The 72,089-nt window shown below is 42.8% G+C and overlaps 1 protein-coding gene and 1 pseudogene across 7 annotated transcripts in view; both read left to right on the forward strand.

The window, feature by feature from the left end:
• The window catches only part of URI1 (URI1 prefoldin like chaperone), a 90,277-nt gene extending 83,478 nt beyond the window's left edge, over positions 1–6,799 (forward strand). For 6 of the 7 annotated variants that reach the window (XM_054463720.2, XM_054463718.2, XM_054463716.2 and 3 more), the window contains 4 exons: positions 85–448; positions 2,205–2,347; positions 3,392–3,641; positions 5,976–6,799. In XM_054463720.2, coding sequence (XP_054319695.1) covers positions 85–448; positions 2,205–2,347; positions 3,392–3,641; positions 5,976–6,158 — 940 coding nt within the window. In that variant the 3' untranslated portion in view covers positions 6,159–6,799. The remainder of the gene's footprint in view (positions 1–84; positions 449–2,204; positions 2,348–3,391; positions 3,642–5,975) is intronic. The other variant, XM_054463722.2, reaches the window with a different exon arrangement.
• Positions 6,800–28,425: 21,626 nt separating this feature from the next.
• LOC129020642 (transcription initiation factor TFIID subunit 9-like) lies at positions 28,426–29,299 on the forward strand (annotated as a pseudogene).
• Positions 29,300–72,089: the final 42,790 nt, after the last annotated feature.

Below are 72,089 nucleotides of genomic sequence, written 5' to 3' on the forward strand. Positions count from 1 at the left end.
CCCATGGAAACTAACTGGAAATTTAAATAATGTAAAATTCTAGTATGTTTGTTTGATCTTGTTAATTTTCTTCTCCCTTACTAGTAAGCCTGATACTGTGATTGCAAATGGAGAAGATACGACATCTTCTGAAGAGGAAAAGGAAGATCATAACACAAATGTGAATGTGATGCATCAAGTAACAGACTCTCATACTCCTTGTCATAAGGATGTTGCAAGTTCAGAACCATTCAGTGGTCAAGTGAATAGTCAGTTGAACTGTTCAGTGAATGGTTCCAGTTCTTACCACAGTGATGATGATAATGATGATGATGATGATGAGGATGATGATGATGACGACAACAACAACATTGACAACGATGATGGTGATAACGACCATGAGGCTTTAGGGGTTGGAGATAATTCTATACCAACAATATATTTTTCACATACTGTTGAGCCTAAGAGGGTTTGTATACTTTTAACTTTACTAATTTTGCATATAATTTGAACATTAAGCATTATGATATTTTTTAGAAGAGCAATATTAACTAACAATCATTATCATTGTGAATAGTGCCAGACAGGAAAATCATCTTTTGCCTCTTGTTCTGACCAATTTAAGAAGAGAAAGGGAAAAAAAAAATTTAGTTAGCTGGTATTGGTCCATTGTTCCCTGAAACAATGCATTGTTTGAGGTCTGGAAGGGGATCAGATTTGAGTGGCAACTACTGTAACTTCACCTGTCCTTCATTCAGAGAGTTTTCTTAAGAATCCTGGAGTTAATTATATTGTGGACGTTTTGGTGTGCTTAGGATGTTGAAAGTGACTGCATTAGTTAAATTTTTAATTATACCAGGTTGTTTTCTATGGACATAAAATGAATACTTCATAAGCACAAAGGGAAAATGTAGGAGGAAGTAAAAATTAGTTTCTTTTCTGACAAAGTAAATATAAACATCTGTGGATAATCATGACTTAGAATTTTGGCATTTTAGAGCTGGGGGTGACTGTGGAGATTTTCTAATACAGAGTTTTAAAGCTTTTCTCTAGTATGAAAAGCCTTTTGTTCCCTCCATACTTACTGTAGAATCCCAGTATTTAAAATAGATCAAAGCAGGTTGGCTCTGATTGAAGGAAGGATAGGCTGCCTTAAGTCCATCTTTGCCCTCTCTCTGCTCCATGTACTGCTCTAAGGAGACACTGGGAATTCATCTAATTCATCTTTCTCAGGGAAATTTAAGGCCTAGAAGACATAGATCTGGTTGATAATAAAACAGGAACTCTTTCGCCTCAGTGAAAAGTGCCCTTTCTATAGAATATCCCGATTGCCTGTATCAGAGTTAAGGGTCTGTGGTATCATTCTTAAGTGTGTGTGATTATTATTTAGTAAAATATGTTTAAAACATATTTGATATTTCTTAGCTTCCTGAAGTTATTCCTGCTGCAATATGCAGTGAAATAATTGTTCGTGTTTTTATATTCTAATATATCAGACTGAAGGGGTCTTGCCCTGATTCTTCGGGAAAAGTTGACTGAGATGATTAGCCAGAAAAAAAGGTCGCTTTTTGATTCTTTTGCCAGGCTTTTACTTTTTTCCTGTTTTCATTTAGATAAAACAGAAAGAACAAATATTATTTGCAGGAATGTTACAGGGAAAAATGGTCATTATTGTGGAAAGTATGCTCCAAGTGCTGACTAGGGGTAGAAAAATAACATGTTAACCCCATGTGAACCCTGAACAGGGTTGGTTTTTATTTTTTTACTCCTTCAATTTCTAAAAATTAGAGACGTTTTAAAAATCCTAAATAGGCACTATTTAATAGTACTTTTATGACTTAAAGATTATATTCTTACCGAATTTTTGTTTATACTCTTTCTTTTGAAATACATAATTCAAGCCAAACACTTATATCAAAGGAATGGGGTGATATGAAGTTTATAAGAAATCTAGCATTTAGTTCAAATGTATTTTGCTTTCTCTACAATAATAAAGACACTGAAGACTAGGATTTGTTAATAAAGAAGATTTTCTTTAGATGTCATAGATCTATGAGGTAAGAACTTTTTTAAAAATTCCATCTGATAATGCACATCATTTTAGCATCAGAAAATTTCAGCTGCCTCTCTTACTATTATTTCTTTAGTTATAGAGTTTATTTGTTTTGGTTTCACTTTGATTTAATTTGTCAAAAGATTCTTAAGTTCTTGCTCTGAAATTTTAGGTCCGAATAAATACTGGAAAGAATACCACTTTAAAATTCAGTGAAAAGAAAGAAGAAGCCAAACGTAAACGAAAGAACAGCACTGGCAGTGGCCACTCTGCCCAGGAGCTGCCGACCATCAGGACGCCTGCAGACATTTACAGGTGGGAGGCGCTCACAGCTGCAGGGCAGTCTGCTGGCCTTGCCTCTCTTTCTGCCACTGAACCTTTACTGGAGAAAGTTGACTGTAACACAGAAGACCCTCGCTGAAAAGTGAAGTGTTCTGAAGAGTTAACTTAGGATCTGATAGGCTAACCGGCTGTAGCTTCCCAGTCCAGAGCAGTAGGAATGGAGGAATTTTTTTTTTCACTTTCTCCTCTTCACCAGTGCTTTTGAAACATTTCCAAATGGTCTAGTTAGAAAATCTTGTATCTTCAGAAAGCATTTTTGTTTCCAGTGGGCTAGGGCCGTACGTTTCTACCACAGCCGTAACATGCTTGGCATGCAGTTTACCTTTTCAGAGTAGAAATTATACTGTTGCAGGTTTTTTTTTTCTTTTTTTTGGAATTGTTTGTTGAGAAAACTATCACTTGAAAATACCTACTGTTTCAATGACCCTTATTTATAAATCAGTGAAAATTGCTAAATGTATACGTGGGTCTAAAACTTTATGTAGAATTTTGGCAAACCATGCTGTTGCCACCTAGGACATGCTTAAAAATAACATGCTGTGTTTTTGTTCTCACTCATAGGTGGGAATTGAACAATGAGAACACTTGGACACAGGGTGGGGAACACCACACACCGGGGCCTGTTGTGGGGTTGGGGGAAGGGGGAAGGATAGCATTAGGAGATATACCTAATGTAAATGATGAGTTAATGGGTGCAGCACACCAACATGGCACATGTATACATATGTAACAAACCTGCACGTTGTGCACATGTACCCTAGAACTTAAAGTATAATAAAATAAATAAATAAAATAACATGCTGTGTTTTATTAGGCCAGAGAAATATCTTTCAAAATAGTATGAAGATACCGTTTGAGGCTATAAAATTATTGTGATTGTGACTATTTTAGTTATAAGATTGTAATAAAAATTTTCAGATTAATTTCTAGAATAGATTCAAGGAAATTTTCAAAAAGTTATTCTCAGTTTTATGAGTTACGTACAGTGAATGTATATATATGTTTTGAATATCACAGAGCCTTCGTTGATGTTGTGAATGGAGAATATGTCCCTCGCAAATCAATCCTGAAGTCTCGAAGTAGAGAGAATAGTGTGTGTAGTGACACCAGTGAAAGCAGTGCTGCTGAATTTGATGATAGGCGGGGAGTTTTGAGGAGTATCAGCTGCGAAGAAGCCACTTGCAGTGACACCAGTGAGAGCATTTTGGAAGAGGAACCACAAGAAAATCAACAAAAGAAACTTTTGCCCTTATCGATAACACCTGAGGTGTGTGTGTGTCTCTTTTAATTCTTTATTTCATATAGTATCTTTGACCAATTTTAGCTATTTAATCTGAAAAGTCATAAGATTAAATTCTAGGTTTTATACTTTCTTGGTACTAATTAATAAAAAATTAATAGTCACAAACAGTACAAATACTGTGATATTCAAATAGTTTATTTTTTGATAAACACATTACTTGTCTTAACGTTCTATTTCAGCAAAATGGGAAATTTAAAATGTCTTACTTGGCATTATGTATTACATTTGTAGCTAGGAAATTATTTAGCAGTTTATTTTAAATAAATTACCAGTAGGTCATTTTCTGATAGTGTAAGGAGCAGATTACACTATTCTCTTTTAAATACCTTGGCTAAGTTAAAGAAAAATAATGCATGCATAGCAGATAATTATCTAAAGTCTAATATTTTACCCTGTACCAGTGAAACTTAACTCTTGGGGGATTATGGAATTGTTTTATAATCTGATGAAAGCTGTGAAAAGATAGTGCACACTCAGTACACTTTCACCACCACACTTCTTACAGTTTTTGGTGGCGGTGCAGGGGAGGTTAGGAAATCCCCAAATAAGGATGTCTGTGAAATATAAGGCTATTGATTTCTTCATTCTTGTGTTTTGGTGCGTATTTGAAGTTTTCAATTTAAAAAGTATTTAGGAAGATTGGAGAACCCATGCCTGGATCAAACCAGTGTACACATTTGTATATACAGTAAGATACATGCATATATATAAATAACCTTATCTAAAAATTCCATTGCTTTTACTAAATGGTATTATACTCAGTGTATTAAATGGTAATGGGGGATGGAGATTGGTAGCATTTAGGGACAGTACATATGACTAGAATGTTTTCTTCCCCTCTTCTTAGTATAATGATCTTAGGTGACCTGGAAAGTATCTTACCTTATTTAATAGTCTTCCATACTGTTAGAAAACAGGTAATGGATGTTATCAGGTAATTGCTGATAAATATTTGAAAATTAGTTTTTTGTAAGGACTTAGTGTATCATGGTACAGCTAGAGTGTGGAACCTATTTTTTATTTCACCCTTAGTAGCTTTGCATTTTGTTTAATAGTAGTTGCTATAAATTTTTTAACATCAAAGAAATAGTTCATGATTATGGTAAGTACTTTGGAAGATATCCTTTTTAGTATCTTTTTAAATGCTAAAATACCTCTTTTTCAAAGGCATTTTAAATAGAAGGAGGAGAAGAAGGCTGGCTCTGTGCTCATCGTGATAAAGTGGAGTTTTTAGGAAAGTAAGCTTTAAGCTGCTTTTACCAGTTGAACTCCAAAAATAATGTAGGAGAGAGATGGCTTTCTTTGTTTTTGTTTCAGTGGTGGGGCAAGGTAGAAGAAGGTGGCTTTTTAAATTATTCAGGTGATACGTTGTTTTAACTAATTTTGAGCACTTGGTAGACAGAGGAAAGCAAAAAGTACATTAAAGTTCACCCGTCAAATTTTCATTTGTAGAGGGAAGGATGGAGGTTCTAAATACCAGCAATCTTAAAAAAAAAAAAAAAATTAACTCCTTGTGTCTTACCTATTTTTGTATAAAACGACATGTACAGATAATTCCAGCAGTTTATGCACATTGTTTAATTCTGTTCCAGTTGAACATATAGTTGACCAGATTAAATGCAGCAAACATCCAGGTGAAATTGAGTCATTTCTTTTTTTGTGGAACTTCTGATTTCTGTCATTGAGTTAATTATATTAAAATTTTGAAACCTGTACTTATTCCTATTAGTATCAGCACTTTTATTTTCTAACTTCCACTGATCTTTTAAAATTGAGGCAATATGCAGTAAAATATTTAAATAATTGCATAAGCACCACCAAAGAGATGTCAGTTAGAAATGTCAGTACTGGTGAAACTAAGCTATTGGCTAGCAGGCAGCAAGGCCACCATAAGATAGCTCATTCATCAACTGATGTACAAAAGTCAGAGTGTGACACTCTAATAGCATTTTTATTTTAATACATTATTTTTCACAGCATGGGCTGGACATGAATGGAATGTATGAAAGTTTGAAGACCTTTTATTTATCCATTTCTGTTTTTTCCCAGATAAAATTTACATTTTACATTTTGTTTTCTTGCATGTATACTGTAAAAATTACTTCTATTTGGTGGTGAAATTAAAACTTAATGGTGTTGGTTTCTCTGAACAATTAGTATTTTGGTGTAGTAGTGTTGTCTAGCCAAAAATCTTGTGAATTTACTTTTAATGAAAAGAATTGCTAGATTAGTGAATGGGAAGATTTTGTGGGTGTCTTACTTGCATTTTATTACCATAACCTGACTTTTGTTTTCTAGGCTTTTTCTGGAACTGTTATAGAAAAAGAATTTGTATCACCTTCCTTAACACCACACCCAGCCATTGCTCATCCTGCACTACCCACTATTCCAGAACGAAAGGAAGTTCTGTCGGAAGCATCAGAAGAAACTGGAAAGAGGGTTTCAAAGTTTAAAGCTGCCAGATTGCAACAGAAAAACTAGGCCCTGTCTAGGAAATGGGAATTTACATCCTAACACCTAGTTGTTCATTTGTTTAGAATATCTATAGCAAAATAGGTTACATGTAGTTTGAAATAAGGTATGCTGAGTTACTTTGGCAACAAGTTCTTTTACCCTTATCAGTGGTATTTGAAAAAATCAAAGTAACTGTCTGAATACTTTTAATATTCAGCTTGTTTTGTTAATTCTCTGAATACTGTCAACACTCTTGTCTAAATTTGCCTTTATGATGCAGTGGCAGCATTTTGAATTACTTTTCAAAGAATACTGTTCATATGCATTGTTTTTGTGTTTCAAACTAAATACAGGCAGTTTTGTGCCAGCTGTGATATTGTGCATACCATATGGACCATTTTAAAGAAAATTTTAAAATTTCAAATAGATTCAACAATTATATTACTTGCTTTCACATTTTAAAGGCACTTTAAAAAAATCTACTTCTCTTGTAGGTTTTGCGGCTAGTTGGCTATTCAAGAAACCTCGCCCCTCTGAATGTCATACTGTAATCTTTAAGGAAGAAAGCTACATGAATTAATTGTACTCTATGGGAAAATTTCTTTGGAAAGATATTTTGTAAAACTTTTTTTTCCTAGTAAAAACTTTATGAAACTTGGTCTCAAAAATGTTGTGAACTTTATGATACAAAATTGAGTACAGATATGTCCTTGATTCATATATATGCTACATGTATCACACAACAGATCTGGAATTCTTTCACTTCCTCAGATACTTCTTTCTCCCTTAGTTTTTGCAGTTTCACTGGGATTATGTTTTGGGAGACAAGGAAAGGTCTAGATGCTTAAACATGTTAAATAAAAATTCCTTACAGTTTCATCTTCCCAACATTTTCATTCTTTAAGGCTACTTTCCTGCTAACTGAAATAACACATTTACTTTTACCACAATTCCTCAAAATAAAGAGAAATTTATTCTAACATTGAAAATAACGTTACAAGTTAATCATTAGCTTGATGCATGCTAAAATGTAGCTTTTAAAAAGCATTCTGCATTAGTACTAAAATAAGCCATCAATGCCAGTCCACCCTCTATTCATGGCTAAATATTTAAAGGTTATTTATAGCTTCTTTAATGAATTCTTCTTAAACAAAGTGAAATTATGTCCTAGAAAAGTAGAAGCTATTCGTAACTAGAACAGTGCAACTTTAAAGTTTTATGAATATGTATTTTAATGACAAGGGGGCGAGCTTGAATCCCCACTAGTTAATGGATAATTCAAACCGAGGACCGATTTTGAAAGATCACCTAAAAATGTAGATTTGTTCTTTAGTAAATTTAGATCAACTATGCATATATTTTGTAGTTAAATCTTTCAGTCCATGCCCCAGCCCTCACCAAAACCAAAGCAGAAATTACACACACAAAGATGTTCCCGTTACGAATTGCTATTCACATGAGACTTTCTGTGCTAGATTTTTTTCTCAGAAACAAACTTTACTGTAGGACTATTGTGGTGTTCTTAACAGATTTGTAATTTCAAGATGCGTGTCATTAAATAATTTTTCATGTTCACAAACTTGATTTTGAGCCTATGTTACATCTTTCAGACAGGTTTTCCTTCATGGAACAAGATGGTAGTAGAAGCAGATAAAGTGTTTGATAACACATTTTTGCATCTTCTGCTCTGGAGACCATGAAATAGTATTGCCCCATTTCATAGCTTCAGTCTTATAACAGAGTATTAAATTGTAATTTAAAATTATAGCTTTTTTATATTAAAGTTTGGGACAAAATGAAGCTGGTCTTACCTGTTCTGTTTTAAACCATTATAAAACAGAACAGCAGACCAAGAGATCCTCTTTTAAACTTTCTATTTTGAAATATAATAACTTTAGTCTTTCAGAAAATTGCACAAAATAGTACCGGAGTTCCCATATACCCTCATTTCATTCAGCCTCCCTCAATATTGTAATATAGAACCATAATATAATTATCCAAATCAGGAAATTTACATTGGTGCAATAGCATTAGACCTAAATTACAGATCTTACTTGAATTTTACCAACTTTTCCACCATATTTTCCATTAGAAAAAGAACTAGTGTGCTTCTGTTCCCCACATCTTGTCTATGACCCTATCTTGCATTTATTTGTTATTTACTGCTCCTTAGTCTTTCCTCCAATCTCAGACAGTTCCTCAGTTTGTCTTTCATAACTTTGGCACTTTTGAAGAGTACTGGTGGGATATTTTGAGGATGTTCTTCAGTTTGGATTTGTTTGATGTACTCAGATGCCTTGAGGTTTTGCAGTTTTGAAGAGAATACCACAGAAAATGCATCATATCAAGAGGTGCATTCTAGTGTGTCATTTCAAGTTCCTTATTTTGGTGTATCAGTCTTAATCACTTGGTTAAGGTGGTGTCTGCCAGGTGTCTCCACTGCAAAATTACTGTTTCCCTTTGTAGTTAATATCTTGGGAGAGATACATGAGACATGAAAATTCTTTTCTCCTCCAACTTATGCTAAGTTTTGCATTCATTGGTGGATCTTGTCTGTAACAGTTACCACTGTGGTGTTTGCCTAAAGGTGATTTTCCGTTTTGCCCTTTTCCACATTTATTTCTTGAAATTCGTTTATAATAACAAGCTTTGCCTCCATACCTCTCTCTCCAAGTTTATTTGATTATTTATATCTGTGGACACCTGGATATTTTATTTATATGGGTTAAAATTCATTACTTACTATCATTGTTTTGTTGCTCAAATTCTTCTGCATTTGCCCATTAGGAACTCCTTTGAGTTAACTCCTAAGTTGTTTCAACAAGTTCCCATATTTTTTTGAACACTTTCTTACTGGCACCACAAAATACTACAGGACCATCTATTTTTCCTGTCCCAGCCCTGGAAACAACCACTTCAAGGAACCCTGGTTCCTTTAATTGGAAAAAGGTATTTAGAAACCAACATTTGTTCAGTTAAGTATACTAATTGAAAATAGGGTGTCATTGCCTCTTGGGCCTTTCAGCAGGTACAGCTAGGAAATATATATATGTGTATTAATGAATATACATTTATGTATCTGTTTATTAAAAACTCATGAGTTTTGTACTGATACTTCTGATTCTAATTTAACACCACAGGATTAATTTCTGGTTTTCCTTATTTGTTACTTTTTCCAACATGGGTAACCTGCCTCTTGTCTGCAGTGTGTTTACTTACTGTTTTTTTTGTTGTTCTTTCAGTGTAATATACATATAGTTTCAGAAGAGCTAATTCATACCCTAGGAGAAACACATTAACTACATTGCACTGTTGTGCAATTCTTTTTGGGTTTTGCCTCATATCATCAGTCAAGAAACAGTTTTTCAAAGTTACTGAGGTTCTTTTCTTTCCCACCCTCTCTGATCTGTGGACTGATTTGTACTCTTGGTCCATTTTTTACTATTTGAGGGTTCTCTCCACATCCTGGTTGATTTTAATGGTTTATTTTTTCAGTATGTGAAAAATATGTGAAACACGTGATTCTCAGAGTGTAAGCTTTGTAAAAGGATATACATGGAGAAGTGTTGTTCGTACCTCATTCCTCCCACCCCATTCCCATTCCCAGCTGCTTTCTCTCACTTTCCCACCTGCCTATAGTAAGTAAGCTCTAGTTTCTTGTTTAACCTTTCTATGTCTCTTTTGCACAAATCCCCACCTACCTACTATAAAGAACCAATATTTTTAGCTTCTGGTTTAACTTTTCTATATTCTATACTCATAGCAAATACATGTATATTTTCTTTTTCCTTTTTTTCTTTTCTTTTTTTTTTTTTGAGACAGGGTCACTCTTGCTCAGGCTCGAGTGCAGTGGTGCAATCTCGGCTCACTGCAACCTCTGCGTCCTGCGTTCAGGTGATTCTCATGCCTCAACCTCCTGAGCAGCTGGGACTACAGGTACGTGCCACCATGCCCAGGTAATTTTTTTTTTTTGTATGTTTTGGTAGAGACAGGGTTTTGCCATCTTGGCCAGGTTGGTCTAGAACTCCTGACCTCAAGTGATCTACCTGCCTCAGCCTCCCAAAGTGCTGGAATTACAGGCGTGAGCCACTGTGCCCGGCCAATTTTCTTACATGTATTTGTTTCTTACATGAAGAAAGACATTGTCCATTGCACTTTAATTTTTTCAATTAATATTATGCCCTTGCAATCCCTCTGTATCAGTTTTTCTGCCTTCTTTTTTTTTTTTTCTTTTTTTTTTTTTTTAAACAGCTATAGTACTGCGTTGTGTAGATGGTAGATAATTTATTCAGCCACTTTCCTAGGTACGGACATTTAGGTTGTTTGTGATGTTTGGCAATTACATATAATGATACAATGAATAACTTTGTATACGTATTTTTGTATCATTAGAGGTATATCTTCAGGGTAGATTCCTAGGAGTAGGACTGTTGGGCCATATGAACACTTACTTTGATTTCTTTAAAACATAGTACAATCCGTTTTGAAGTATATTTGTTTTGTTCCCTTATTGAGGACATAGTGTTTTTTTTTTTTTTTTTTGGAGAGGGAGTCTCGCTCTGTCGCCCAGGCTGGAGTGCAGTGGCCCAATCTCGGCTCACTGCAAGCTCCGCCTCCTGGCTCACGCCATTCTCCTGCCTCAGCCTCCTGAGTAGCTGGCACTATAGGCGCCCGCCACCATGCCCGGCTAATTTTTTGTATTTTTAGTAGAGACGGGGTTTCACTGTGTTAGCCAGGATGGTCTTGATCTCCTGACCTCGTGATCCGCCCGCCTCGGCCTCCCAAAGTGCTGGGTTTACAGGCGTGTGCCACCGCGCCTGGCCCGAGGACATAGTTTTAACATATACGTATGTCTACATATCACTGATTTTTTAGAATGATTCTGGGGCAGTATAGTATCTTAAAGGGGTTTCAGAATCATTAAAAACATTGTGTTACATAATGATTATGTTCATTTTACTAAAATTTGATTTTTTAAAAATTGGTCCTGCATGTTTAAGAGCTTTCCATTCATTGAAATAATTCCTAATTTGTGAAATGCAGGTGTCTATTTTACAGATTTGTCTCCTCCATAAGAAACAGGTTTTCAAGGGTAAAACTGATCTTTATCTATCTGTTCTTTAGGTGGTGGCATGTAGGCTGTCAAGCAAAGGCCTATTAAGTGAATTCCTCAGTTACAATAAATACGATTTATATATTTAATTGGTCAGTATTAAATTTTTACATTTTAAAATAATTTAAATTTCATTTTAGAAGAATATCATTTAGGATTAAAAAATGTTTTTGCAGTTCCCTTAACCAATAAGTCACAAAGAGTTAAATATTTTTTTTAGCACTTACTATGTGTCATGCATTTTTAGCACACTTGGTGTGGATTATCCCATTTAATTGCTCACAGCATCCCAGTGAAGTAGGCACTATTGTTTTATCCTTCACCCTCATCCTGCTAAGACAGAGACTAACATTTTAAGCCACACAACCGTTAAGTAGGTTAAACTCAGGCAGCTTTGCTCCAGAACCAGCACTTGTAACACATTTTTTTGCCTTTTTTTTTAACATTGCCATCTAAACAAGACACTCAGCTAGTGAGGAAATACGTGATCTATATGATGTCTCCATGATTTCATCTACTCACGATGAGGCCACCTTTTAAAAAATCTGAATTTTTGAAGCCTGTTTTGTTAAACTTTCTACATAAGAAAATTAATGTTGACTTGGTGGAATAGGGTGGAGTTTTTCAATGATGTTATTTGGTCATATACACAAAAGGAATATGATAGGTGGAGAATAGTAAAATTAAGAAGTAATCAGTGTAACGGTATTTCTCTGAAAAGCTACTCATTTTTTTCTTTATGTGAATTTAGGCATTGTGCGCATGTGAGTTTAAAATTAGTATGTTCCTCATCAAGTGACCTCATAGTGACCGTTTTTATCCCTAATCATGTTTTTTCCTTTAGAGAGTAATAGAGCTAAATATTTTCCTAATATAACAGGTTCCATCTTCTGTGTGTGAGACAGCTTTCTGTTTTGTTTTTGTTTATATGCATACATGCACCTAATAGAATTATGCTATTATTAGTGTAAGCAGTTGTTTCAGTACCTTTAGTGATGTTTGGTTACATGGATGAATTGTGTAGTGATGAAGTTGGAGATTTTACTGCATCTGTTACCTGAGTAGTGGACGTTGTACCCAATATGTAGTTTTTTATCCCTCACCCCACACCCAGCCTCCCCCTTCTGAGTCTCCAGTGTCCATTATATTACTCTGTATGCCTTTTCGTACCCATAGCTTAGCTCCTACTTATAAGTGAGAACAGGCGGTATTTGGTTTTCCACCCTTGAGTCACTTCACTGGAGGATAATGGCCTCCAGTTCCATCCAAGTTGCTGCAAAAGACATCATTTCATTCACTTTTATGGCTGAGTAGTATGCCATGGTGTATATGTACCACATTTTCGTTATCCACTTATTGATTGACAGACACTTAGGTTGGTTCCATATCTTTGCAGATGTGAGTTGTGCTGCAGTAAACGTGCAGTTGTCTTTTCGATACAGTGACTTCTTTGCCTTTGGGTAGATAGTAGTGGGATTGCTGGATCAAACGGTAGATCTACTTGTAGTTCTTTGAGAAATCTCCATAGTGTTTTCCACAGAGGTTGTACTAATTTACATTCCCACCAGCAGTATATAAGTGTTCCCTTTTCATCACATCCATGCATTATCTATTGCTTTTTGACTTTTTAGTAATAACCATTGTAGCTGGGGTAAGGTGGTTATCTCATTGTGGCTTTAATTTGCATTTCCCTAATGAATATTTTTTCATGTTTCTTGGCCATTTGTTTATCTTCTTTTGAGAAATGTCTGTCATTTGCCCACTTTTTAATGGGATTTTTTTTTTCTTGTTGATTTGTTTGAGTTCCTTGTAGATTCTGGATATTAGTCCTATGTCAGATAGATGGTTTGCAAATATTTTCTCCCATTTTGTGGGTGGTCTGTTTACTCTGATGATTATTTCTTTGACTGTGCTGATGCTTCTTAATCTACTTAGGTTATTTTTTAAAATTTATTTTATTTTATTATTATTTTTTTTTTTGTGATGGAGTCTTGCTCTGTCCCCTAGACTGGAGGGAGTAATCTCGGCTCACTGCAACCTCCACCTCCCAGGTTCACATAATTCTCCTGCCTCAGCCTCCTGAATAGCTGGGATTACAGGCGTGTGCAACCACACCTGGCTAATTTTTGTATTCTTAATAGAGATAGGGTTTCACCATGTTGGCCAGGCTGGTCTCAAACTCCTGATCTCAGGTGATTTACAAAGTTGTAAAAAACCCTAACTGAAATAAACTACGAGGGTGGCTTTAATACTTCTGAAGACACAATAGCACCTGCCTTGGCCTCCCTAAGTGTAGGGATTACAGGCATGAGCCACTGTGCCCAGCCCTAATTAGGTTCTATTTATTCATTTTTGTTTTTGTTGCATTTACTTTTGGGGTCTTAGTCATAAATTGTTTGCCTAGGCCAGTGTCTGGGAAAGTTTTTCTAGGTTTTCTTCTAGAATTTTTATGGTTTCAGGATTTATATTTGTCTTTAATCCATCTTCAATTGATTTGTGTATATGGTGAGAGATGAGGATCCAGTTTCATTCTTCTACATGTGGCTATCCATTTTTCCCAGCACCATTTATTGCATTTATTGACTAGGGTGTCCTTTTCCCCAGTTGATGTTTTTGTATGCTTTGTTGAAGTTCAGCTGGTTCTAAGTATTTGGCTTTATTCCTGGGTTCTCTATTCTGTTCCATTGTTCTATGTATCTATTTTTATACCAGTGCCATGCTGTTTTGGTTACTATAGCCTTGTATTATAATTTGAAGTCAGGTAATGTGATGCCTCCAGATTAATTATTTTTGCTTAGGATTACTTTGGTTATTTGGGCTCTTTTTTGGTTCCATATGAACTTTAGAATTTTTTTCTAATTTTGTGAAAAATATTGTTAGTATTTTGATAGGAATCGTATTACATCTGTGGATTGCTTTGGGCAGTATGATACCGATTCTTCCAATCTGTGAGTATGGGATATATTTCCATTTGTGTCATGTGTGACGATTTCTCTCAGCAGTGTTTAGTAGCCCACCTTGTTGTGATCTTTCACCTCCTTGGTTAAGTATCTTCCTAAGTATTTTATTTTATTCTTGTTTTCAGCAGTTGTAAAAGGGATTAGATTCTTGATTTGATTCACAGCTTGGATGTTGGTGTATAGCATTGCTACTGCTTTGTGTAGATTTATTATGTAACCTGAGACTTTACTGAATTTATTTATCAAATTTAGGAGTCTTTTGGAGGAGTCCTTAGGGTCTTCTAGGTGTAAGATTGTGTCAATGGTGAACAGAGATAATTTGACTTCCTCTTTTCCAATTTGGATACCCTTTATTTCTTTCTCTTGCCTGATTGCTCTGGCTAGGACTTCCTGAAAACAGTTTTTAACCTACTCTGACAGTGTCTTAAAACTGTCAAGTTTAGTCTGTATTTTATTGTACTTACTCTTACTGGGAGGACTTTACTAATTTGCTTTGGGCATTTTATTTACCCTGCTTGTTGATTGCCTTTCCCTTTTTTTTTTTTTTTTTTTAAACTATTGCTCAGACTAAGTACTTCCCTCTTCTCTTCCTCTACTGATGGGGAAGTTACATATTTGCTATATTTTAATGTTTTGGCACTTAAAAAGTATGTACTATTATGATCACTTTATTGTAGTGTTTATAGTACTTGGTTTCATTTGTATTTAACAGCTTTATTGAGGTATAATTTACATGCTGTAACATCCACTTTACAATATGCACTTTGGGGTTTTTTAGTAGATTTTGAGTTGTGCCATGTTGACCACAACTCAGTTGTAGAACATTTCCATTGTTTTAAAAACATCCCTTGTGCCTATTTACAGTAAATTCCTGTTCCTGTCCCCAGCCCTGGGACACCTTAACTAATACGCTTTCTCTGTAGAGTTCTCTTTTCTGGACAATTAATAGAATCATACAATATGTAGTGTTCTGCATTTACCTTTCGATATAAGGTTTTTGAGGTTCATCCATTTTTTAAAAATCATGCATCAGTAACTTGTTTTTTCTTATTGCTGCATGGTATTACATTGTATGGATATACCACATTTTGCTTATTCATTCACAAGTTGATAGACGCTGAATTGTTCAGGCTATAGTCAATAATGTTGCTATGAACATTCATATATCAGTCCTTGTGTGAATATGTGTTTTTATTTATTTAGGGTAAATACCTAGGAGTGGAATTGTTGGGTTGGATGGTGAATTCAGGTTTAACTTTTTAAGAAATTGCACAGGTTTTCAAAGAGGCTGTATAATTTTATATTCCTGTCAGCAATGTTTGAGATTTCCAGTTTCTCCACATCTTTGGCCGCACTGTTACTATTTTGTCTTTTCTATTATAGCCTTTCTAGTGGCTGTGGAATATAATAATTGTTTTAATTTACATTTCTGTAGTGACTAATGATGTTGAAGGTCTTTTCATGTGCTTTTAGTTCTATTTACATCTTCTTGGAAGTATCTATTCAAATCTTTGGCTCAGTCTTTAATTGGTTGTCTTATTGAGTTATAAGAAGTTCTTTTTAAAAATTTATTTATTTTAATTAGAAACAGGGTCTTGCTCTGTCACCCAGTAGGGTGCAGCATCATGATCATGGCTCACTGCAGCCTTGACCTCCTGGGCTCAAGTGATCCTCCCACCTCAGCCTCCTGAGAAGCTGGGATTACAGGCACGTGCCACCATGCCCAGCTAATTTTTAAATTTTTTGCAGAGGCAGGGTCTCGCTGTGTTGCCCAGGCTGATCTAGAACTCCTAGCTTCAAGCAATGCTCCTGCATAGACCTCCCAAAGTGCTGGGATTACAGGTGTGAGCCACTGTGCCTGATTTTAAGAGTTCTTTATATAGTCTAAATACAAGCCCTTTGTCAAATATATGAATTGCAAATATTTTCTCTAAGTCTGTGGCTTGTCTTTGATTTTTTAAATGTCTTTTGAAGCACAAAATCTTTAGTTTTAATGAAGTCCAATTGATACATATATAAATTATATATTACATCTCAATATATATTATACCTCAGTAAAGCTGTTAGATACAAATGAAACCAAAGTACTGTAGATACAAATGAAAGCAAAGTACTATAAACACTACAATAAAGTGATCATAATGGTACATACTTTTTAAGTGCCAAAACATTAGTATATATATATTTGTGGTTAGTGTTTTTGGTATCTTATCTAAGAATTCTTTAATCCAAAATAATAAAACTTTTCTCCCATGTTTTCTTCTAGAAATTTTATACTTCAACTGTTAAGAGTTAGGTCTATGATCTGTTTTGTGTGTGGGGTGAGTCCAGGGTCTAAATCTGACTTTTTGCACAGATAATTTTAATACCATTTAATAGTTTTAGAGCTGTTGAAAAGACTGTCCTTTTTGCAATGAATGCTTTAGCGTCTTTTTTTGAAAATAGTTGACTATAAACATAAGATTGTTTGTGTACTGAGTGTTTGTCTGTCCTTATATCACTACCAGTGGTCTTAATTACTGTGGCTTTACTTATAACAAACTTTCAAATATGGAACTGTTAAACCCTTCAATTTTGTTCTTTTTCAAACATTTTTTTGGGTATTCTGAACCCTTTCCATATCCACGTAAATTTTAAGGTCAGCTTATCCACTTCTGCAAAAATGCCTTTTGGGATTTTTATAGGGAGTGTGTAAAATCTGTAGATGAATTTGGGGAGAATTGCCATGCTTATATTGAGTCTGCGAATCTGTGAACATGGAATGTTTGTTTATATCTTGATTAGTTTCTCTCAGTGTGTATAAAACATTACTTTCAAAACATTGTTTTCAGTTTACAAATCTTTTGTTAAATTTATTCCTAAATTTTTAATTCAGGTGCAATTGTGAATGGAGTTTTTTCCTTAATGTCATTTTTGAATTGTTCATTGATAGTACATGTATAATTAATTTTTGTATATTGGCTTTGTATCCTGCAACCTTCCTGAGCTCATTTATTAGTTCTTGTCAAGGGGGTGTGTGTGAGAGAGAGAGAGAAAGAGTGAGTGTATGTGTGTGATTGTATATTCTTTAATATTTGCTACGTATAGGATTGTGTCATTTGTGAATAGAGAATCTTACTTCTTTCCAATCTTGATTCCTTGTCTTTTTCTTGCCTGATTATATTGGCTAGCGTCTCTAGTAAACCTTGAATAGAAGTTGATGAATACCTTTCATCAGTAGGTATGATGTTGGCTATAGGTTTTCTGTAGCTGCCTTTTATTAGATTGAGAAAAATTCCTTTTATTTCTAGGTTTGTTGGAGTTTTCATTCATGAATGGAGTTGAATTTTTCAGATGCTTTTTATGCAGCTGTTGTTCCTTCTTTAGTATATTATGTTAATTTTCTGATTAAATTAATTTTCTGATTAAACCAATCCTGCATTCCTGGGATAAAGCCCATTTATAATGTGCGTGATCCTTTTTATATGTTACTGAATTTGGTTTGCTGATGTTTTGTTGAGAATATTTGTGTATATATTCATGAGGGATATTGGTCTGTCATATTCTGTTTTTGTGATGTCTTTGTTTGGTTTTTATATAAGGATAATATTGACCTCACAAAATCAGATGGGAAGTATACTCTTCTGGATGAATTTGTGAAGGACTAGTACTATTTCTTCTTTAAATGTTTGATAGAATTCATCAGTGAAACCATTGGGCCTGCAGTTTTCTTTGTGTGAAGATTTGTAATTGCTATTAAAGTTCTTATTTTAAGTCTATTTAAGTTTTATATTTCTTCTTGAGCCCATTTAATAATTTGGCTCTTTGTAGGAATTTGTCCATTTCATGTAAATTATTGCATTTGTCATCATAAAGTTGTCCAAAGTATTGCTTTATAATCCATTTAATTTCTTAAGTTGGTAGCAATTTCCTTTTTATTTTACTTTTTTTGTAGAGACAGGGTCTCACTATGTTGTCCAGGCTGGTTTCGAACTCCTAGGCTCAAGTGATCCTCCTGCCTTGGCCTCCCAAAGTGCTGGTATTGCATGTATGAGCCACCGTGCCTGGCCTGTGATTTCCTTCTGATTTTGCTAATTTTTGTCCTATATTTTTTGTAATTCTAACTATAGGTCTGTCAGTTTTATTGACCTTTTCAGAGAAACTTTTTGATTTTGTTGATTTTCCTCTAGTTTTCTATTCCAGTGACTTCTACTTTAATCTTTATTATTTCCTTTCTTCTTCCTTGCTTAGGCTTAGTTTGGTCTTTTATAGTTTTTAAAGGTGTTAAGCTATTGATTTGAGACTACTGTCTTCTAATGTAGGTGTTTAAAGATATAAATTGACCTCTAGGCACTAACCCTTAGCTGCATCCAGTGACATTTGATTTGTTTTAATTTTTCTTTAGTTAAAAATATTTTCTAATTTCTCTTGAGATGTCTTTTTTGACTCATGGGTTACTGTAATATGTATTGTTTAATTTCCAAATATTAGTGGTTTTCTCAAGTTTCTTTCTGTTGGTTCCTACTTTAATTGTGTTGTGTCTGCAGAAAACATTTATTATGTCTTTAGTTTTTAAAAATTCATTAGGACTTTTTAAAAATGGGTAGCATATGTTCTGTGTGTGCTTCAAAAGAATACGTATTCTGCTGTTTTATGGAGTGTTCTGTTGATATCATGTCAAGGTCATTGATATTGTTGTCTTCTGTATTTTTGCTGATTTTTTGTCTACTTGTGCTATCCGTTATTGAGAGTGGGATATTGAGGCCTTACACTATTATTGTTAAATAGTCCTACCTTTCAAGTTTTGTTAGTTTTTGTTTCATGTATTTTTTTCTCTGTTGTTAGGTACATATATGTTTGTCATTGTCGTATCTTCTGATTGAGGCTTTTATTATTACAAAATGTCCCTTTTTTCTCTAGTAACATTTTAATTTTAAAGCCTATGTCAGTTTTGTCTGATATGATTATGACCACTCCAGCTTGGTTACGGTTATGCTTATGTGGTATCTCTTTTTTCATCCTTTTTGTTACAACCCATTTATGATTTTGAATTTTAGCATTTGTATCTTGTGGGCAGCATGTGGTTGAATTTTGTTTTTAAAAAGTCTATTTTGCCAGTCTGTCTTTTTATTGAAATGTGTGTTAATTCATATAATTGTTGTTATGGCTCATTTACATATCAATAGCTCATGCCATTTTGTTAGTCATTTTTTATATGTCATGTCTTTTTTGTTCCTCTGTTCCTCCTTGGTTACCTTTTTTTGTGTGTGTTAAATAAATCTTTTAGTATAAACTTTGAATTCCTTTACAAAAAGAAACTGTACTTTTTTTTTTTTGTAAACCCACAAATTTATTTCTTACATTTGTGGAAACTGGGAAGTCAAGGTTCGCAGCTGATTTGGTTCCTGCCGAGGGCTCTCTTCCTGGGCTGCAGATGGCCTCCTGTGTCCTCACAGAGTAGAAGAGAGCTTTACTCTTTTTTTGAGTTATTTTGTAGCGGTTGCGCTACAGTTTGTAGGATGCATTGTAACATCATAACCTGCTTCAGAATAATACTAACTTAATGCCAGCAGACTTTGCTTCAGCATAGCTCTAGTCTCTTTTTCCTTCGTCCTATTATTGTAATGTATTTTATAACAGTACAGGTTTATTATTTATAACTATATGAGTTCATTATTTTTCCATGCAATTATCTTTTAAGTAAGAGAAGAAAACTTGAGTATTTTTTCTATTTTTTACATTTGCCTACATAATTACTTTTACTGGTACTTTTTTATGTGGATTCAAGTTACCATCTGGTGGTGTTTCCTTTCAGCCTGAAGTACTTGCTTTAGCATATCTTGTAAAAAAAATTTTGGTGGCAACAAATTCTCTTTGTCTATCTGGGAAGATCATTATTTTTGTCTTCTTTTTTGAAGGATAGTTTTACTGGATTTAGAATTCTTGTTTGACAGTAGAGTATGTTATACCACTTAATTCTGGCCTTCATTGTTTCTTTTGAGAAGTCAGCTGCTAATTTTACTGGGGTTCCCCTGTGCATGATAAGTCAGTTTTTCTCTTGCTGCTTTCAAGATTTTGATGTGTATCGGTGTGGATATTTTAATGTTTATTCTACTTGGGTTTTATTGAGATACTTGGATATACAGATTTATACTTCTTACCAAATTTGGAATGTTTTCAGACATTAAAAACTTTTATGACTCTTCAAAAGATGTCAAAACTTGTATGGCCCTCACTATTCTTTTCTTCTGGGATTCCCATTATGCATATGTTAGTATTGATTGTAACCCACAGGTTTCCTACTCGGTTCATTTTTCATTCTCACTTCTGTTCTTCAGATTGTGTAATTTGTATTGATTTGTCTTTGAGTTCACTGATTCTTCCTTCTGCATTCAAGTTTGCTGTTGTCGCTCTAATGAAGCTTTCACTTTAGTTACTTTTCAACTCCAGAATTTCCATTTTTTAAAAAATGTTGATCTCTTTATTAAGTGTTCTCTGATTAGTCATTGTTTTCATGCTTTGATTAAACATGGTTTTCTTTTGTTCTTTGAAGATATATTTTTATTGGCTGCTTTGAAGTCTGTTAAGTCCAACACTTGGGAACCCTTGGAAATAGCTTCTGTTTATACTGAGTATTTTTTTTATACTAGATAAGCCATCCTTTCCTGTTTAAAACTGGACATTTTAAATAATACATTGTAACAGCATTTATTTCTGATACTCTCCTACCAGGGGTTATTGTCCCTTTTTTTGTTTGTTTTATGACTTGGCCAAGATTAATTAAGAGTTTTTCTCTACAGCGTGTGGCCTCTGATGTCTCCCCTCAGTTATGTTCTACTACTTATGGGTCACCTTGGATCAATATATCTTAGTGATCAGCTAGAGACTGGTCAGAGATTGTACTTAGGCATCTTGTTTTGGTAAGACTTTCATCCTTTGTCAAAGTCTCTGTTTCGTTTGAGGAACACACTGAAAATTTATGCAGTCTAGGAGTCTTCCCTGGGGATATGTATATAGTTAGAGCCTTCTCTGGTCTCTCAGCATGTTCATACCCTAATATGCCCATTACCTTTCAAAATGTAAGCTTATCAAGGACTATGATTGTCTCACTTCCTGATTGTTTCTGTTAAATCTCCAGGCAGAAAATTTTTTTCTGCTGATCTCTTGGTTGGCCCAGCTAGTATTTCAGCTTCAGGTCATCTGTGATGTATGTGGACCTCTCCTATGTTTGGCACTGCAATTGCTATATTTGACAAAGCCCCTGGGCGTTGGGTTTTTCCACATTGTTTCAGATTGAGTCAGTTCCCTACAGTATAAATGCTTCTGGTTTTACAAGTTGTCCCACCCTGTTAGAACTATTGTCTGAAGGAGCTGGGGTGAGGGAGAGTGGTCACAATGCCACATACTGTCATCATTGTTACCCAACTTTCAGTAGTTTTCTTGAATAAACACTTCTCCATTTGTCCTATGTTTTGGTCAATACTCAGAGGTGAAAAGTAGTTGTTTTTGATAATTTTGTCTAATTTTTTTAAAAGTCTGTTTTTTAAGAGCAATTTTAGATTCACAGCAATACTGAGCAGAAGGTACAGAGATTTTCCATATATCCCATGCTCCCATACCTGCATAGCCTCCCCTATCATCAACATCCCCACTAGAGTGATATATTTGTTACAGTAGTTGAATATCCATTGTCACAGTAGTTGAATATCCATTGCCACATCATCACCTGAAGTTTATAGTTTGTATTAGAGTTCACTCTTGGTGGACATTCTGTTGCTTTGGATAAATATATAAGAACACATATCCACCATTATAGTTGCTGAGTAGTCTCACTGCCCTAAAAATCCTCTATGCTGTGCCTGTTCATCCGTCCCTATGCCCCAATACCTGGTAATCACTGATTTTTAATATCGTCTCCATAGTTTTGCTTTCTCTGGGATGTCATGTAGTCGGAATCACATAGTGTTTAGCTTTTTAAGATTGGCTTCTTTCTCATTTGAGTTTCCGTAATGTCTTTTCATGGTTTGATAGATCTGAAAGTAATATTCCATTGTCGGGATGTACCGCAGTTCATCCATTCACCTACTGAAGGACATCTTGGTTGCTTTCAAGTTTTGGCAAGTACAAGTAGAAGTGCTATAAACATCAGTGTGTGGCTTTTTGTGTGGACATACGTTTTCAGCTCCTTTGGGTAAATACCAAGTGGTATGATTGACAGATCATATGGTAAGACTATGTTTTGTAAGAAACTGCCAAACTGTCTTCCAATCTAGCTGTACTATTTTGCATTCCCACCAGCAATGAATGAAAGTTCCTATTGCTCCACATTCTAGCCAGTGTTTGGTGGTGTCACTGTTCTGGATTTTGGCTATTCTAATAGGTAGTGGTAACTCATTGTCATTTTAATTAGCACTTACCTGATAACACATGATATGGAGCATCTTTTCAGATGCTTATTTGCCATCTGTATATCTTCTGGTGAGGTGTCTGTTAAGGACTTTGGCCCCTTTTTTAGTCAGGTTGTTTTCTTATTGTGTTCAGTTTAAGACTTATTTGTGTATTTCAGATAACAATCCTTTATCAGAAATGCCTTTTGCAAATATTTTCTCCCAGTCTGTGGTTTGTCTTTATATTCTCTTGACAGTGTCTTTCACACAGCAGAAATTTTAATGAAGTCCAGCTTATCAGTTTATTCTTTCATGAATCATGCCTTTGCTGTCATATCTAAAAGGCCATTGCTAAATCCAAAGTCATCTAGATTTTTCTCCTATATTCTAGAGTTTTGTAGTTTTGCATTTTATATTTAGGTCTGTGACCAATTTTTTGTTAGTTTTTGTGAAGGGTGTATGGTCTGTGTCTAGATTTGTTTTGCATATCATGTCAGGTTGCTCCAGCACTATTTGTTGCAGACTCTGCTCCATTCCATTGCCGTTCCTCCTTTGCCAAAGATCAGTTGACTGTATTTATGTAGCTCTATTTCTGAGCTGTCTGTTTCATTTCATTGACCTGATTCTCTCTTATCAATACCATACTGTCTCGATTGCTGTAGCTTTGTAGTAAGTCTTGAAGTCTGAAAATGTCAGTTAACTTTGTTCTCCTCCCATATTGTGTTGGGTATTCTGGGTATTTTACCTCTCCATATAAACTTTAGAATCAGTTTATTGGTATCTACAAAATAATTTGCTGGGATTATGAATGGGATTGCATTGAATCTATAGATCAAGTTGGAAAGAACTGACATCTTGACAGTTGAATCTTCCTATCCATGAACATGGAGTACCTCTCCATTGATTTAGTTCTTTGATTTCTTTTGTCAGAGTTTTGTATATAAGTCTTGTACATAACTTACTAGATTTATACCTAAGTATTTCATTTTGAGGGTGCTAATGTAGATGGTATTGTGTTTATAATTTCAAATTCCACTTGTTCACCGCTGGTGTATAGGGAAGTGATTGACCATTGTAACCTTGCTGTAATCACTTATAAGTTTCAGGAGGTTTTCTTTTTTGGTTGATTCTTTCCAGTTTTCTACAAAGATGATTGTTGTCTATGTACAAAGACAGTTTGTCTTCCTTCTTCCAAATGTGTATACCTTTTATCTCTTTTTCTGTATTATCAAGGGCTTGCAATATGAAGTTGAAAAGGAGTGGTGAGAGGGGATATCCTTGCCTTGTTCCTGATTAGCGGGAAGGCTTCAAGTTTCTCACCATTAAGTATGATGTTAGTGTGGGTTTTTGTAGATTTTTAAAAATTAAATTGAGGAACTTCACTCTATTCCTAGTTTACTGTGAGTTTTTATTATAAGCAGGTGTTGGATTTTGCCAAATGCTTTTTCTTCATCTATTGGTGTGATCATGTGATTTTTTTCTTCTTTAGCTTGTTGATGTGATAGATTACATTGATTTTCAAATGTTGAACCAGCCTTGCATACCTAGAATAAATCTCACTCGGTCATGGTGTATAATCCTTTTCATACATTTTTAGATTCAGTTTGATAATATTTTCTTGAGTTTTGCATCTATGTTTATTAGCAATATTTGTCTGTAGTTTCTTGTAATGTCTTTACCTGATTTTCATATGGTAATGCTGAACTCATAGAAGTAGGGAGTACTCCCCGAGCTTCTATCATCTGAAAGAGATAGGAGAGAATTGGTGTATTTTTTTTTCCTTAAATGTTTCATGGAATTCATTTTTATTCTTTTCTTCTCCTTACTTTGGAATTAATTTCCTCTCCTTTTTCTATCTGGGCCTGTGCTTTGTGTTTTGGAAAGTTATTAATTATTTAATAGAGACAGTCTTATTCTGATGGTCTGTTTCTTCTCGTGTGAGTTTTGGTAGATTGTGCTCTTCAAGGAATTGGTCCATTTTATCTAGGAGTACCAAATTTGTGTGCATAGACGTGTTCATAGTATTTCTTGGTTATCCTTTTAATCTCCCTGGGATCTGTAATGACATTCTCTTTTTTTATTTCTGAAATCAGCAATTTGTGTCCTCTCTCTTTTTTCTTAGTTAGCTTGTCTTACTGATTTTATTTATCTAAGAACCAGCTTTTGGTTTGGTCGATTTTCTCTACTGATTTTATGTTTTCAATTTCATTGATTTCTGCTTTAAATTTTTATTCTTTTCTTCTCCTTACTTTGGAATTAATTTCGTCTCCTTTTTCTAATAAGGTGAAGGCTTAGATGATTAATTTTAGATCTCTGTTTTCTGATGTATGCATTCAATGTTAAAAATTTTCCTTTAAGCACTGTTTTCACTGCATTCCACAAATGTTGATAAGTTGTATTTTTTATTTTTGTTTAAAATATTTTAAAATTTCTTTTGAGACTTTCTTTGATCCATGTGTTACTTAGAAGTGTGTTGTTTAATCTCCAAGTATTTGGGAGATTTTCCAGCTATATTATTGATTTCTAGTTTAATTCAATTGTTATGTGAGAGCAGACACTGTATAATTGCTATTTTAAATTTGTTAAGGTGTGTTTTATGACCCCAAATGTGATTTGTCTTGGTTAATGTTCCATATTAGCTTGGAAAAAATTATGTATTCTGCTGTTATTGAATGAAGTAGTCTGTAGATAACCATTATATCAAGTTAGTAAATGGTGTTACTGAGTTCAGCTGTGTCCTTAACTGATCTTTTGACTGCTGGATCTGCCCATTTCTGATAGATGGGTACTGAAGTTTCCAGGTATAATAGTGAATTCATCTGTTTCTCCTTCCAGTTCTGTCAGTTTTTCCTTGTGTAGTTTGATGCTCTGTTTTTAGATGCATACACATTAAGGATTGCTATGTCGTCTTGGAAAATTGACCCCTATGTAATTGTAGAATGCTCCTCTTTTTTCCTGATAACTTTCCTTAATCTGAAGTCTGCTCTATCTGAAGTGAATGTAATGACTCTCACTTTCTTTTGATTAATGTTAGCATGGTATATCTTTCTCCATCCATTTACTTTCAATTTATATGTGTCTTTAAGGTTTTTGTAGACAGTGTATAGTTGGGTCTTATTTTTTAGTTCATTCTGACAATTTATTTGTCTTTTAATTGGTACTTTTAAACCATTGGCATTTAAAATGATTATTGATATAGTTGGATTGACATCTACCATATTTTTACTGTTTTTATATTTGTTGCCCTTGTTCTTTTTTCCTATTTTTGTCTTCCACTCTTTTTCTCCTTTTTGGGTTTTTTTGTTTGTTTCTTTTCTCTTATCGATCCCTTGCCTGTTAAATACCCCTTTTGATTTTAATTGAGCATTTTTTATGATTCCGTTTTCTCTACTTAGCATATCAGTTATACTTTTTAAAAGCATCTTTTTAGTAGTTGCCCTGGAGTTTGGAACATCTACAGCTAATCCAAGTCCTCTTTGAAATGATACTATACCATTTCATGGGTAATGCAAATGCCTTACAACAATCCTTATTCCTCTCTGCTGTCCTTGTATTGTTGCTGTTATTTATTTGACTAACACATCAGTATACATAAGCATGTATATGTACATAGGTATACAAAATCAAATGCATTGTTGGTACTATTATTTGGAACAAATTGTTATCTGTTGAATAGGTAAGAATAAGAAACTAAGTTTCTATTTTATGTTTACCTCTTCCTTCTCTTATGCTCTTTATGAAGATCTGAATTTCTGAACTATATGATTTTCCTTCTATCTAAAGAACTCCTTTAACACTTCTGGAGTGCAGTGCCATGATCATGGCTCATGGCAGTCTGAATTCCTGGACTTCAGCGATCCTCCCACCTTGGCCTCCCAAAGTGCTGGGATTTTGGGTATAAGCCACTGCACCTGGCCTCTCCTTTATTTTCGAAGGATATTTCTCAGGATATAGAATTCTAGGTTGATAGCTCTTTTCTCTTGGTGCTTTAAATATTTCACTCCACTCTTCTTACTTGCATGCTTTCTAAGAAGTTGGGTATAATTCTTAACTTTTGCTTCTCTATAGGTAATGTGTTTTTTTCCCGCTGGTTTCTTTCAGGATTTTTCTTTATGAATTCTTATAGTTTGAAAATGATGATGCCTAGGTGGAATGTTTATCCTGCTTAGTGTTCTCTGAGCTTCCTGGATCTGTATTTGGTGTCTCATAATAATTTTGGGGAAATTCTTAGTTGTTATTGTTTCTGATATTTCTTCGGTTCCTTTTTTTTTTTCTTCTACTGATTTTCCCATTTTGCATATGCTACCCCCTTTGTAGATGTCTTGCAGTTCCTGGATATCCTGTTCTGGAGTTTGCAGCCTTTTTTTTTTTTTTCTGTTTCCTTTTCAGTTTGGAGGTTTCTGTTGAGATATCCTCAAGCTCAGAGATTCCTAGCTTTATTCAGTCTAATGAGCCCATCAAAGCATTCTTCATTTCTCCTGCAGTGTTTTTGATCTCTAGCCTTTCTTTTTGGTACTTCTTAGAATTTCCATCTCTCTGCTTACATTGCCCACTTGTGTTTGCATCCATCTAGTTTATTCATTAGAGCCTTTAGTATATTAATCATAGCTGTTTTAAATTCCTGGTCTGATCATGTCAACATCCTTGCTATATCTGTCTTGTTCTGATGCTTGCCCTATCTCTCAAATGACCTTTTTGCCTTTCAGTATGCCTGGTGATTTTTCCTTAACAGCTGGGCACGTTCCTGAGTAAGAGGAACGGCTGTAAATAGGCCCTTAGTAATATGGATTTCTTTAGAGTTCTATAGTCCTGTGATCAGGTCTTAGTCTTTGAGTGAGCCTGTGCCTATAGACTGTGTACGTCACATGTGCTTCTCATTTCCCCCATCAGCTTTACTGAAGACACGATGACTAGAGGGAGCTGGTGTTTGGTATTTCTCTTCTCCCACATGGAAGGCAGGAGCTGCCTGAGTTTGATTATTTCCCTTCCCCTAGGTCAGTTTGGCTCTGATAAAACCCCAGCAGGTTATCTTCCGGTTAAATAGTTTCTCCTGCGGGCAAACCTTGTTAAGAAGAACAGAGTGTTTTGGCATGTTTTTAAGTGGTTCCTTTTCCTTTCCCCCTGCTGCAAGCACAGGGGGATAGTTCTCAGATACTTGCTTTGAGAACCTGGTAGAGCTCCTGGAGGTAAAACTCACAAAAGTATGTGTGCCGGGGAATGACTGAGTCCCCCTGGAATTTTCAACTCAAGACTTGTCCACACTGTGCAGTTAGTTAATTACAGTTCAGGTTTCCCTAGCCTGTCAGTTTTCTCTGGAGGCCTCTGTCTGAGGGTCTTGGCTCCAGTTACTTGTGCTTCTCTGCCTTTGCCTGCCGGTCACTCCAATTTCAGGGGCCATGATAGTTTGCCCTGTGACTTCACTGTTCTTAACTAAGAATTGATTTTTCAGTTTGTTTAGCTGTTTACTTATTAGGATGTAGTGACAACGTCCAAGCTTGTATGCCAGGCCAGAAACTAATAGTCCCAACTTTATCTTTGCTTTTTAGGGAAAGTATTTACAAAGGTCCTCACTTTGTCATTCCTCTCAATTACCTTTGAAACTTTTTCTTTAAATGTTAAATTGTCTACCTATGAATTTACCATGTTGAGTGTTCTTCATTATTTTCTGTACATTGACGTTTCCACCTGATTTTCTTTTCCTCCAGCCTGTAGAACTTGCTTTAATCACGTTTTAAATGGTCCTTCCCGTAATGTGAAGGGCGGGTGAGGGAGGCGCTCGGAGCCATGGTGGGGAGGACCATGTTGCTTCCGAGCATCCTGCTCACCAGTACACCAGGGTTTTTTTTCCAACCAGGGGTTGGAAAAACCACACTAGGCAAAGGACTTGTGTCAGAATCAGGACTGAAATACATTAATGTGGGTGATTTAGCTCAAGAAGTCTGATCATCGGATATCATGGAGTCTGGCAAGATGGCTTCTCCCAAGAGCATGCCCACAGATGCACAGATGATGGCACAAATCCTGAAGGATCTGGGAATTACAGAATATGAGCCAAGAGTTATAAATTAGACGTTGGAGTTTGCCTTCTGATATGTGACCACAATTCTAGATGATGCAAAAATTTATTCCAGCCGTGTTAAGAAAGCTACCGTTGATGCAGATGATGTGCGGTTGGCAATCCAGTTCCACGCTGACCAGTCTTTTACCTCTCTTCCCCCAAGAGATTTTTTTATTAGATATCGCAAGGCAAAGAAATCAAACCCCTTTTCCGTTAATCAAGCCATATTCAGGTCCTAGGTTGCCACCTGATAGATATTGTTTAACAGCTCCAAATTATAGGCTGAAATCTTTACAGAAAAAGGAATCAACTTCCGCGGGAAGAGTAATAGTCCCGCGGTTAAGTGTTGGTTCAGTTGCTAGCAGACCAAGTACTCCCACACTAGGCACACCAACCCCACAGACCATGTCTGTTTCAACTAAAGTAGGGACTCCCGTGTCCCTCACAGGGCAAAGGTTTACAGTACAGATGCCTACTTCACAGTCTCCAGCTGTAAAATCTTCAATTCCTGCAACATCAGCAGTTCAGAATGTTCTGATTAATCCATCATTAATTGGGTCCAAAAGCTTCTTATTACCACTAATATGGTGTTATCACAAAATACTGCCAATGAATCATCAAATGCATTGAAAAAGCGTGAAGAAGATGATGGTGACTATGATAATTTGTAATTTAGCCTTGCTGCATGTAACATGTATACTTGGTCTTGAATTCGTCGTACTGATACTAAACATGCATGCTGGATGTTTTCAAGTTGTATTTTAGAAAACTTTCATATTTAATGAGTAAATACAATTACCATACTTTTCAATTGAAATGAAGGTTTTTCATCAGCCTTAAAAGTGTAAGAAAAATCAAGTCATTCATTAATTTGAAAAAAAAATGTTTTAAATGTTGATATGCTAGATCAAGTTCTTTTAACTTTTCTCTGAAATAATATTATTTTGCCTTTATATTTGAAAGATATTTTTGCTAGGTATAGAATCCCAAGTTGACAGGTTATTTTCCTCCCTCCCTCCCTCTCTCCCTCCCTCCCTTCTCCCCTCCCCTCCTCTCTCTTTCTTTCTTTCTTTCTTTCTTTCTTTCTTTCTTTCTTTCTTTCTTTCTTTCTGTCTCTCTCTCTCTCTCTCTCTTTTGAGACGAGGTCTCGCTCTGTCACTCAAGCTGGAATGCAACAGCACCAATCATAGCTCACTGCAACCCTTGGGCTCAAGCAATCTTCCTGCCTCAGTCTCCTGAGTACCTGGAACTACAGACACATGTCACCAGGTCCAGCTAATTTTTAAATTTTGCGTAGAGACGGGGTCTCACAATTTGTCTAGGCTGGTCTTGAACACTTGGGCTCAAGTGTTCCATCCTCCTGCCTTGGCCTCCCAAAATGCTGGGATTATAGGCATGAGCCCCACCATGCCTGACCTGGTTTTCTTCTCTAGCACTTTGAAGATGTTTTCCCTTGTCTTTTGCACTTCATGGTGCTGTGTTATCTTTTATTAGTCTTATTTCAGTTCCACTGTAGGTAGTATGCATTTTCCTCTGGTAATCTAATTATGATATGCATAGGTATGTTCTTTGTGTTTAGTCTTGTCAGGGCCTGTTGAGTATCTTGGATCTGCAGATTTAGAGTTTTCATCAAATGTGGAAATATTTTGGCCATATTTTTTCCAATTTTGCTTGGGCCCCAATCTCTTTTTCTCCTGTTTCTGGAACACCAATTACATTTATATTATATAGTTTTTTTTTCTTTTTTTTTTTTGAGACCGAGTCTCGTTCTGTCACCCAGGCTGGAGTACAGTGGTGAGATCTTGGCTTACTGCAACCTCTGCCACCAGGATTCTAGCGATTCTCCTGCCTCAGCCTCCCGAGTAGCTGGGATTACAGGTGCCTGCCACCATACCCGGCTAATTTTTTTGTACTTTTAGTAGGGATGGGGTTTTGCCATGTTCGCCAGGCTGGTCTCAAACTCCTGACCTCAGGTGATCCACCTGCCTTGGCCTCCCAAAGTGCTGGGATTACAGGTGTGAGCCACTATCCCCAGCCTATTATATAGCTTTTATTGTCCCATAAGGTCACTGAGGCTTGGTTCATTTTTGTGTAGTCCTTTTTCTTTTCTGTGTTTAATTATGGTTAATTTTTATTGATATATCTTCATGTTCACTAAATTTTTATTTTTTTCAATGTCTGATTTACTCTTGTACACATCCAGGAAATTTTTTGTTTCAGATATTATATTTGAACATGCCTACAGGAATATACCCGTATACCTCTAGGATTTCCATTTTTTAAATAAAAATTTTAATTTCTCTCTTTATTATGTTAATGATTTTCTTTAAATTTTGAAGCATATTTATAATAGCTGTTTTAAAGTCCTCATCTGCTCATTCTATCATTTCTGTCATTTTTGTGTCTATTCCTACCTGGCTGTGGGTCACAATTTGGATCCTATTTTCATGTTTAGTAATTTTTAATTTGATGCCAGAATTTTTGTTAATCTTTTTATTTTGGAATAAACCTAGATTTACAGAAAAGTTTAAAGATAATGCAGAGAGTCCTCATACATTCCTCACCCAATTTTAGTGTCCTCTAATGTGAACACACTACATTACCAAGGTACATGTGTCAGAACTAAGAAATTAGCACAAGGCGATACTATTTACTAAAGTATAGACTTTATTGAAATGTTACTAGTTTTTCTACCAATGTTCTTTTTTCTTTTCCAGGATTCATTCCAAGATACCTATTGTATTTTGTGGTCGTGTCTTCTTAGTCTCATCCTATCTGACAATTTCTCAATTTTTTCTTTTTCATGACCTTTTACTTTTGAAGAGTATTGGCCTGTGGGTATTTTACAGAATATTCCTCAATTTGAGTTTGCCCAGTGTTTTCTTATAATTAGCCTGAGGTTGTGAGTTTTCAAGCGAATACCATAGATGTGAGGTGTCTTTCTCTGCACATCGTATCACTATGTTAATCTTGATTACTTTGCTGAGTTGGTACCTGTTTGGTTTCTCCACTATAAGGCCAGTCTTATTTTGCTTGGATTCCTTCTCTCTGTGCTGTGGTCCAACAAACCTCTCAAGAGAAAGAGTGATTATAGGACTCACCTCATTTACTTAGGAATCTTAGTCTTGTATTTCTTGGTCTTAGTGTCTGAAAACACTTGTTTTCAGTTTTCTAGCTGTTTATGGCAGAAGAACAAGTTTATGGCAGAAGAGCAAGTTCTGTAGCCCTGAATCCTTCAACACTAGAGTCAGAAGTCCTTGGCAGGACCTCTTCATGTTGAGTTCCTTGCTTGGAGTTTCTCAGTTAATTTCATAGCTTGCAGTTCCTCTGATCTTCAGCCACATGAAGGCCAACTCACAGCTAGCATTCCAAGGGGAGACTTGATATGGTTTGGCTCTGTGTCCCCACCTAAATCTCATCTTGAATTGTACTCCCATAATTCCCACGTGTTGAGGGAGAGACCTGGTGGGAGATAATTTGAATCATGGGGACTGTTTCCCCCATACTGTTCTTGTGGTAGTAAGTCTCATGAGATCTGATGGTTTTATCAGGGGTTTCCACTTTTGCTTCTTCCTAATTTTCTCTTGCTGCCACCATGTAAGAAGTGCCTTTTGGCCAGGTGCAGTGGCTCACACCTGTAATCCCAGCACTTTGGGAGGCTGAGGTGGGCAGATCACAAGGTCAGGAGTTCAAGACCAGCCTGGCCAACATGGTGAAACCCTGTCTCTACAAAAAATATAAAATCTAGCTGAGCAGGGTGGTGCATTCCTGCAATCCCAGCTACTCAGGAGGCTGAGGCAGGAGAATTGCTTGAACCAGGACCCAGAAGGTGGAGGTTGCAGTGAGCTGAGATCACACCACTGCATTCCAGCCTGTGCTACAGAGCAAGACTCTGTCTCAAAAAAAAAAAGCCTTTCACCTCCTGCCATGATTCTGAGGTCTCCCCAGCCATGTGGAACTGTAAGTCAAATTAAACCTCTTTTTTCTTCCCAGTCTTGGGTATGTCATTATTAGCAGTGTGAAAATGGACTAATACAGTGTAAAAATGGACTAATTGGGTATGTCATTATTAGCAGTGTAAAAATGGAGTAATACAGTAAATTGGTACCAGTAGAGTGGAGTGTTGCTGAAAAGATACCCAAAAATGTGGAGGCAACTTTGGAACTGGGTAACAGGCAGAGTTTGGAGGGCTCAGAAGAAGACAGGAAAATGTGGGAAGGTTTGGAACTTCCTAGAGAATTGTTGAATGGCTTTGACAAAAATACTGATAAAGATGTGGACAATGAAATCCAGGCTGATGTGGTCTCAGATGGAGATGAAGAACTTGTTGGGAACTGGAGCAAAGGTGACTCTTGTTATGTTTTAGTGAAGAGTCTGGTAGCATTTTGCCCCTGCCCTAGAGATTTGTGGAACTTTGAACTTCAGAGAGATGATTTAGCGTGTCTGGCAGAAGAAATTTCTAGGCAGAAAAGCATTCAAGAGGTGGCTTGGCTGCTGTTAAAGGCATTCAGTTTTAAAAGGGAAGCAGAGCATAAAAGTTTGGAAAATTTGCAGCCTGACAATGCAATAGAAAAGAAAATCCCATTTTCTGAGGAGAAATTCAAGCCGACTGCAGATATTTGCATAAGTAACAAGGGGTTGAATGTTAATCCCCAAGACAATGGGGGAAATGTCTCCAGGGCATGTTAGAGAACTTTGTGGCAGCCTCTTCCATCACAGACCCGGAGGTCTAGGAGGAAAAATGGTTTTGTGGAGAGGGCCTAGAGTCCCCGTGCTATGTGCAGTCTAGGGACTTGGTGTCCTGTCTCCTAGCTGCTCCAGCTGTGGCTGAAAGGGGCCAACATAGTGCTTAGGCTGTGGCTTTGGAGAGTGCAAGCCCCAAGACTGGGAAGCTTCCATGTGGTGGTGAGCTTGCAGGTGCACAGAAGTCAAGAACTGGGGTTTTGGAACCTCTGCCTAGATTTCAGAAGATGTATGGAAATGCCTGGATGCCCAGGCAGAAGTTTGCTGCAGGAGTGGGGCTCTTATGCAGTGCAGAAGGGAAATGTGGGATGGGAGCCCCCACAAAGAGTCCCTACTGGGGCACTGCCTAGTGGAGCTGTGAGAAGAGGGCCACCATCCTCCAGACACCAGAATGGTAGATCCACCTACAGTCTGCACTGTGAGCCTGGAAAAGCTGCAGACACTCAATGCCAGCCTGTGAAAACAGCCAGAAGGGAGGCTGTACCCTGCAAAGCCACAGGGGTGGAGCTGCTCAAGACCATGGGAACCCACCTCTTGGCATCAGTGTGGCCTGGGTTTGACACATGGAGTCAAAGGAGATCATTTTGAAGCTTTAAAATTTGACTGCCCCGCTAGATTTTGGACTTGCATGGGTCCCGTAACCCCTTTGTTTTGGCCAATTTCTTTCATTTGGAACAGCTGTATTTACCCAATACTTGTACCCCCATTGTATCTAGGAAGTACCTAGCTTGCTTTTTGATTTTATAGGCTCATAGGCAGAAGGGACTTGCCTTGTCTCAGATGAGACTTTGGACTGTGGATTTTGGGTTAATACTGAAATGAGGTAAGACTTTGGTGGACTGTTGGGAAGGCATGGTTGGTTTTGAAATGTGAGGACTTGACATTTGGAGGGGCCAGGGGCAGAATGATATGGTTTGTCTCTGTGTCCCCACCTAAATCTCATCTTGAATTGTACTTCCATAATTCCCACATGTTGTGGGAGGGACCTGGTGGGATTGAATCATGGGGACTGTTTCCCCCAGACTGTTCTTGTGGTAGTAAGTCTCATGAGATCTGATGGTTTTATCAGGGGTTTCCACTTTTGCTTCTTCCTCATTTTCTCTTGCTGCTGCCATGTAAGAAGTGCCTTTTGCCTCCTACCATGATTCTGAGGCCATCCCAGCCATGTGGAACTGTAAGTCCAATTAAATCCCTTTCTTCCTAGTCTCAGATATGTCTTTATCAGCAGCGTGAAAACAGACTAATACAAGACTCCACCCTTACCTAGAGCTCAGGCAGATAAGAACAAGTTCCCTTGCTGTGGTTCATGTTTTTGATAGTGGGAACATTTCTTCTCGTCCAGCCTTTCACTCTGGCATTCTGGCAGCCTTTCCGGGGTCTGGTCTTCATGTATGATCTTAGTTCTACCATCTTGTTCGAGCTCAAGGACTTGCCGCTTATTTCCTGATGCTTTTAAAACATAAATTTCTTGGCTAGGTCCCAGGACAGCTCTAACTTGATGCCAGTGGTTTTAGCTTTTTCTTTTCCTTCATTTTTAGCCACTGGTGATTTCTGTTACTTTCATGCAAGTAAGGCTCTGTATTTGAGAAGATATTTATTACATTTTATCCAGCATTTATAGCAGGAAAGCTGGAGGAGTACACTGTCTGTAGTGTTCCTAAGCAGTTCCTTGGTCTGCTGTCCTGCTTTATAATGGCTTGAAACAACACTTAAGGCCAGCTTCAGTTTGTCCCATTGAAACTTTTGTATAAAAAAGAAAGCTGTAATTTTAAGTTACAATTTATTTTTATTTTTATTTTTTTGGAGACGAAGTCTCACTCTGTTGCCCATGCTAGAGTGTAATGGCGCAATCTCGGCTCACTGCCGACCTCTGCCTCCTGGGTTCAAGTGATTCTCCTGCCTCAGCCTCCCAAGTAGCAGCTGGGATTACAGGTGCGCGCCATCATGCCTGGCTAAGTTTTGTATTTTTAGTAGAGACAGGGTTTCACCATGTTGGTCAGGCTGGTCTTGAACTCCTGACCTTAGGTGATCCACCTGCCTTGGCCTCCCAAAGTGCTGGGATTACAGGCGTGAGCCACTGTGCCTGGCCCTAAGTTACAATTGAAAACTGTGTAAGGTACTGTGCTAAGAAGATCAAGTAACTGATCTTCATTGGGAAGGTAGGTTAAGTGTATAGGTCGAAGGAGAATACCAGAAGTGTTCCAGGAGCTGTACACTGAGAGTTCAAACTTGGGAGTCATAGTATCTTCTTTGAGGTAAGAAAACTGGCAACTGCTTCACGTCAGAGGAGGTACTCTAGGTAGGGTTAAGGATCAAGTGGATTTCTAGAATGGAAAAAATTTGAGTGTTGGGGACAGAAATGATGAAATTAAAACCTACACGGGTTTTATTTATGCTGTGTTCGAGTAATAAGAACTCAGAGTCTATTATCAGTAAAATGTATTTTTGGAGATTACAGATATTTTCTTGGGCTCCAAGATTTTCTTGGTAATGTCTATTTGGGATCTTGGAAGCTAAACTGAGGGTAAGAATGGACTGTCAGTGATGATTTGTTGATGAATCGTCTTTGCAAAGAGGGAATGGTTCAGTCTGATAAGAATTGCAATAAAGACAAAAATGTTGTGCCTTAGGGCAGACTTGGCTATTCTAAGATATAGAGCGGTGTCTAGGCTAGATCCACCTGTAGTCACAAAGACGTAAGTTTAATTTTTTTACAGTTACTGGAAATCTTTCAAGGAGCACTTGTTAGGAGCTAATTGAGGTGCAACCAAAGAGCAGCACTCAGAACCTCTTCAGAAAAGTGAAGTTTGCAAATACTTGCTTGAAACTTGAATGTGCTTAAGAGCACGGAGCCGAATGTGACCTGTGCAGATTTTCCACACAGCCAGGACTCAGACCTGTGTGTGTCTTCTTTGCGGTTGTTGCACACTCCAAATCTGGTCTCTGTGGGTTCCTTAATAAGAAAGTCGCTGTAGGAAAAGCTGTCCATGTTGGAACTATGCAAAAATCTCTGAGAATTGGAAAATTTTCTGGAAATCTATTGATTTTTTTGAAAAATAAGGAGGTCAGTTTCCAATAACGATGAAAGGGAAGAAAACCCAACCAATGACTCTATGATTACTACCACAGTCAGTGTTTAAAACAGAAATATTTTTGGAACATGACATTTTGTGTTGCAATGGAATCAACTGATGAGGGCGTGGGATGGGGGATTCCCTGATGGTTAATGTCAGATTGACTTAAGGACATTCTTCCATGCCAGCCAATCTCAGGAACATGGGAAGACGTGAGGGCTCCACAGGGTTAAGTGTGGACTGCCCATGGAAGAGCTGAGGGTTTCCCTATAATTATTCTTCATACTCTTCATTATCTTGGTGATCGTTAACTTGGCATCAGCACCCTTTGGGGGCTATTTGTCCATTTTCAGCTGTTTCCTCTTGAACTGTAAAGGCTCTCTCAACTTTGAAATGTACTGACCAGGCCACACTAGTAAGTTGTGGAGCCCGAATATATGGCAGCCAATGAATACAATGATGGTGGTAGACATAGCCTTCCTTACGATGGGAGCCACGGAAACCATCAGTCAGTCGACACCTTTCTGGTAACCTGGGTGTGGTTCATTACTCATGTGGCATTCTCTTGCTTTGGAAATTAAAAAAGTGGCAGATTTCTGTGTCCTAATAGTGGCAAATGCAGCTGTTTTTGTTGTTCATTTTAGCAAACTAATGACTTCTGCAAAAAGATGAACCAAGATTAAAAGAAATCAGATGTGTGTATTTGGTATGCAATATTTTTGTATTACAAATAGCTACATTCTAACCCACATTAACCCCATGATATGTGAATTTTGCCAACTCCTGCTGTGTCTTTTAAATCAAATCCGGTAAATCACTATGAATGTTCTAATTTCTAAACAAACTAGTCTTCCAGTAGAGGTGCTTTAACACTGTACTGCAAATTAGACAACCTAAGATAAATGGACCATCTTTGTTAATTATGTAGTTTAATTGATCAAAACTACCAGATAGGATTTTATTTATAGCGATTTTGCTTAGTATCAAATTCCATACTATTAAATAGCTTGAGAGTCATATATTTGGGGTCATTAAGATATATGCTGTTATTTAGCGTCTGTTAACCTTATTAAGCACCTTCTTTTTGGTCTAGTTCATGTCACAATATGAAATTGCTTTTAATTGAGATGACCAACTTCTATTACATTGTTCAGCCCCTGTACAAAGCACTTTTCATTTTTGCTCTATTGATCGAGCAGCAATTGACTTGAACTATATTCAGAACCTGGTGGGGGAAGATGGGAGAAGATTTCTTGAAATGTTCTTTTTGCTGGTGGTTTTTCTCTCTGTATACCCCACTGTTTGCTTGTAACTAATTTTGCATGCCAGTAGGTAGCAGTGGTGAGCAGAGGCACAGACAGAAAGCTGCCAGTCAGCAATTATAAATTATTATTCATTTCTGTTATAGGTGGGGTGTGCAGTCAGTTACAGTAATAATTACCAGGACTAGAGGGTTTCCTAGGCAACCAATTTCCCCCCTCATTCATGCTGTTGCTGAGAGAGTGCCTGTAAAGCATGACATTGCTGTATTCTGAGGTTTGTTGCCCCCCTGCTGCTCCAGGTTTGAGGTTAGTTACAGCATCATAAGACGCTCTCAAGCATAGAGAACTCAGGCTGGGCTTAAAAAGCATGCCGGCAGCAGGGCCTCTCTGCTGCTGCTTCACTTTTAAGGGACAGGTTTCCAAAAATGCAAATCCTGCATCTTGCTTGGTAACATTAGGAAGATCTCTTTAAGTTGCAGAACCTTTTATTTTCTATTATTTTGAAGATAGTGGATCATTTCATTTTTATAGTTTTATTATTTGATAAAAACGTGCAGAGACAGACCTAAAACTAGACTTCTCCTTAGGATTTGAGTCCAATAAATCAATGGGGAACTGTCACAGCTAATCATGGTTGTGTTTGTTGTTTATTCAGTTTTATGAAAATGGCTCATGAAGAGAAAGGCAGCACTCTTCCTGCAGCAGCAGGATTAGTCCTTTATGTAGTAGGAAAATAATAAGAAACCACATCTATTATCCGGGATCTATACATGAATCATATTATCCTATATTTGGGGGCTCTCCAATCTTTCATTTTAATGAACTTACATCAAGTGCTTTGCAGTGATAAAAAAGTAGTATTTGTTTGTGTCTGCTATGAAAAAAGATAGGGGTTCATGTTTCAGTCTTACGTGGAGATGTGAAATGTTTATCCATTTACAAGGCAGAAGTCACAAACCCAGACACAAGGCATCCGATCTCGTCCTCTGCTGGATGATTACAGACATGTTCAGTGCCTCACATTGGACCTGTGTATTTATCACCGCAAGTTCTCAGCAGGATGTAAGTTGTCTTCGTCAGTGTTCGTGGTGGGGACACCACCAGCGCTAGGCATGACCGATGAGTTCCTTGTCTGTGAACCATGACTGGGCTCTTGGACTTCTGGAGCTGCTTATACTTCCTGCAGATGCCTGCTGTGTATTCAAGGGTGTGGTGGGGAACCTGCAGTCAAGTTCTAGGAGCAGCGAGGCTGAATGCAGGCCGGCTTGGTCCTGCAAGAGGCCACCGCTAACAGCTCTATGACCTTAGCCTTCCCTGGGTTTCTGGAGGAAAGCTGCCTTCTTCCCTGGACCCAACTCCATCCTGCTCCAGAAGTGGCCCTAGGGTCCAGCTGTGCTGGGCAGTGAGACCTGCCAGTCACCATTTATCCAAAACGTCTCACTGAGAACCAGCTTCCCACTTGACAAAATCTTGAGGTCTAGGCCAGGCGCGTTGGCTCATGCCTGTAATCCCAGCACTTTGGGAGGCCGAGGTGTGTGGGTTACTTGAGGTCAGGAGTTTAAGACCAGCCTGGCCAATATGGTGAAACCCCATCTCTACTGAAAACACAAAAATTTAGCCGGGTGTGGTGGCGGGTGCCTGTAATCCCAGCTACTAGGGAGGCTGACGCAGGAGAATTGCTTGAGCCTGGGAGGCAGAGGTTGTAGTGAGCTGACATCAGGCCACTGCACTCCAGCCTGGGTGACAGAGTGAGACTCTGTCTCAAAAAACAAAACAAAACAAAAAGAAATCTTGAGTTCTAGTTTCTTGAAAACATCTCAAAGGTACTAAACGTAAGTGCTCAGTCACCCTGTTAGATGTGAGCTTATGGAGTGATTCATAAAAATGAAATGTATGGACTACGTTTTTGATATAGATACTGTAAAATGTAATTGGCTACATGAATCCATCAGGCTGGGTTCATCTGTAGTTTAGGTTTACTTTAAATTGCTTAATAATCTTTTTAAAAGTATTTATAAGCCAGAACTATGAGGCTAGCACCTGCCAGCCCAAACAGTTTTATCAGGGAATCCCAGTTTTTTTTTTTTTTTTTTTTTTTTTTTTCCTGAATCATTTAACAGCCTAAGTAGGAGAGTGTCTCTTGAAATGTAGCAGTCTGCTATACTTCAGGTGGGGACTTCCACACAATTTAGCAAAGAAAATAATTTTTAAAAATGTTCCCATTGCATACTAGTCTGTGGCATAAATTATTTAAATACAGTGCTTAGCCAAACTAATGTTACAGATTAGATAATGAACTGATAACATCATATACAGTAAGTTAAAGACATGCAATGAAGTCGTTATTTACTTATAGACAGCTACCCTTGCAAAACAAAGTCAGAAAAAGTGGGTGATGTTCAAATGAGGCCATTTGAACTCTAGCTTCAAAATAATCCCCTTTGATTTCATTCTCTGCATCTCTAAATTCTGGAGAAAGAAGGAATGTCTTCATCAGAAGGACCAGTCTTCTGTTTATAAAATGATAAAGAAAGTTGGGCAGCTCCTCCATCATAAGCTTGCTCTTCTGGTTTTTTTTTTTTTTCCTTTAAATAATTGAACTGTTACAGGAAACATTGTTAAAATCTTAAGGTTAGAGCATTCTTTCATTTTTTTGTCTAAAGATTACTCTGCACCCTAGACAAAGGAAATATTTAAACTGTTAAATTTGAACAAAGATACAGTCTGCATATGACTTCTCTGAAGCCCTATAAAAATTCTTTAAAATTGCCTATTCACTCAAATTTACTGAGTGTAGCAAAAATGTCAAAGGCATAAAGTCAGAGAAGATTGAATAAAATAATGCAGAAAGACAGATTAGTCATGCACAGACCCACACAGCCTTTCAGAGCACACAATACCGCTCTTTATTACCGTTCTATCTTTACAAAGACTACGTTCAGTACATAGAAGATGATACATGGCCAGCCATGTCATCTGCCTGTGATTCCAGAACTCATCTATCTGGGCCCTTTTCACAATGACATTGATGAGAGATCGCAGTGTTTTCAGAGCATTGTTTTATTTATCATATATAATGGCTGGTGAAAAAAATAGGAATTATGTCACCGATAGCACATAAAAGAGTTGCACAGAAGATTCTGTGACAAAGTTTGGTAAAACCCAGAACAAGGAAGCTCATGGAAATGTTCTTTTCTCTGTCTTCCCCCCTGCTGTGTCTTCTCCCCCTCCATTCAAGTCCCCCAAAGATCTGCACGCTGATAACTGTTGAAAAATACCAAGGAAATGTTTCATCAAGCCAAACATCAGGGACCCTGATCCTTTGTAAAAAAACTCTTTGGCGATTATATTTTTGTTTAAATGTGGAGCACATTTTAATGACGGTAGAGTTGCCGGCCGTTATTTATGCATCTGCAAAGGGAAAGGAGACTATTTGTCAGTCACAGTTTTGTATCTTGCAAATTTAATAAAGAGCCGCCCTTAAGATAGAATTTCTTAGGCTGCCACAATTGACAAAAGCCAGCTAATGTTGAAATGTCAACAGCAAACCTCATCAGCAGGCCGCACTGCCGTGCAATCAAGACAGCGCCATAGCTCCATATAAACAAATGTATATAATGTGCCTGTGTTGGGGGTGGGGGTAGGGAAACTGGGGATCTCAGTGCTGTGGGGACACACAGCACAGGCTTAAAACAGTCCCTTCGACAGCCTTTAAATGTTAAGGAATCAGTGCTGTGTATATTACCCAGAGAGTCTCAGGGAGCGTGGACTCAGATGTGACTGGCAGCTGCCTTGCAAAAGGTTATCTTGCCTATGCTCCTTAGGAGGACTCTCAATCCCATGCCCATGGGGAATTTCTCTCCCTTCCTTCCTTTCTTTTCTTTCCTCTTTTCTTTTTCCTTCCTTTCTCCCTCCCTCCCTTCCTTCCTTCTTTCCTTCTTTCTTCCCTTCCTTCCTTCCTCCTCTTTTCTTCCTTCCCTCCCTCCCTCCCTTCCTTCTTTCCTTCTTTCTTCCCTTCCTTCCTTCCTCCTCTTTTCTTCCTTCCCTCCCTCCCTTCCTTCCTTCTTTCCTTCCTTCCTTCTTTCCTTCCTTCCTTCTTCTTCCTTTCTTCCTTCCTTCCCTTCCTCCCTCCCTTCTTCCCTCCCTCCCTCCCTCCCTTACTTCCTTTCTTTCTTTTTTGGAGACAGAGTCTCCTTATGTCGCCCAGGCTGGAGTGCAGTGGCACGATCACGGCTCACTGCAGCCTCACACTCCTGGGCTCAAGTGATCCTCTGGCCTCAGACTCCTGAGTAGCTGGGACCACAGGTGCACGCCACCACATCAGGCTAACTTTTTTTTTTTTTTTTTTAAATCTTTTGATAGACATGGGATCACACTGTGTTGCTGGCCTCAAACTCCTGGGCTCAACCAATTCTCCTGCCTCAGCCTCCCAAAGTGCTGGGATCATGGGGGAAATTTCTTTAACTTCCTGTGCTTTTGGTGGTGTCCAAGAGAAAGCTAAAGAACAATTTTGGGGAGTTTCACGTTTTGGAGCCATGAACCAGCCATTGCACTGAACTTGAAAGTTTTTCCTCGGAACCCTGATCTGGGTGTTCATCCGCAGCCACCTCCTGCTTTGCTGAGCTGTTTCCTTGTTTGCAGAAATCAGCACAGAACCACGCAGAAGGCAGCGTGGCTGCGGTGCAATGCTGCATTTGGAAGTGAGTAAATGGAAGATGAGACGTGCCTGCCTTCATTGTGGGGGGAGAATGAGTTTCCCTTCTCCCTAAGGAAGATTGGCTTTGGTCCTGTGTTCTCCATGGAGAGATCTTGCCTTTTCCTATCCCATCACTATTTCCTTTATAGATGATGGGCTGAAGACTCAGAAGACCTGCAAGTGAATGGAGGCTCGGATCCAAAAGCTACCCCGAGACCCCAGGGTTTTCACTCCTTTATGGCAGTGTGAGTGGGGCAGAGAGGGAAGCTAAGGACTGCCTGCTTAGGTGGATGGATTTGAGGGATGGAGAGGCTCAGAACTGAGGACCCTGTGTCTGCGCTGGCCACAGCCCTCCTTTCCTCCCAGCTCATCGCAACCTCAGAAGGCCTGTCGAGTGCCTGTCAGCCTCCTCCTCCTCCTCCTTTCCTTCCCCCTCCTCCTCTTCTGTTTTCTCTTCCTCCTCTTTTTCTACTTCTCTTTCTCCTTCTCCTGCTTCTTTTTCATTGTCTTCTTTCAGCTGCTGATTGACCACCCGAGTCAACTAGGGCAGGACAGCCTCCGTCCAAGCTCCCAGGGACTCCAAAGCTGGCTGGTGCAACTCTCCCGCCCTCCCTGTCCTGCATGGTGAGGAAGGCCCAGCACACTCGCTGTGCACAGCTCATCGGATCCTGGAAGACAGAGGCAAGGGGGCAGACCCAGGGGAAACAAGGCATTTTTGGAGAGAGCTGTGTGCCATTTATCGTCTGCAGCCAGGACACGCGTTTTGCCTTGGCCATCTTCTTTGAGTTGCTAGGCAGTGCTCAGATGCCCCTAGATGGTCTTCCCTGCCTCAGAGAAGGCTCCTGCAAGCAGATGTCCAAATGTTTAGCAGAAAGAGGTGGGGTTGGTGAGAGGCAGCATCCTCATTTGTGGCTTTCCTGCCCCAAGAGGAACCACTGCTTCTTCAGCCTTGGATTCCTAACAATTCATTTAAGGGAGGAACACTTATTTATTCTAAAGGTTTACTGAGCCCCGATTATGCAGTAGACACTGGGGACAGAATAATAAACAAGACAGGTTTGGTCACTATCTGCATGGAACCTAAGAGTCTACTGAGAAAAATAGCATAATACAAAATGGGCCCAGAGGGTAATGGGGTGCGGCAGGGGAGTTGGGAAGTCATCGGGAGGAGGCAACAGTTACCCTGACCTGAAGGAGGATAGGAGCGAGCTGTGAGGGGGAGACAGCGGGGATCAAGGCTCAAGGCAGGAGCCCCTGGGGAGTGCTTGGTGAGGCTAGGGTTTAGAACACAAGGCAGAGAGATGGCGGGACCGTGGGAGAGCCTCTGGGGCCTTGCTGGCCAAGGATGGGATTTATTCTCATGCAGTGGGAAGCCCCTGGCGGGTCCTGGGCAGGACGAAGTGGCTTGCATGAAAAGAAAATCACTAGATCTGCTTTCTTCAGAATTGATTGCAGGAGGCCTGGCATGGAAGCAGGCAGACCAGTTATTACAATCACTCGGTGAGAGGATGGTGGGGACAGTGGAGACAGAGGGAAAGCACACATGTCAAATACCGCACGGATTCAGGACTGATGGGCACGGGGGAGCGGGGCAGGCGAGGACCATCGCTAAGCCCTGAGATGGAGGATCCTGGGGAAAGGCTGCAGGGACTCGGTGACACCTGGACACTCAGAAAAGAAAGTGCCCCACGAGACATTCCGCAGCCTCATCCCTACCTGAGGAGAGATCCACAGGGGACTCACATTCCTGCTTCTACCTCACAACTCACACCCAGGCCTGGCACGGTGGCATGCACCTGTCATCCCAGCGCTTCGGGAGGCTGAGGTGGGAGGGTCGCTTGAGCCCAGGAGTTTGAGACCAGCCTGGGCAACACAGCAAAATCCCATTTCTAAAAAAAATTTAAAAATTTATATCTATGAGTGTGTGTGTGAGTGTGTGTGTAAAACAAAAGACCCAAGCTCAACCCTGTTTTGTTTTGTTTTGTTACTTTTTAAATTTTTTTTTTTTTTTTTGAGATGGAGTCTCACTCTTTCGCCCAAGCTGCAATGGTATGATCTCGACTCACTGCAACCTCTGCCTCCTGGGTTCAAGTGATTCTCTTGCCTCAGCTTCCCGAGTAGCTGGGATTGCAGGGGCCAGCCGCAACGCCCAGCTAACTTTTGTATTATTAGTAGAGATGGGGTTTCACCATGTTGGCCAGGCTGGTCCTGAACTCCTGTCCTCAGATGATCCGTCTGCCTTGGCCTCCCAAAGTGCTGGGATTACAGGCATGAACCACCATGCTTGGCCTACTTTTAAAAAATTTTACAGCCCTGTTTTTGGCTCTGCCCCTTCGGAGCTCCCTGGCCTGCTTGGATCTGCTTCCTGGATGAAGTGGAGCCCATGTGAGACGTTTCAGCCCGTGTAGTGGGTGTGCTGTGTAGTGATACTCAACACATAGAGGACATTGATGAAACACGGCACCGTGGCCCCTCTACTGTGTTTGGGAGGCCGTGTGTGTCCACAGAGGAGGTAGTCACTGGAGTCTTGGAGGCCGGGGTGGACAGAGGATGGGGAGAGGGAAGCAGGTCCCTTTGGACTGAACTGGTCAAAGGACTTCGCTGAGAGGGAGGAGGTGGTGGGCAGGCTACGGAGGGCGGAGTGGCGGGCTACAAAGTGTGCAGCAGTGTCACACGAGTGAGGCCCGGGGACAGGTGCAGAGGGGCTGGGCTGGCTGCTTCCGAGGAACAGGGAGTGCAGTGGCAGGAAACGCTCGTGGAAGTCACATAGGTCAGCCCACTGAGGCCACGGGAGGCGAAGTCCCACAGACGGCAGACAGCCCTACTCTAGAATCCAGGCCTCTGATCACTATATTTTTCAAAAATAAGTTGTATCAGAGATGGAGAGATGATGTTCCCGGTCTGTTAGTTGCAATGTGACTTACAACAGTGAAAAATTAGGGACAATCCAAGTGTCTGACAGTAAGGAACTGGTTAAGAATAAATGATTATAAAAATATGTGACCATTAAGGTTTTTTAAGGACTTTAAAAATAACACTGGCTACTGCTCATGATTTATTTAATGTTTTGTGAAAACAGGATATGACTACCCTATTTTGTGAAAAAGACCTAAATTCAAAAATATGTAATTGTACCAGTGTGTTTTAGAGTGGATCCTCCAGAGAAGCGGAACCAATAGGATGGAGATCTCTTTCTCTATTTATCTATCTAATTATGTATGTATGTATTATGTACGTATCTATCTATCAATCAAATCTACTATCTGTGTAATCTCTATCATCTATCTAATCTACTATCTATGTAATCTCTATCTATCTATCTATCTATCTATCTATCTATCTATCTATCCATCTATCTATCTATCTAATCTATTCATCCGTCTCCAGGTTGATTTTAAAGAATTAGCTCATGCAGTTGGAATAGCTGGCAAGCTGAAATTTACAGGGCAAGCCGGCAGCCTGGAGACTCAGGGAGGAGTTGATGTTGCATTTCTAGTCCAAAGGTTGGCTGGAGGTGGAATTCCCTCTTCCTTAATTCTGTTAAGATCTCCAACAACTAGATGAGGGCCGTCATATTATGGAGAGCAATCTGCTTTATTCAAAGTCTAGTGACTTCAGTGTTTGTCACTTCTAACAAATACCTTCAAGACAACATGTAGACTGATGTTTGACCAATAACTGCTACCATGGCCTACCCTAGTTGACACATGCGATTATCCGTCACTGATCAACCCCAGCTTCTACTTTTGCTTCTACTTTGGAGGAGAGAACTAGAAAGAAGACTGTCAGAATTCATTGATGGGATTCTCAGGGCACTTATTTACATTTCTGTCTATCTTCCCAACTATCTGATAAACATACTTTAAATAATTTTAGTATATAAAATAAAAAACATTACAATAATAAAAGTGTTCTCCTAGCCCATCTGAGGAACCTGTCCTTTCAATATCTGCAAAAGGGCCATCCTTGTTTGTATCAATTGCTCCTCTCCATACCCTAGCCATGGTATCGTTTCTTTTATTATCTTTCAAATTTACCTTTTAAAATTACAGAATCATATCATATGACAGGAAAGATGAAAAAAGCAAAAATCACCTGCACTCCCACCAAATGATCGGCATTGTAGTTTTATTGCCGTTTCGTTTTAGATTCTTTTTCACAGTGTGTATATGTACAAAACACCACCCTGCTTTTGGAAACTTTTAAAATATTCCATCGCATGACGGTACCATATGTTTACTCAGTCCATCTCCTATTGTTGGACACTAATGTTCTTTCCAGTTTTCTGTTATTAGAAACAATTTGGTCCTAAACAGCTTTGTACACAGCTCTTTGCACACATCTCTGGTTATTTTCCTCAGGATTCATTCCTAGAAGAATAATTGCTGGGCCAATTGTACTTTTGAAAAATTGGACCTGAGTACATAGAATGGCTTTATCACAATACTTGGTTCACATACAGTCTTCCTTGCTCTATGCATGGCCCATACACAGTATAATTATTTAAATGATAATTTCTTTTTGTTTTTGAGACAGAGTCTTGCTCTGTCCCCCAAGCTGGAGTGCATTGGTGCAATCATAGCTCACTGCAGCCTCGAACCCCTGGGTTCAATCGATCTTCCCCCCTCAGCCTCCCAAGTAGCTGGGACTACAGGTGTGTGCCACTACACCTGGCTAATTTTTGTTTTTTGGGATTTTTTGTTTTTGTTTTTTGTTTTGGTAGAAATGGTCTCAAACTCCTGCACTCTATCAGTCTGCCTGCCTCAGCCTCTCAAAGTGCTGGGATTACAGCCACCATGCCCAGCCTAAAGGATACTTTTTTTTTTTTTTTTTTTTTTGAGAAAGAGTCTTGGTCTGTTGCCCAGGCTGGAGTGCAATGGCGTGATCTCGGCTCACTGCAGCCTCCACCTCCTGGATTCACCCGATTCTCTTGCCACAGCCTCCACCACAGCACCACCACACCGTCTAATTTTTGTATTTTTAGTAGAGATGGGGTTCCACCATGTTGGCCAGGCTGATCTCAAACTCCTGACCTCAGGTGATCCGCCTGCCTTGGCCTCGCAACGTGCTGGGATTACAGGCGTGAACCACCGTGCCTGGCCCTAAACAATACTTTTAATAACATGAGCCCACCACCCAAAACACAAACTAAGAACTTGACGATAATCTATGGCTCCCCCACTTCTCTATGTCCCCACCTCTCTTACCCAAGGTAACCATCTTCTCAATTCTCTGTTCATTCTTTTGCTTTTCTTTTTACATATTTCTCTTGTTTCTACATTGTATTTCCCAAAGCATGTATTTTCATTTAGTTGTTTTTAACTTTAAAAGGTACCATCTTGTATATAAATTTTGTGACTTACTTTTGGAATTAATATGATAATGCTGAGATTCATATTGTTACATCTCAACATTGTTCACTCAATGTAGTGTTCCACTATAGTGTTCCACTGGGCAAAAATACAAGCTAGCTATCTTGTATCTTGTAGCTCCTGTTCAAGGGTGTTTGGGTGTTTCTAGGATCTTGATATCATGAACGGTGCTGGCACAGCATTCCTGCATGTCTCTCCTTTTGCACATGTGCAAGATTTCCTCTTGGGTATATACACATAGGAGTGGAGTTGCTGTGAATATTCAACTTTAGGAGATAATTTCAAGCTGTTTTTCTAATGTGGTGAGCTTCTCCAACAACACATAAGAAATTCTGTGGATCCATATCCTCTCCAACACTTAGTGTTATTAGACAATTAGTATTTATTAATCAAATAGGTACAAAGTAGTCTCTCATTATGGTCTTGATTGTATTTCCTTGATCACCATTGATGTTAATCTTCTTTAAATATGGCCATATTTATTTACTCTTCTGTGAAATGCGTATTTATGTCCCTTGCCTATTTTTTCATTGTATTGCTTATGTTCTTATTGATATGCAGTCCAATTTTTTTTTAGATGGAGTCTTGCTCTCTCACCCAGGCTGGTGTGCAATGGCACAATCTCGGCTCACGCAACCTCTGCCTCAAGCAATTCTCCTGCCTCAGCCTCCCAAGTAGCTGGGACTACAGGCATGTGCCACCACACCTGGCTAATTTTTGTATTTTTTAGTAGAAACGGGGTTTCACCATGTTGGCCAGGCTGGTCTCGAACTCCTGACCTCAGGTGATCCACCTGCCTTGGCCTCCCAAAGTGCTGGGATTACAGACTTGGATTATAGGCGTGAGCCACCACAGCCAGTCCCAGTGTATTTTTGATATTAATCCTTGTCAGTTGCATGTGTTGCAAATATCTTGTGACTTGTCTCTACTTTCCGAGTTGTCTTTTGATAAATATAAAGTTCTTAATTTTAATATAGTCAAATGTGTTAATCTTTTTCTTTATAGTCACTGATGTTTGTTTAAGGAAATCTATTCTTACCCCAAGGTCTAAATGATATTTAGCTATATTTTCTACTAAGAAGTTTAAAGTTGTGTTTTTAACATTTAAGTCTTTAATCCATCTGGACTAGATTTGTCAACATTGTGTGAAGAGAAGATACAATTTCTTCTTTTCCCAGATGGCTAATCATTTTTCAACTTCACTTCTTCAATAGTAAATTTTTTTTGTTTTTCCCCTACTGATCTGACATATAACTTTTGTCACATACCAAATGCCATAAACCTTAATGTGAGGTTCCCTTTCTAGACTATCTCTCTGATTGATTTCCTTTTCCCTGCACTAATATGACACTGTCTTAGTTACTATAGGTTCATGCTAAGTCCTAAATAAGGTGAGGAAAGCCTTTCCTCCCTCCTTTTCATCTTCAGAAGCGTCCTGCTTATTCTTGCCTGCTTGCTCCATATCATTTAACAAGTTTCTTTAAAAATCTCTGTTGGGACTTTGAAATAATATTGAATCAATAGATCCATCTGGGGAGAATTGATATCTATATAATGTTCAACTTTCCTATCCATGAATATGGTAAATTTTTCCATTTAGGATTTCTCTGAGAACTCTCAGATAAAATTATATAATTTTCTCTGTAGAGATTATGAACACAGTTTGTTAGATTCCTTTTTTTTTTGAGACAGAGTCTTGCTCTGTTGCCCAGGCTGGAGTCAGTGGTGTCATCTCGGCTCACTGCAAGCTCCACTTCCCAGGTTCAACAGAGTCTCCTGCATCAGCTTCCCAAGTAGCTGGGACTACAGGCACGCACCACCACACCTGGCTAATTTTTGTATTTTTACGGGGTTTCACCATATTGGCCAGGCTGGCCTCAAACTCCCGACCTCGTGATCTGCCCACCTCAGCCTCCCAAAGTGCTGGGATTACAGGCATGAGGTTTGTTAGATTCTTTTGTAAATACTTGATATTATCTGTTGATTGGATCTCATTGCCAGGTAGCTCTTCTAGCTGCTTCTGTTTATTCTCCTTTTCTTTTAGTAGAGTATTCGAATGAGGCTGTTGAGAGCTGGGCTGAAGGAATGTTTTGGGAATGGATGGTCTGGCCCATTTGCTGTTGCCTGAGCAAGCTGGTGAGGGTCTCTGCTCTGGGCTCATTTGGGAGGAGAGCCTCTCCTTTTCTCTGGGGAAGTGTCATGGGTGCCCTGGGTGAAGCAGGGAGGAACTGGTGACGGGAGAAACACCCAGCTAGGAGACACTTTGTAGGGAGGAGGTAGGGGCTCCCAAGATTCATGCTTGAGTACTGGCCCTGCAGTCTACCAGCTGAAGACTTCAAAAAAAGACTTAACTTCTTTGTCCTCTATTAGCAAAGGAGCTCAAAGGTGAGGTTCACAGGAGTTTAGAACAATATGAGGGATTTTCTTTTTATTTCCTTACCAGCTGAGATTGGTAAGCCATTCACATTGACAGAATGCTTGTAACAAATGAACAACCACAGAGGCAAAGCCAGGCTAAAAATTGTCACAAAACAGAACAGATGTTCCCACCCTCTGAAGACAGAGTTGTAGTTTCATAGGCCTCAAGATGGAAAGATTCATCCGGGGAGCATAAACTAAGGGGACACTGAGCAATGCCACTTCTGGGGCTTTGAGAAACTGGGTACTGCTTGTTCCCTTCTATGGCAGAATGCTAAGGAGAGGAGCTGTCATTGCAATGCGAATAGAGGCAACTGGGAATTGCATTAAAGGGACTTCAAGGATCTCCCAGCTTCATTCTGGTGACAGCCAATGTAGAACCCTGCCTCAGTCCCAATCTATGTAACATTCATCTCTAACCCTTTCTTGGCCACGTTGTAGCTTTCCTCCAATACTCCAGTTGGGGCCTTTGCCATGATGACATCAGGATATTTTTTAAGTTCCCCTTGGATTGCATCGAGGCTTCTCTATGATGCTTGAGAGGGGCTGCCCATCTTGCAATCTTTAAAGCACAGTGAAAACAACCTTCCACAAGTTCCCGGAAACTCCCTGATGCCTTTCTCTGAGGTAAAGGTCTTTAGATGGTACCTAGTTTTGTGTTAGAAGCTTTCACACCAAGCAGCCAAAAAGGCTCCATCCTCACCTGATTTGTGGTCCCCAGAAAGGAGCCTGCATTAGGCCGATAAGTCATCATCCAGAGAGGTGATGACAGTCGTCTCCATGACCATTGATTAATGAAAACAGGGCTAGTTGGACCCAGAGTAGATGGTTATAAATGGTGCTGTCAGAGAAAAATAATTATTGTATTAATAAGGAAACGGTTCAAAACCAGGCTCTAAAAAAAGAGAACTGGCAACTTAGCATCTCCATGGATTTCTGAGGCAGACTTGACGGAATAGTGGGGAGGTTGGGGGAAGGCATTCTAGCTCCCCCACCGCCTGCCTCTCCAGAAGGCAGCCCCTCATTGCCTGTGCACGTGCCCACGTCCACGCGTGGATGCGCGGTGGGTGCGCTCAACCTGACCCAGCTCTCCCGGGATGCGGCAGATGAGCCGGGGTTGCGTGGAGGCTTTCGGTACCACTTCCAGCAGGAACGGGGAAAAACGAGCATATCTTATTGTACCTGAAACACTCTATGATATGTACTAAATATTATGACTACTTGGGGCCTTGCAATAATTGATTCACCCACACAGCCATTTAGTCTGTGAGCTGTTCGTTTTACAAATTCTACAATCTTTTAGAAATTCTTTCAGTGCGGAAGATTGCTGCCTGGCCTCAGATTCATTATGGTGATTGAATCCTCTTCAATAGAGAACGGTTTAAAGAGAGCACAGGCCCCGTGCGTCTCACTCAGAGTGAAGGCGCATAGGTTAAAAGCTTGTCTGGTGGCATAATTCACTGCCGCTATGCCAAACAATCACGTCTTATTGTGACCTTCATAAGATACAAAAAGGCAACAGGATAGAGCTTGGCTTTTTTTTAAACCCACTCACAGATTTAGCTTCCCAACATCTGAAGCTTGGAGAATTCCTAATTAAATAACCAATTAATAATGTAGAATAGAAAAAGCTATTTTTTTTCTGAAATGCAAAATCATAATTAATCAGAGTACAAAAAGCTGCCTGTCTTTATATCAGAAAAATATAGACTAGGTATTTAAATATTCCACCACACCTGAACCCTGGCCATCCGTCATTGTTATGACTTAAAACATCTCAGACTAAATTAGGTTTTGTTTGTATAGAGCAGTGAAAGTCAGATGGCTTGAATGACAAAATTAGAACATGCTCAAATCACTGAGACAAAACCGCATAAAGAGAAAGATGTGCAGGAAAAGGGCTGCCAGTATGAAGCAGAAATCTTCCACTGATTTTTTTTTTTTGAAACAAACAAACAAACAAAAAAAAGCGTTCTTTCCTATTTACCCAACTACTTGGTGTAAGTATAAATTTTTGACCCCCAGGCAGACATTCCAGGAAAAGAAAAATTATCCCCACCCCCTTGTCAATTGCCCAAAATAGCATATGCACAGCTCTAAACAAGTCGTACCCTCCCCATCACGTCCCCCACCCCAGTTTCTCCACCCCGGGTTGGCCCTGGCCCTGGTGTCTACACCCTCAGCAGACCCGCCCACCACTCCAGCCCACGCCCAGCCCCCACCCACTGATATTGTCAGTAACACCAGGCACCAGCTGCTCAGGTTCTCCCCCCACCCACCCGGGCACTCCGCACCACCTCCAAGCGCATTTATAGTTGAAAAGAAAAGCTCATTTTTATAGTTGGTGCCACCTCCACAATTTATACTTTGCCCATGAAATACCAAAACCAGGGAGTCAGTTTTCCAAGGAAGAAATTTTATAAAAACACTTTTATTGATGGAAGAGATCTGTGGAGACGGTCGCCATCTGCAAGGAAGCGAAGGCTCCTGCAGGTACGGGTTGATCCAGGGCTGCCCAAGCATCCCTCACTCAGGACCACGCGCCCAGGCAGTAAGCATGTTATTTCTATGTCTTCCAAACATGCTAAGCATTTCCTTACTCTCCAGCGTTTGCTCCTGCCGTCTCTTCCTCGTGGAAGTGAATATTTGAAACCTACCTGGTCTTCCCAAGGTGGCCCAGTTATTACTGTGTGAGGACTTCTTCCTGGCTTCCCTGGTGAAAAGCTGTTCCGTCCTGCCTGCGGGTCCCTCTGTTACTTTGCCGATCACATTCTGCCTCATTTCTGTGGGTGTGGACTCTACCCATGACTTCCCTGTCACCTGGGGGCTGGTGCCCTGAGCCCAAGCCAGCCCTGCATCAGGGCTGGGCACAGGGTGTACTCAGGTGATGGTGGGGCCACAGTGCAGGCTTAGAGGGGCCCTCTCTCTGTCCACAATGCCACCAGCCTCTGTCCCACTCAATGCCACAAATCTCCTTCAATATATAATTTGCTGTTATCATAGCAATAAATAATTTTTGGTGACGTTTTTACTGTGAGACTTTGTGCTATGTTTTTTTATTGACAAAACCGCTATGAATCAACATACACGAACACAATAAAAACGTGAGTTATCTGCATTTACGGCTGAGGTTTTGTCAATAGGGCAGTGCATTGATCTCCGTTCCTCTTTGGGGTTATTTGTGGAGCTTCAGAGGGTGGGTTTAGGAGCTACAGTGCTCGGGAGGTGCAGCCCTGGCCCTGGCGTTTCCTGCCACACTCCCCTGGGCACCGCCTCCCTGAAGATGGCACAGCCACAGAGAAATCTCAGCCTTGCGGGGCAAAGGGAAGAAGACAGGGAGCTGGGAGAGAGTGCGCTCACCTATCTTCCTTCCTTCCCTCCCTCCCTCCCTCCGTCCCTCCCTCCCTTCCTTCCTTCCTTCCCTCCCTCCCTCCCTTCCTTCCTTCCCTCCCTCTTTCCTCACCTCTCCCTTCCTCCTCTTTTCCTTCCCTCCCTCATCAACCAAAGCAACCAGTCCATTGCCTGGCGCATCAGGAGCTGTGTCCTGAGGGCCTGGGGATCAGCCCTGGCCAGCTCTCAGGGTGCTCCCATCTGGAGGAGGCACAGACCTGCTGACAGTGGCCCCTTCTGTTGGGTGCTGTGTCCTGGGGGAATGGGGATCAGACCTGGCCAGCTTGCAGGGTGCTCCCATCTGGAGGAGGCACAGACCTGCAGACAGCAGCCCCTCCTGAAGGGGGGTGCTTAGGCACTCACCCCCACCATTGACCGAGTGCCTCCTGCACACCAGACTTGGGCTGGGGTCTGGCTGTGACTGCGGTCCCTGCTGTCAGAGCAGGGGGTGGAGGGCAGGCGACGTTAAAAACATAATCACCCATAAAAGCCTGTTGCTCCCCAGAGTGGTGAGGCATCTAAGGGATGCCCCAGAGTGCTCTTAGTAGACAACGAGGGATCTGCCCTGGTCGGGGGTGGGAAGGTTCCTAGATGTGGTGTCTGTACCAGGCTCACAGGAGCCTGGAGCACTCTTGGCAGGCACAGCACCTGGAACAAGCCCAGTGCCTTCGAGGAGCTGCGATGGGGGCCTCTGTGACTGGAGCGGGTCAGGGCGGGTGAGGAACAGGGAGCTGACTGTGGTCAAGAGGGTGCGGGGGGTGAGTCTGGGATGGTTTCTAAAGGGGCTGGGGCCCTGAGTTTTTCTGGGCAGCAGGAGCCAATGTGACAGGGCTCCATCCCTCTGCTGTCCCCACCTAGCCACCCCCCTGCCGCCACCATGGGCCTATCCTCTCCAGGATCCCTTCAGACCATCCCTGCCCAGACCCAGCCCTGGGTTGCCCTCCCCGCCACCCTCCAGGTGGGAGACCAGGCCTGCACACCCTCCAGGGCACACGTCTGCTCTCTACCCTCCCCCCAGGGCCTCGCAGGGGGCCTGCCCACCCTCACCTGCCCACAGGCGGGAAGCACAGGGGACTGTCCCCCCATCACACCATCCCTGCACTGGGGTTGCTTCTTGCTTACAGCCCCCATCCAAATCCTACCCTCTATGGAGGCCCAACAGAACCACCCTCCTCCAGGCAGCCTTCCTGGATTGTGCTGCCTTCAGGGCAGGGCCAGGAAAGCCAAGACCCTAGGGAGGGAGAAGGGGCCTGTCGCCAGTGGTGTGGTCCCCAACCTGCCCAAGGCCATCAGATCCACCTCCCTCCCTCCCTCCTTCTCTGTCATTTTTAGGAACTGGGCTTGCCACACTAATGATGTCTGGGGGCTGCCGGTTCATGTCCCCACTTTAGTGAGGGAAACAGACCCTGACCCAGGCCTGGGGGTCCAAGCGAGGGGCCAGCAAGGGCAGGGTAGAGCGTGGTGTCCCCACAGACCCGGGGTCCCTCTGGAGTTCAGCAGGCTGTGGAGTCGCTGGCCAGCCAGCCGTGAATCCCTGCGCAGCGCCTGTGCAAGTTACCCACTTGCCTGCCCTGTCACGATGCTCCATGAGGCCGGGTCTGCTTTTTCTGGGAGTTATCACTGTCCAGCTTGGTGGTTTACTCGTTGTAGGTCTGTCTCCTCCAACCAGACCTTAAGCTCCTGGGAGCAGCAGGAGCAGGGATGTCCTCCTGGAAGGACATGGGCACAATGGACAATCTCATCAGGAGAGAGGGGACTTGCAGTGGCACCTGCATGGAAATCAAAAGAGCGCCAGCTGTGTGCTGCAGAGGAGGGGGTCCCTCCAACCTGCTCCACTTCCCACCCCCCATCCTGTCTGTCCAGCTTGGCACTGTCTTGCAGCACCTAGAGACGCACTGGCCCAGGATCAGCCACCAAGCACAGAGTAGCACTCACTGAAGGTCCAGGCACTTTTTGGGGCACACATCAAGCCACCCCAGGTGGGGGTCTTCCTACTTCACCCGCAAGGGTAAGGCCTGCCCTGCGGAGGGTAGTCACCCTTCCCCAGTCCCCTGGGAGCTGGCTAGGAAAGCAGGGTTTCCCTTTAAGGGTGATGCCTGCAGCAGCCACTGTGGCCCGCCTGGCCCAGCCCCCACCCCGTGGCACCTGCCCACGCGGCACCTGCCTGGGGCGGCCCACTGTGCTCCCGGCAGCCCTCCTGACGTCAATGGCAGCCGCGGGGACGCTGCCTCCTCTGCCACACGTTGCTCACAAAGTGTAGGCAAAAGGCAGGCATCCAATTGCTGCGGATGAGGAAGAGAAATAATTTAGTTTCTAAATCAGGACTCAGTACTGGTGGCCAGGCCCTGGAAGGGGCATCTGTCGGCTGCAGGGCAGCCACTCCCGCAATAGAGGAGATGGTCCAGTCCTCCACAGGGACTTGGGGGGCTCCCCAGCTCTGGCCCCGGGTGCCGAAAGCCCTGAGAACAAGCCATCTGAAAATTAGGATTCTGCGTCGCCTGTCAATCCCCAGAAGCCCACAGACTTTCATTAAGATCTGCCTGACATTTCTGTTATGCTCAGAAATCCCGAAGACATGCCAAGTGCCTGCTATTTGCCATCACATCCGCTTGGGAAGCCACGGGGCCGCCAAGCCCATTGTGCTGAAGTGCCCCCCAGGAGGTGGGATGGCAGGACATGCAGGCCCTGGCAGGGGCAGAGGGCGGCCTGCCCCAGGGGCAGCTGACAGAGAGCCCAACCTGGGGGGCCCTGGGCTTTGGGTTCATGCCCTCCAGGGGGCCGTGGGCAGCTTCTCCTCACTCACATTCCACGAGGGCGTCTGTGTCCACAGAAGCTCCTGCAAAACCAATCAGGAGCTGTGGCATCCCTCAAGCTTGCATGGAACCCTTCTGTGTGCCAGTACTGGGTGTGCCCCGGGGCACCAAGGCCTGGTTTCTGGGGTCTGGGGCCTCACGTCTAGGAAGGGAGGTGGATGTGGAGCAGGAAATGGGTGAGAGAAAAGTCCAGGTGTGGGGGGAGGAAGCAGGCAGGCTCTGTTGGATCAGGGGCTTTGTGGATATTGACCATTGACCCGGGCGTCTCAGAGGGAGGACCTGTCATTTGGCCAGCATGCCAGGAGTAAATGTGCCTGAAAGGTCGCAGAGATCTTACAATGTGTGCTGTGGAAATGCAGCCTCTCCAGGAAGGTTGGGGCAAGCCTCGGGAAGGGAGGGAAAGACCACATTGTAGAGTTAGATGATGTGGTGACATCTTAGCTCTGCAACCAGGTACCACGGGGCAGTGGAGGACAAACCATGCCTCTGTAGGGAAGTTCATGGCCGTCCCCAGAAAAGCATGGGGTAGCAGGAGGTGTGTGGAGGGAGGAGGGCCATGCAGGGGCTGAGGAGGCCAGCCCAGCATTGCTATGGGACTGGCTATAACACATTGGATTGAAAAAACCTGTGGTCATTCAGGAATGCCCACAGGACATGAGTGAAACTGGCTCTGGGGCCTGTATGGTTCCAGGAGTCTGACTGCAAGTGACATAAACCCAGGTTTCGGCCTCCACCAAAAAGCAGAATGTATTGGTTCATGTACCATGTTGCCTTCAGGCATGGCTGGATCCAGGCTCCTAAAGAGTGCAATTAAGGTTCTGCTTCTCTTGAACAGTCTTAGCTCTGCCTTCCTCTGTGTTGGCTTTATTCTCATCAGCAACTACCAGCAGCAGCTCCTATCATCTTAGCAACCCAAGGACAATTGCTGCTATAAAAGTCACAGGTAAGGCTTTGTTGGCTGGGCTCTGGGCATGTGCCTTTCTCTGAGCCAATCACTGACCAGGGTGATGTGTTGCTCTGATTGGTTAATCCTGGGTCATGTAACCATCCCACAGAGAGTGAGCTGTTGCCTGAAGAAGAGGCATGATGTGGGACTGGGGCGTGGGGAGGGGGGCAGAGACAATAGAAGTCACTGTGGCTTCCCCAAAGCGGGTCACACATTCATCGTGCCCTTGAGCTTCCACATTTGTCCTAGAAACCTTGCTCTTTCTAGGGTCTTCTAGCCTTATGCAGCCAATCCCAGTGGAGCCATAAGCATCACATACCCTGTCCCCAAGCCAGGCTGAGCCTGGGGAATCTCGATGAAAGGGCAGGTGGAGCCCGGGCATCAGCTCCTCACCCCGGTGCAGGAGCTGGTGAGCCCAGGACAAGGAAGAAACTGAGGTGAGGCTAAGCAGCCATGCTGGCTAATGCCTGCAGTGATCAGGATAGGCTTCCTGGTGGAGGTGGAAGCTGGAGACAGAACATGAGAGGTGGACAGGATATGGCAGACAGTCCCATTTTCAACCTTCCCCAGTAGAGTCTCTTGCACAACCTGGAAAGTGATTGGGCTCAGACCTTCACCTGGAACCCAGGTGCAGCCATGGGGCTGAGGTGAGACAGTGAGAAGCAAGTGCAGAGGCCCTGGAGCTTGGAGTGGGATCCTGGCCAGCTGTCCCTCCAAGAGCGACTGTGGGTGCTGCTCACAGGGCTTTGTGTACCCATGGGGTGGTGGGCCCTGCATGGCACCCTCAGAGCTCACTCCACAGGACCAGCCATGAGGCCATACTTTGCCTTGCCCACCTGCTGCTTGGAGAAGCTCATGGTACTGCCTTGTGATTTTTGTATGGTGACCAAACCCCCACTTCCTGCGACACAGCAGCTGAGGGACCTCAGGTGGCTTAAACAGTCAGGCTCGATGACATTGAGTAACTGCCTCCTGCCAGGCCCTGGGAGAAGAGAGACCTTCTAGGAAACCTCCCCCAACCCTGGCCACCTTCCATCTCCCCTACCACCCTGGCCACCTGGGAGCTTCCAGTCATGTGCATGAGATCAGGAGCTGTGTGAAGCAAAGGGGGAAGGGAATCACACCTGGTCTAGCCTTGCAGGGTGTGGGGCCTGGAGCTGGGGAAGGGGGAAAGGTCTCTGGAGACTATGCCTTGTCACCACAACCCCTGCACTCTGCCAGAGTCTATTTCTGGAAATGAAATTTCAAATCTGCACTCTTAGGCTTCCCATTTCTCAAGCACCCCTGGCTCAAGGCACAGGGATCCCATGGAGCAGTGGTTCCTGCCCCTGGCCTCACCTTTGGCAAGGAGAGAAGATGGCAACAAGCCCACCACCATCTGAGAGCATGCAGAGCTCTGGGCAGGGAGAGGCCCAGGGACACACATACAGTATTAGTGATCCCAGTGTGTGGGAGGGTGGGGAACAGGTTACGAAAGTGTATTGTGGGCAGTGGCAGCAGACTCAGCCAGGCTGGGCAGAGGGATCCTGGAGGGCAGTCAGGGAAAGGCAAGCCACAGAGGCAGGGCTTGACTGGGAAGGCCTGGAATGCCAGATGAAGCTACCAACTTCATTCTGTAGCTTGCACAGCAGGAGAATGAAAAGATAAAGCAAGTCTCCAGAAAAGGAATCTGGCCAAGTTCACTGACCCTTGCCATCCATTCACTTATCTATCTCTCCATTAACCCACTGATCTACCTATCTATCCATCCATCCATCCATCCATCCATCCATCCATCCATCCCTCCATTCACCCATCCACCTACCTGTCCATCCTTCCACCCACCCATCCATCTACCTGTCCATCCTTCCACCCACCCATCTATCCCTCCATTCACCTATCCATCTACCTATTCATCCATCCATCCACCCATCTATCTATCCATTCATCTACCCATCCATCCATCTATCCATCCATTCATCCATCTATCCACCCATCTGTCCATCCATCCATCCCTCCATTCACTCACCCATCTACCTATTCATCCATCCACCCACCCATCCATCTACCTATCCATCCATCCATCCACCCATCTATCCCTCCATTCACCCATCAATCTACCTATCCATCCATCCATCCATCCATCCATCCATCCCTCCATCCATCCATCCATCCCTCCATTCACTCACCCATCTACCTATTCATCCATCCACCCACCCATCCATCTACCTATCCATCCATCCATCCACCCATCTATCCCTCCATTCACCCATCCATCTACCTATTCATCTATCCACGCATTTAACTATTCATTCACCCATCTATCCACTCATCCCTTCATCTCTGCATCTCTTCCTCCATCCATCATCCATCTATCCATCTCATCCTTTCCCTATTCTCTCCCTCACCTCTCTCCCTTTATTCACCTATCTATTAATCCATCTACCCGTCCCTCCCTCTCTCCATCCATCCACTCATCTATTACTCCATCCATTTATCTATCCACCCATTTATCCATCTATCCATTCATCCATCTACCCATCTATTTATCCATTAATCCCCCATCCATTTATCACCCATCCACACGTTCATCCATCCACTCACACACCCATTCATCCATCTACTACCCATCTATCCTTTCATCCCTGCTTCCATCCATCCATCCATCCATCCATCCATCCATCCATCCATCCATCCATTTGTCCATTCATCCATCCACCCATCCATTAATCTATTCATCCATCCCTTCATTCCTGCTTCCCTTCCTCCATTTATCCATCCACCCTTCCACCACTGATCTACCCATTCATTCCTCAATCCATCCACCCATCCCAAGAGTTCACTCACTGGGATGTGACCTTTTGAAGGTCTTAGTCAATGGGGGCTGGGGCTTAAGGACAGCAGACTTTGGCCTCTGAGCATGGTTTTCACTTTTGTTACCACCCTCCAGCCAGGAGACTGGGCATGTGGAAAGCCAAGGGCTGTGCTGTGTGGCAGACAAACCCCTCCCCTCACCAGCTGCCAGGCAAGGGTGACACTCGTACCTCAGCTGGATGATGCCAGAGGAAAAGCTGGAAACAGGACCGTAATCCTGACCAGGCTGGGTGGGCAGGGTGGGGGGCCTGTGTTCCCTGTCAGTTCACCCTGACCACAGAAGACCACATATTCTCATGGCTGTGCCCAGATGGAGTGAGTGTCCTGAGACTGTGGACAGTTGGAGGACAGAGGAGCACTTCTCCTCTCCCTCCCTTTGAGAGTTATTAGACAACTCCCCTGTGCTAGACCCTGGTAATACAGTGGTAGGCAAATAAGACTGGCCCTGTCCCTGGGAGCTTGTAGCTCAGAGTGGGAGATAAACAGCAGTCAATAATCACCCACCTTTAGTTCTGCCCTGCACCAGGCCTGCTCATGGGCAGACACTCAGGGAAGGAATGAAGGAAAGAATGATACCCGCCCAGGAGGATCAGTGACATGTGGCAGCCTCTCCATGTGTTATCCACTCTGTGTATTATGGGTTGAATTATGTCCTCTTCAAACTCATGTGCTGAAGTCCCAAAGCCCGGTACCTCAGATGTGACCTTACTTGGAAATAGGATCATGCAGATATAATTAGTTAAGGTGAAGTCATCCTAGAGACAGGTGGCATCCGAGACACATGCACCTCATCTTTGAGGGCAGGGGCAGGCCTAGCACCCCACCTTTAAGGACAGGGAACACGCCCAGCACCCCACCTTTGAGGACAGGGAATGGACCCAGCACCCCAACTTTGAGGGCAGGGATGGGCCCAGCACCCCAACTTTCAGGGTAGGGGGTGGACCACCTTATCTTTGAGGGCAGGGGATGTGCCCCACCTTTGAGGGCAGGGATGGGCCCAGCACCCTATCTTTGAGGGCAGGGCTAGGCCCAGCACCCCAATTTTGAGGCCAGCACAGGGCCCCTCCTCAGCTAAGGGGCCCTCTCCGCCCCTTCCTCCCAGCTTGGCCTCAGAGCTGCAGGAAAAGCCTGCCTGGGCCTTGTTTATTTTTGGAGAGTTTTAACTGGTTGGGCGAGGAAGTGAGCCTTGTTAAAAGGGATTTAACTGTGGGTCACCGCGAGTTTGAGGGGCTTAGGAGGAAAGAAAGGGCTTTTCCCTTCATCTTCCCCGGAGCAGGGGCCCCTTCCTCACAAAGGCCCGGCCGGAGCGGGGACCTCAGTGCCAGCCCAGCTGGAGGGAGCGTTAATGGGGAGAGCTTAAGTCACTTTGGGAACCGGAAAGGTTTCTCAGCGGCAGGAAAGAAAGGCCTCCCAGAGCCAGAGGACCGAGGGGCTGGACGGGAGGATCTCCTGGGGGCTTCTTTCACTGGCCCCTCGAGGGAGGGCTTGCCCTCTGCTCTCTGAAACCTGGAGACAGCTCGGGGCTCTACGGCACACTCAAGATCCACCCACCACCCCAAATGAAGCCCAGGAACGCGGCCTCAAGGCCCAGGGGGCTGCAGAGACACCCCTGGGTCTTTGCTCCTAGGGAGTCCTGTCCAGGGGACCGGAAAATAACCCATGGCCCGGCCTGGGCCTGCTGTTCAGGGTCCTGGAGATGCCGCACCACACCCCCGCCCCCGCCACTCCCTCTGTGACTGAGGATGGGTCCGTTTCTCTTGCTGAACCTCCATTGTGTGGGATCCTGGGGTGCTGCCACTCCTCACCGAAGGAGGAGAGGCGTCTTCGGCGTGCCCCGCGGTCCACCTTCTTGGTCATTGTCAGCGGCCCTGTTGGTAGCTTCTCCATCGCGCCGCACAAGGGGCTGAGTCCCAAGATGACCTTTTACCAGCGCGGGTCGAGTTCACAGAATCGGATCCCATCCTGGCCTAGCAGAGGGTTTTATTATTATGGGAAACAGCAGAAGTGGGTTGGAGGGGGGGTCCATCATCTCCTGCAACCAGATAAAATAGAAACAACTAAATAAAGCACCCTTGCCGCTCAAGGGAAAAATTATGCTTGTCAATTATGATTTATGAGCGATTGCCAAGCGGGGAATGGGGCCTGCCCGCCTTGGAGGCCACTCTCTGCCTCCCCCCAGCTTGGTGGGTGAGGCCGGGGGTGGCGAGGCTGTGCTGGGAGAAGGTGGGTCCTCCTGCAGCTCTGCCTGTTAACCCCTTGTTGCCTGCAAGGTCAATGCCCGGCTGCTAGAGGGGAGGGAGGGGATCTCGTGCCCCCGATCTGGCACCGGGGTGGGGAGGGCATATGGACGGCAGCCATTGGCGAGGTGCCCACACCAGGCCCTGGCTTCGGGCCCAGCATGAGCTTGGGCCGGCGGTGGGTAAGCTCTCTATCCCTCTCTGCCCTATAAAAATCCCTGGCAGAGCCTCCAGTCCGTGCCCGCGCCACCTCCGCGTCCTCCCGGGCTCCCCGTGGAGGGGCACCAATTTGTCCTCGCCTGCGCCTGCTCGGGCCAGATGGTGGGTATTTCCAGGCCACAAAGTCCTCTGACCTTTGAACAGTTGCCGCCGAATTTCAATAATGAAAGGGCCTTTTTTGAATATGTACAAATGAGACGTTATATTTCCATACATTTTATTTCCAGCCTCATCTGCGAATCTAATATTGACCCGGAGTTATCTGTGATGGGGAAGTTATTAATTCTGACAGATATAAGGGAGAAGCTAATATTCGCCTTTTACAAACACCTAATATTAATCTCAGGCGCTGTAAACGAGTCCCGCACGCCGGCATGGGGGAGATGACACCAGCTCGGAATTTGATAATGAAAAACGGGGAAGTTTAATTTCAGGGAATGGATAAAAATGTTTGCCCGCTGAGAGGTGAGCAGCGCCAAAAGCTCTGGGCGGGTGGGATTCCCGGAGGATAGCGTGGAGGTCTGGGAGGTGACCCCCATCCGAAGGTCTGCTACTTGGGGCATGGGCCCAGGTGCCGGAGAGGGAACTGAGGTTGGAGCCCTCCATCCCTGCGACCCTCACTGTTCGCATCTTTAGGAGCTGCCTCTGGACGGGCCTCTGCCCCTTGTTTTGTTCAGAGCTCAGCCAAGGACTTCTTACACTTTTTTTTTTTCTCTTAATTTTCCATGGTCCTGTCTGCTCTTTTTTGCCTCCTCCGCCTCATCCGGCTTCTGGGTCAGGCATCTGTTGTAGGCTGCCGTACTGCCACAGGTTGAATCATGTCCCCCAAACTTAGATATTGAAATCTTAATGCCCAGTGCCTCTGATCATGACCTCATTTGGAAATAGGATCATTGCAGAGGGGATTCGTTAAGATGAGGTCACCCTGGAGTAGGGTGGGCTCCTAATCGGGTAAGATGGTATTCTTATAGAAAGGGGAATTTTGAGCTGAGCATGGTGACTCACACCTGTAATCCCAGCATTTTGGAGGCTGAGGCAGGAAGATCACTTAAGCCCAGGAGTTTAAGACCAGCCTGGGCAACACAGGGAGACCCCATCTCTACAAAAAATAAAAAAAATTAGCTGGGCGTGGTGGCACAAACCTGCAGTCCCAGCTCTTCGGGAGGCTGAGATGGGAGGATTACTTGAGCCCAGGAGTTGGAGGCTTGAAGTGAGCTATGAATATGCCCCTGCATTCCAGGACTGGAGACAGCACAGTTTTGTTGTTTAAACCTCCCAGTCTGTGGCACTTTGGTACACAAGCGCCCAAACAGGCCAATACACACACGTCTCCTTCATAGCGCTTGACACCCAGCAATTATGCACTGAGCTGAATGAGTTTTGTAAACTCCACGAGGGAAGGGACAATGTCTGCTGCCGCCTGTGCACTCTGCCATGTCCCAGCACCAAGCATGGTGCCTGGTGTATCCTAGATGCCCAAAGAGTGGCTGCTGGATCCGTGGCTGAGGACCTTGCTATCTCCAGCCAGAAATACATCCGTAAGCACTCACTGAATCCCTCTTGTATGCCCAGGACTGTGCCAAGGGCTGGCTGTGTATGTGGGGCACACCCAAACAACCTGCCTCAGCAGGTCTTGATGGAATATTAATTTTATTTCCTGCAGACTGTGGGTGCTAGGAGTTGGGTGAGATGGGGGCTTTGCCAGGGGTTGGGAAATTCAGGATGGAACCCTGAAGGTAGCCCTCAGCTTGGCAAGAGGGGTGGTCGTAGAAGACTTGGGACAATGGAAAGCTGGGGTTGCTGCTGGGGGCAGGCAGGGCCTTGTGGCCCCTAGCAGCACTGACTGGCTGTCGTCATCACAAAGGATCCTTGTACTGTCTGGCTGATCAGGGTACGGAGCTGCAGCTCCGGGGACACCGCAGGGTATCACAAAGGATGGTTCCTGCCTCTCCCGAAACACAGGCGCACATGGCGCTCCCTGCTGGAGGGGGCTTCATGGTGGAATAGACTTGGTGCCCTTAGATCACCAGCTGCCAGAACTGGGGAGGACTTCAGTGATCATGGAGTTCATCCCGCGGCCAAGTTGTCAAGTGAGGAAACAGAGGCCCAGAGAGGGGGAGCAACTTCTCCAAGGCCACACTGCAGCTCAGGTTCAGAGCATGGGGAGGGCCCTGCCCCGGCCCTGGACTTAGGGGTCAGACGCTTTTCCAGGAAGCAGGGATTGAGGAAGCACTGGCATTGATAGGCAACTCAAGATTTTTCATTTCTTTTCCCGTCATATCCCCCCCATGAAAACCTGAGTCTTCAGCATTTGATGGGACCCCAGGAGCTGGTGGCTCTTCTGTTTCCCCACGCTGCTCCTTCTCACTTCCTCCTCTGTCTGGCCACCCTGGTCCTCACACTAACCCATTCAAGCCCTCGCAGCCGCATGCACTGAGTCTCGGGGCGCCCTCACACAATCAGGCCATACACAGAGTGCATCTATGTGCTATGCTTGTGTGTCCACAGGACCACACACAGGACACACCCCCCACACAGGCACCTCAGGCATAGCGTGAACATACACAACCCTGCACTCACACACACACACACACACACAGCCCCCCCCTTCACCCCTCACCATTCCCACCCCAGGCAGTCCCCTGCCTCTCCTCAGCACAATGGGAACAAGGGATGCTGACTCTAGATGAGCTCTAGGGAAGGGGGTCCCTAGGAATAGACCACTGCAGACCAGCTTCTCAAAATCATGACATGAGCCAGACCCACAAACCCACATTTCAAGCAGAGCTTGAGGACTAAGGCTTGGAGGCTGGGAAAACCAAGCGCTGTGGTCTCCTCCCTCCTCCAGTCTCTCCTGGTCATGTGGATGCCCGGCCTGTGGACACGCCATCCCCTCCCGTCCCTTCCTATCCCCTGCATGGCTCATGATCAAGGTGATGGGGGGAAGACAGCTGTCCCTTTGCAACTTCTACAAACTGCAAGCCAGGTCTCCTCCACTCCTAGCCTCTGGCATTCCTGGAAAACTGGGCTCTCAGCAGGAACTTCCAACAGGTTCTACCCCAGAGAGCTGGCCCTGACTCCACCTGGATCCAAGCCCGCCAGCTGGCTAACGGGCTGGGAGCAGGTCCTGCCCTGCCCTGCCCTGGGAACGGTCACTGTGGCTCCATCTATCCCAGGGCGGGTCCTCCCTGGAGCCCTTCTCCAGCAGGAGAGCACTGAATGGCGAGCCAGTGGCCCCCTCGCCCGACCTTCGTGAGCCAAGGCTGAGTTTATTGTCAGAAAGATGACTAAGAAATCCCCGACATATCATATCATCAGCATTATGATCGGAGAAACAACACCTACAAAATCTATTATTCATTAAGTGTAACCAATATATAATTTAAAACAGTGGGTTTTGTCAAATAATGTGAGGTCAGCATAATTTTCTGCCTATTACTAATATCTATAACATCTTTGCCTTAGTCAGCTCTATTTAAATATGCAATCATTTACAGCTTTTGAGAATATTTCTGCGTACTCCCAATTTCCAATATTCAACTACGACAAATTTTATGCTGACATCAATAGCAAACTATTAAAGACAGTATTTCATTATTGGTTTTTCATCCCAAAAGTTATTTACAATTATATACTAAGCACTAATATTAAAGGAAACCATTTAAATGAGGTGCTATCTACTTTAACAATATGTCTGTCACAGAATGAGATTGTGTTTAAAGATTTTATCAAGAAATGGTTGTTTGCTGAGGTTATGTTTTGTCCATGAAATATGCATTTCATATCTCTTTCATTTCATTAACATAATTTAATTTGTGCTTTGCATTTTGTGCATAATACATATTTGATTTACAAAACAAATATTTCCATTAGAAAATGAATTTCATGCAGGCAAAAAAGCAGAACCAAATGATGTATTGAAGGAAAATAAGAAGAAATGAAATGCATTTTCTCAGTCTATTAAAAAATCTATGGCATTGACAGAAAGTGCACTTAGTGCTACATTTAAAAAATAGCACATATGTCAATGTATTAACAAATAGAATTGGAAATACAAATATTTCCCTATATCAAGCCAAGAATCTCTTTATTTTAATTGAGTTGATTTAAAAGCCCAACTACAATTTAATTTTTATTTCATGATGTGGTGCTGGGGCTGGTGCCTTTGGAACTGCGTGGGGTTGGCGGTTGATGGAAGAAGATAGTTGACCTTAAAAATGGCTTTTATTGACAATGGAGAGACATGGTTGAATAGGAAGGAAATGGGAAGCAGGGCCTTTGTGATCTGGGGGGCTGGGAGGGATGAGCGGGGCTGGTGGGCTCCTGAGCTGCTCCTGGCTTGGCTGTTCCTCTGCCAGCCCCTCCCCAGCCCCTGTCGTCCCCACCTGGGGCTGCTGGGCTGTTTGGGGACCAAGGAAGTGAGGAATGTGAGTCTTCCTTAGCCCACGCCCATGATGGGGGCTCTGGAGTTAGAGGAATGTAGGAGCTCAGGGCTCAGGACCCACTAGAACCTTGCTCCCCCTCCCAGCCCACAGGGGAGCCCCCTCCAGGCCAGGAGCGGACCATGTATGCTGGGGGCAAGTGCATCTCAACCTTATTTAAAGGGGATGTGTGGGGCTGACAGTGGTTATGTCAACAATGGAAGAAGTGGCTGAGATGTCCACATCAGTCACTGACACGGGGCACCGGGCAGGACCCCCAACCCACTGGCCCAGGCCCGCCCCTCCCACCCCTCACTGTCCCCACCCTAGGCAGTCCCCTGCCTCTCCTCAGTGCAGTGGGAACAAGGAGTGCTGACTCTAGGTGAGCTCTAGGGAAGGGGGCCCTAGGAATAGACCACTACAGACCAGCTTCTCAAAATCAGATGAGGAAACTGAGCCCCAGGGGATGACGTTGCACAGTGGGTCTGTGGCCAATTGTCTACACTGGCTACCATGACTCTGCTTGTATTCCCTTATCTGAAAGCTCTTTCCTGTACCCACTAATCCGCACGCAGCCTACCCTGGGCCCCCACAGAATAAGGAAGTAGCCCTTGGCCTGCCAGCCCCTGGGACCCACAAAACCGGGTGGGAGGCTCTGACCGGCAGGCTCAGCCTGTCGGGAAGATCCCAGTGGCCTCTTTGTTAGGGAGGGTTCCTCAGGGTGCCTGAGAGCCTCTGCTTTATGTATGCAGAAGGCAGTGGTGAGCATGCAGATCTCAGTGTGGCTGAGGTGTACAGTTGCACAGGCTGTGCACTGAACCACAGTAGGAGTGTCTTTCACATGGATGAACATGAGAAGGGCTCCCCCAGGAATTGTGCAGTGCAGTAGCTCTGGCTCTGCACCAGGGCTCTCAATCAGGAGGTAACATCACACCATCCTCAGTCATGGGACATCACAGGCAGGGATGGGGCTGCTGCCACACGCTCATACATATTTACACATGCTCATACACACTCTGACATACTCACACTCACAACTCACACTCTCACACACGCACACTCCTACCCACCCACATGCACACACACTCATCCATGCTTACCACCCTCTCACAACCTCTGGAGGCCCTGAGGGCCAGCCTGCCCACCTGTGCCCAACCTGGCTTGTGCTCTCCCCATCGGAACGGGGCTCCCCTGAGGCTGGGCCATCCCTCCCTGACAGTCCCCCTAGAACCTCCAGGCCAGAGGAGCCTGGGTCACCATGCGTGTGGGCAACGTTCACAGGCCTTTAGGCCACAGGTGCCAGGCCAGGGGCTGAGGGGGACAAGGAGGGCTTCCCCCAGCATCTGGATGGGACGTGTGGGCTGGGGGTGTGTGCTGGCCAGCCTGGGATGCCCTGGTTCCTGCTTAAAACCTTGCCCCACTTCTCCAGCCTCTGCCCGCCCAATGGCCTCTCTGCCACCCAGGGCCAGAGGAGAACATGGTTGGTAATTAGAAAAATCTCTTTTTCTACCAAGGATTGCAAAAAATAAAGAGGGAGGAAAGCAGCAGAGAAACCAAGAAGCTGAATTTCCACTCAGGAGAGGCATGAAGGCGAGTAAAGAGGGTTGGGGCCAGGCCTCCTGTCTGGGGCCGGGACGCCTGGCTCTCCTGGTGCCTGTCTTGAGACACTGGGTGTCAGGAGCTCCTGGACAGCAGCAGATAGCTCTCTGATTGCCCACCACTATGGGTACACAGCCCCAGCCTGGGCTCCTAGCTGCACTGGGGCTGATGGGGAACCAGAAAGCCCTCTTTGCCTCGCACGTCTCTGTTGCGCCACGGGGCTGCTGAGGCCACTGATCCTGGAGGGGCACCACAGAGGGTGAGCCCGGGCCCATTCTGATCCTGTCCCAATGCCCACCTGCGGTAACACCTTCCTTTCTCTGAACCTGGCCATTCTCACCCACAAGGTGGGAACGGTGATTTCCACCTCTCGGGAGAAGAGAGAATGGGTAAGAACTGGCTCACTGGGGACTGGCCATGGGCTGTGCATGCAGGGAGCTGCCAGGGAGGTCCTGGCTCCCCGGAGTGCCTGGCCAGCGTTCCCTTGGCCAGGAGGAGGGTGGGAACCTGCTGATACAGGAAAGCAGCCTGCTTTCTGGCTGGGATATTGGAAAGAAATCCATCTCTCGGGGAGGACAACCTCATCATATTAGAAGTATAGATTTCTGGCTTCAGCTAGGCCAGAAGTCCTCCTTCCCGAGAGGCAAGGGCAGGCTCCCCTATCTTTTACGGCTCCTTCAGAGACCCTGGGGCTGCAGGGGCCAGCGTCTCTGGGAAGAGCTCACCAAGGTAAGGTGGTCAGGACCCAGTGAGCCTTTCCCAGAGAGGGTTCAAAAGAATGTCTGGGGCCAAGTTCAGGTCTGGGGCCGTGTCCATCCCTGAGGAATTTGGGAGCTGTCTCCTCCCCAGCCAGGTGCCATCTCCTATGGCCCCGAGCCAGCTGCACGTGAGACAAGGCATCCCATGCTGATGTGGACAGTTAGTGTGTGTCACATGACAACACGTGTCTGCCTCACCTGATGCCAGGCACTGCAGAGACTAAAGCCTGGGACCCTCTCCCCACCAATAGTGAAGCACATTCCCCAAAGGGAATTTATCCTGGAGCTATTTTAATGACAGTTCGATTACAATACTTTCTTTTATTATATATATTTAATTTGTATACAACTAATATAGGTGCAGAATTTGAAACAGCGTGTCACACACGGAGTGAAAAAAAAGCAGTTTGTGTTTTATCCCTTCTCGCCCTGATTCTGGCTCCCCTGGGGGCCACTTTCCACTCTTTGAGCTGTTCTAATTGCCCTGGTTTTTTTTTTTTTTGTTATTGTTTTTGCTTTTTATTTTTGTAATGTACCATTGGTAATTTATGCCAGATTTCTCACCAGAACGGTGAACTCTTATCATGATTGTTGACGTATTAGGCTGTGTTCTGTTTCTGTTTTTTTCTCTTGAGGATGTCCTTCTGACAGTGTTTGGATCTGCTAATTGCTCCCAAGAATTGGGGTTCAGCTGCTCTCCCGGTGTCTTCCTTCAATCTCAGCCTGCAAATTGCCTTTGCCATCTCTGTATTCCATAAGCTACTTCTTCCTCTTTCTTGGTTTACACCTTTGTTTTGGTGGTGCACATCCTCCAGTGGCTTTGGAAAAAAGGAGCCTGGAAAATGGCTTTTTAAAGACTTTGCATGTTTGAAATGCCATTTGTCCACCATCCCTCTTGATCAACCCATTCAATTGGATCTAGAATTCTAGGTTGAGATTATATTTTGTCAATGTTGAAGGCATTACCCCATGGCTGTCTTAATTCCTGGGTAGCTTTTGAGAAGCCCAATGTCTTCTCTCTTTTCTAGTCCCAGTCTTTTGACTGTGGCCTGTTTTGTCCTCTGAAGCTTTAAGACCCTCTCGTTATTCCTGTCATTCTGAAATCCTGCAAGGATGGGCTCGTTGTATCTGGAGACTCATGTCCTGTAATCCTCGGATGCCTCCTTGAGTGATTTCCTTCGAAGTGCTCTACCCAGACTTTTCTCAGTCACATCTTTCTGGGACTCTTATGAGTCCTCTATTTGAACTTCTAACTCTGCTATCCACTCTCTCCTTGGATCTTATCTTTCCTCTCCTATTTTTTAATCTTTTTTCTTTCTGTTCTGCTTTGCAGGGGATTTCCTTAAGTTTAATTTCCAACCACTCTATTGATTTATTTTTAAATTCTGTCCTCCTATTTCTACTTTTTAAAACACTTTTTCTTTCTTTTTTTCTCTCTTTTTCTTTTTCTTTCTTTCTTTTCTTTTTTTTTTTTTGAAATGGAGTCTTGTTCTGTTGCTCCAGTGCAGTGGAGCGATCTCGGCTCACCACAATCTCCACCTCCCGGTTCAAGCGTTTCTCCTGCCTCAGCTTCCTGAGTAGCGGGGACTACAGGTGTACACCACCACACCAAGCTAATTTTTATATTTTTAATGGAGATGGGGTTTCACCATGTTGGCCAGGCTGGTCTTGAACTCCTGACCTCAGGTGATCTGCCCACCTTGGCCTCCCAAAGTGCTGGGATTATAGGCGTGAGCCCCTGTCACCCAGTCTTTTTCTTTCTTTCTTGTTTATTTTAGCAAATGTTCTTTTTGTCAATCTCCCATTCCTGTGTCATGGAGTCATGTCCTTTCTTCCCTCTCTGGGGTATTCATGATGACTTTGTGGGTGTTTCCTCTTGCCCCTGCATTGCCTGCAACTCTCACAAGCTGCTCTTTTGGCCTCTGCCTCTTGCATTGGAGGCTTTCCTCAGACATGGTGGCCATCTTGGAATGAAGGGCTAGAGGAATTAACCAGAAGGTTTGCAGGCAGGGCTGGCTGGCTGGGGCCTTGTGGTGGGTGACGGGGAATGAATGCCTCTTTCCCTGGGAGCTGTCACATGTGGCATCCACTAGTCTTTCTTTTGGGCCACTCATTTTTTGTCAGTGAGAAGTCCACTGATGTCCTGTGGGCATGGAGGTCAGTTCTGGGGTCCTGGGGGAAGCTGGGGCTCACTGTTCCCTAAGAAGCATTTCTACATATCTTGTTTTTATCAGGGAGTACTGCCTCTGCTCAGCTTCTCCAGAGAAGGAGCTCCACTTTCTGCTAGGCTGATGGCCCCCTCTTTTGGCCACAGAGGGCTGGGAGATTACTGGGGTGACTCTGGCTCTCAGCCAGCCCTCTGGTTTTAGCTCTGTCTACACCCCATGCTCAAACGTACCTGGTGCCTCCAGTCCCTGAGTGTTCCCTGCTGCAGCTGCATGGCTGCTCCCACTCACTCGGTTGCTGCTGCTCGTCTGCTTTCCATCTGCCTCAGTCTGTTTTTTCTGCTTTAACAAAATCCCCAAGACTGGGTAATTTAGAAACAACAGAGGTCTATTTTCTCACAGTTCTAGAGGCTGGGAAGTCCAAGACCAAGGCACTGGCTGTGGAGGCCCAGTCCCTGCTTCCAGGATGGTGCCTTGTTGCTGCGTCCACCTGGA

Source organism: Pongo pygmaeus, chromosome 20 (genome assembly GCF_028885625.2).
Source record: "Pongo pygmaeus isolate AG05252 chromosome 20, NHGRI_mPonPyg2-v2.0_pri, whole genome shotgun sequence".
In the NCBI taxonomy this organism is placed as follows: Eukaryota; Metazoa; Chordata; class Mammalia; order Primates; family Hominidae; genus Pongo; species Pongo pygmaeus.